Source organism: Erinaceus europaeus, chromosome 1 (assembly GCF_950295315.1).
Source record: "Erinaceus europaeus chromosome 1, mEriEur2.1, whole genome shotgun sequence".
In the NCBI taxonomy this organism is placed as follows: Eukaryota; Metazoa; Chordata; class Mammalia; order Eulipotyphla; family Erinaceidae; genus Erinaceus; species Erinaceus europaeus.
Window position 1 is genome coordinate 110978527 of NC_080162.1, and position 67386 is coordinate 111045912.

General features: G+C 46.5%; 2 protein-coding genes and 1 non-coding gene across 4 annotated transcripts; 1 reads left to right on the top strand and 2 right to left on the bottom strand.

The window, feature by feature from the left end:
- Nucleotides 1-3079: 3079 nt before the first annotated feature.
- On the top strand, nucleotides 3080-7404 carry LRIT2 (leucine rich repeat, Ig-like and transmembrane domains 2). The gene is made up of 3 exons (XM_007533930.1): nucleotides 3080-3186; nucleotides 3432-4210; nucleotides 6650-7404. Exons 1-3 carry the CDS (start codon nucleotides 3080-3082, stop codon nucleotides 7402-7404), a joined length of 1641 nt encoding a protein of 546 aa, XP_007533992.1.
- Nucleotides 7405-12684: 5280 nt separating this feature from the next.
- On the bottom strand, nucleotides 12685-40394 carry CDHR1 (cadherin related family member 1). 2 transcript variants are annotated; one of them, XM_060193628.1, is made up of 17 exons: nucleotides 39642-40394; nucleotides 38813-38908; nucleotides 37608-37753; nucleotides 36227-36277; nucleotides 32880-32969; nucleotides 31179-31265; nucleotides 30697-30813; nucleotides 29080-29223; nucleotides 27386-27464; nucleotides 26589-26692; nucleotides 24954-25157; nucleotides 23682-23834; nucleotides 20498-20662; nucleotides 20268-20335; nucleotides 19334-19562; nucleotides 17024-17281; nucleotides 12685-15691 (listed from the first exon to the last, which is right to left on the bottom strand). In XM_060193628.1, exons 1-17 carry the CDS (start codon nucleotides 39691-39693, stop codon nucleotides 15152-15154), a joined length of 2583 nt encoding a protein of 860 aa, XP_060049611.1. In that variant the 5' UTR covers nucleotides 39694-40394; the 3' UTR covers nucleotides 12685-15151. The 2 variants fall into 2 exon arrangements, with proteins under 2 accessions (XP_060049611.1, XP_007533991.1); XM_007533929.3 differs by having other exon boundaries at nucleotides 26589-26689; nucleotides 39642-40297.
- Nucleotides 40395-46425: 6031 nt separating this feature from the next.
- On the bottom strand, nucleotides 46426-53597 carry GPR15LG (G protein-coupled receptor 15 ligand). The gene is made up of 2 exons (XR_009553091.1): nucleotides 53490-53597; nucleotides 46426-46680 (listed from the first exon to the last, which is right to left on the bottom strand). It is a non-coding gene; the product is annotated as a G protein-coupled receptor 15 ligand (transcript).
- Nucleotides 53598-67386: the final 13789 nt, after the last annotated feature.

Genomic DNA, 67386 nt, shown 5'->3' on the forward strand with positions numbered 1-67386 from the left:
CCTCTCTCTGGAAGTCCTGATGGATCCGGAGTTCAGAGCCTTTTTATCCTCTTCTTCCTATCACTTCTCCTCCACTGGGAGTACGGATCAAATTGTTTTTGCTGTTTTACATTTTTTTTTTTTTTGCCTCCAGGGTTATTGCTAGGGCTCAATGCCTGCACTATGAATCCACTGCTCCTGGAGGCTATATTTTCCCTTTTGTTGGCCTTGTTGTTAATCATTGTTGTTATTGTTGTTCTTATTGCTGTCATTGTTGTTGGATAGGACAGATAGAAATGGAGAGAGGAGGGGAAGACAGAGAGAGGGAGAGAAAGATAGACACCTGCAGACCTGCTTCACCACTTGTGAGGAGACCCCTCCTGCAGGTGGGGATCCAGGGGCTCGAACCAGGATCTTTATGCTGGCCTTTGCGCCATGTGCGCTTAACCCACTGTGCTACCGCCCGGCTCCCTCTGCTTTATATTTTAATGCTTTTCAGTCACCAAGTTGTAGATGCTACCATGATGCCAAACTGACTTCCCTGAGCAGATGAACTCACTAATGTGTCCTGGAACCTCACCTCTCCAGAGCCCTGCCCCACTAGAGAAGGATGGAAACAGGCTGGGGGTATGGATCCATGCCCATGTCCAATAGAAAAACAATTACAGAAGCCAGAACTCCCACTTTCTGCACTCCATAATGATTCTGGATCTGTGTTCCCAGAGGGATAAAGAATAGGAAAGCTTCCAATGGACGGGATGGGATACAGAGCTCTTGTGGTGGGAATTGTGTGGAATTGTACCCCTCTTATCCTATGGTATTGTCAATCACTATTGAATCAATAATAAAAACAACAACAACAACAATAATAATAGAGTTGGTGTGGATGGGTGAATTAAAATTTATTGGGTATCTACCATATGTTAGGTACTTTGTTTTACACATCAGAATTTCCTAGAAATGTTATTCAGTATCTATTAATTTATTCACTTTGTAGAGAAGACTCTGATAAGCACAGAGATTTATAATTTGCCAAAGACTTAAATACTAGATAGTATGAGTTAGAGAGCTAGAGAATCTGTTATGGAGAGGTTAAACAGTTTAACCCACCTCTGATTTTTGGCACCTAGCAAGTGTGTGTGACGTAGAACAGGCAAAATATAAATACTTGCGAGCCAGGTGGCGGTGCACCTGGTTAAGCACACACATTACAGTGTGCAAGGACCCAGGTTCAAGCCCCTGCTTCCCACTTGCAAGAGGGAAAGCTTCACAGGTGGTGAAGCAGGGCTGCAGGTATCGCTCTCTCTCCTTCCCTTTCTATCCTCCTTCCCTCTGTCTTATAAAAAATAATAATAATTAAAAGAATAAATATCTGTTGCGTGAATGAAGAGTGGCAGGGTAAGTATATCCAAACTCATATACACTCTTGACTGTAAAATATATGCCTTTCATTTTTATCTTGTACAACACAGAGGGAATGCTGTAAAGTACATGATGAAAAACCACTTAACTTTAACCAGAAACGGGGGTGGGGAGGTGGTTATCCTCTGAGCCATGATGCTTCTCAACTGCTCATCCAAGTGACAGGTGCAGTTTTCTTCATGCAGTCAAGGTGTGATTCTGTCATATATGGTGTTGGGGAAGGAACAAGGGACAGCAGCGGTTACAGAATCATGTTGTTAGGGAGTTGGGTGGTAGCACAGAGGGTTAAGCGCAGGTGGCACAAAGCGCAAGGACTGGGGGAAGGATCCCAGGTCGAGCCCCCAGCTCCCCATCTGCAGGGGAGTCACTTTACAAGTGGTAAAGCAGGTCTGCAGGTGTCTATCTTTCTCTCCTCCTCTCTGTCTTACCCGTCTCTCTCCATTTCTCTCTGTCCTACCCAACAACAATGACAGCAATAAGAACAACAATAACAACAACAACAAAAAACAAACAAGGGCAACAAAAGGGAATAAATAAATATTAAAGAAAAGAGTCATGCTGTTGCCTGCCATGTACATTCATTGCTAGAGAGTGGTTAGAAATTTTAGGTCTCCTTGGGTCCATACTCCCAGAGGGTTAAAGAATAGGAAAGCTATCAGGAGAGGGGATGGGATACAGAGTTCTGGTGGTGGGGATTGTGTGAAGTTGTACCCCTCTTATCCTATGGTTTTGCCAATGTTTCTTTTCAAAAAAGAATAAAATAAATTCTAGGTCTCAGAACCCAATCATGATTGATGAAGTATCAGTTGGATGCTGGTCAAATGGTCATGGTGCTCAGTATCCTTGTATTTTTTATTTTTTTATCTTTATTTATTGGATAGAGACAGCCAGAAATCAAGAGGAAGGGGGAGGGAGAGAGGGAGAGATACAGAGACACCTGCATCCCTGCTTCATCACTCACAAAGCTTTCCCCCTGCAAGTGGGGACCAGGGGCTTGAACCCAGGTCCTTGTATATTGTAACGTGTGCACCATCACTTGGCCCTGGTATTCTTGTTTTAACTGTATTAACATTATTATTACTATTATTAACATTGTACTAGCTGTATTTTTGTATTAACATCTTGTTTCACAAATGTTTTTGTAAGAGATTTACCAGGACTGAATTAGTTATCTGGCTTAGTGTTTCTTTCTGGATTCAATAACCAGAAAAAAAGAAAGAGTGAATTTCCTAGCATTAGTTGAAAGACATGGATTCCTCTCTGTGGGTTCTTTTTTTAAAAAAGAAATATATATATTATTTATCTATCTATTTATTTATTGTTGGATAGAGTCAGAGAGAAGTTGAGAGGGGACAGAGAGGGAGAAAGACAGAGAGACACCTGCAGCCCTGCTTCACCACTTGTAAAACTTTCCCCCTGAAGGTGGGGGCTGGGGGCTTGAACCCGGGTCCTTGAGCACTGTAATGTGTGTATTTAACCAGGTGTGCCACTGCCTGGCCCCTCCTCTGTGGGTTCTTAGTAAGCTTGTGATCAGGGTCATAAAGAGCTCAGAGTGTCCAGGGACTTTCTCATTGCTGCACTGACCCATAGCATTATAGATTACCAGTAATAGGATTTGCCATTTGGAAGCTGGTACTATACTATTCAAGACTTGCAAGGAAATTTCCTGCAAAGGAATATGGCTTCAATTTCCCACTACCTGTTAATTCTGGTCTTTCTGGACTTACACACAATTCTGTTAGCTTATTTGCTAGGCTGCACCTGTTCAGAGGAGAGTTTTGGCAGGTGTGTACTAATGGCAAAAACCACAGGACTGTAGGGGTGGGCCTTTGGGGTTGGGGGAGATGTGGAGTATAAGTGGGCCTAGTTTTGGCAGGAAATCAATGTAATTTCCAGGATTTGTTTAGCTAAATTTTGTTAGACGATGCATGTTTACCATAATGAGTCTCTTATTTCAAATAATTGCACTCCTACCCACCCCCCACTTCTAGTCCATATAGCTGATAAGTCTTTTCTGGTTTCTTGTACAGGACTTTGCAGTGCAGGTCTGTTTCTCTGGGGAAGATCTCAACACACTTTTCTGAAGAGTTCAAGCAAGTGAGAATTGAAAACTCACCCATATATGAACTGTCCAAAGGGTCTTTCATGAATATGAGCACCTTGGAATGCCTCTGGCTCAATTTCAGCAATGTTACTGTGATTCACAAAGGAGCCCTGGATCACCTCTCAGGACTGAGGGAACTGAGGCTGGAGGGCAACAGACTGCACTCTATCCCGTGGACAACATTCCAGGTCACCCCACTGCTCAGGGTCTTGGACCTCAAAAATAACAGGATTGAGGTTCTCCCTGAGCTGGCTCTTCAGTTCTTGGTCAGCCTGACCTATCTTGACCTGTCTTCTAACAGACTTACCGTGGTATCCAGGAGGGTCTTCTTGAACTGGGTAGTCCACCAGAAACTCCAGCCGGACTGTAGGGCTGATATTCTCTCCAGTAAGATGCTGGCATTACACAACAACCCCTGGCTCTGTGACTGTCGTCTAAGGGGACTTGTCCAGTTTGTCAGGTCCGTCAGCCTCCCAGTCATCCTGGTGAATCCCTACCTGGTGTGCCAAGGTCCTCTCTCCAAGGCAGGGCAGTGTTTTTATGACATGGAGCCTGGGGCTTGTGTGAAGCCTGAGATCTCAACTCCCAGGGCCAATGTCACCATCCAAGTGGGGCAGAATGTGACACTGAGTTGTTTGGCCAGGGCCAGCCCTTCAGCAACCATTGTGTGGACTTACCCCCTGAGCATGTGGAAGGAATTTGACGGTAAGCTGCATGTGGCCTCTCAGCAGATCTGGGTGAATGGGGTCTCTTAGCAACTGTGTTTCAAATCAGGTCAGTTACAAAAAAGGGGCCAGGTAATATTAGGGGATGGGTGGTGGTACACAATGCTGTGGACTGATTTAGAAGTGGCTGGAAGGGCAGGGGTAGATAGCATAGTGGTGATGCAAAGAGACACTCGTGCCTGAGGCTCCGAAGTCCCTGGTTCAACCCTCTGCACCACCATAAAACAGAATTGATCAGTGCTTTGGTTAAAAAAAAAAAAAAGAGGAAGAAGAATTGGCTGGAGTTGTATATCTGAAAGTTATTCCTTTGTGGGCATATTGTTCTGGATAAGTAGCTTAAACTGTCTTGTCCTCAATTTCATCATTAATAAAATGGGATAATAGCACCCACATTATGAGTTAGATAGTAAGTGAACAGTAAGTATTAGTTGTTATTATTACTGAGGCCAGAGAAGTGCCAAAGGTAGTTATAGTAGACTAGAAATAATAGTCAACCCATATTTGTGACCTTGGGATAACTACTGCAGTTTCCAGTGGAGGGAATGGAAACTCGGAACTCTTGTGGTGGGAACTGTGTGGAGTTATATACCCCTGTTATCGTATAATTTTGTAAATAAATATCAAATCACTAATAAAATGTTTTGGTATTTTGCATCTAGAAGGAACTCAAATAATGTATTATGTTTATAATCAGCTCAATAATATTTATTATACAATGTTAAGTCAATCCCAATATATATGTACATGTGTCCATATGTCCTACTGAAATCTGTACACAGTCATTTAAAATAATATAAACATTAGAACACTACCTCAGGGAATCGGGCGGTAGCCCAGAGGGTTAAGCACAGGTGGCGCAAAGCACGAGGACCGGCATAAGGATCCCGGTTCGAGTCCCCGGCTCCTCACCTGCAGAGGAGTCGCTTTACAGGTGGTGAAGCAGGTCTGCAGGTGTCTATCTTTCTCTCCCCCTCTGTCTTCCTCTCCTCTCTCCATTTCTCTCTATCCTATCCAACAACGACATCAATAACAACAACAATAATAACTACAACAATAAAACAACAAGGGCAATGAAAGGGAAAATAAATAAAAATAAATATAAAATAAAAATAAAATAGTTAAAAAAAAAGAATACTAGCTCAGAGGTTTTTTGAGTATATTGTAAAGCATATTCAGGTGTGTCCCTATCTTACCTGATACCTTTTTTCTTTTTTTTGAATATTTTACTATCTTTATTTATTTGATAGAGAAAGCCAGAAATTGAGAGGTAGGGGGAGATAGAGAGGGAGAGAGATAGACAACTACAGTCCTGTTTCACCACTCATGAAGCTTCTCTCTTGCAGGAAGGGGCTGGAGGCTCAAATCCAGGATGAAAAAAAAAACATTAAAACTACATACTTATTTATTTATTTGATAGAGACACAGAGAGATTGAGAAGGGAGGGGAGATCAAGAGGAGAAGAGACAGACAGATATCTGCAGCCCTGCTTCACCACTTGCTTTCCCCCTTCAGGTGGGGATCAGGGGCTTAAACTCAGTTCCTTGTACATTGTAATGTTAAGAGCACTTAACCAAGTGCTCTTAACTACCACCTCCTCCTCCCATGCCTATGATATTTTTTTAAAGTTCATACTGTTACACAATCACACAGTTTTAAGAGTCCTCTTGGAAACCATTAGTCTTAGGCTGAGCAAAGTTCAGGGAGCTGTTAGTGAAGCTGCAGTTCTAGTTTTCATAGGCAGAAGAACAAGTTCTGAAACAGTTCACGCCATGCAGCTTAACCGCTCCAACCTTTGGCTGCTTATGCATCAAAACTGAGTGGTTGAAGGCTGGGCAAATAGTGCAGTGGGTTAAGTGCACATGGCGCCGCAAAGCATACGGATATACGGTATAAGGATCCCGGTTCTATCTCCCGGCTCCCCACTTGCAGGGGGGTTGCTTTGCAATTGGTGAAGCAGGTCTACAGGCATCTTTCTCTCCCCCCTCTCTGTCTTCCCCTCCTCTCTCCATTTCTCTCTGTCCTATCCAACAGCAACGACAACATCAATAACAACAACAATAATAATAGCCACAACAATGATAAAACAAAGGCAACAAAAGGGGAAAAAAGTAGCCTCTAGGAGCAGTAGATTCATGCTGCAGGCACTAAGCCCCAGCAATAACCCTAGAGGTAAAAAACAAAAAACAAAAACAAACAAACAACTGAATGGTTACCTCCTTGACAGGGATACCTGGAGTCACATACTTAACAGCAAATACATGCTTAATGAATGACTAGTAACAACACCTTTTTAAGATCCCCACCCCCGTCAGTGGAGGGTTAATGATGTGCACAGCACTACCTTGTAACAATCAAAGACCACACAGCTGGATGCTCTCAGAGAAATGGCTCTCAGAATGACTCTGCTCTTTCTCCCCAGTGCTGACCTCCATTACTGCGGAAGATGACACTCTCTCAGAGCTGATCATACCTGCTGCCCACTTGGTATACAGGGGCAACTACACCTGTGTGGCCTCCAATCCCATTGGCAGGAGCTCCCTTGTCATCTCCCTCCACATCCACCCTACCCAGGCCCTGCCTGGATCCCATTCTCTTCCCTCCCCGTCAGAAGGTGAGGCCTACCTTGAACTGAAGATCGTCAAACAGACGGTGCGTGGGGTCCTGCTAGAGTGGTTTGCAGAGGCTGACACCCCTGAGAAGTGGTTCACACTCTACATCATCTCAGATGAAGCCCTCAAGCAGGAAGCAGTCCACATTGGTCCTGGGATCAACATGTACTTAGTGGATGGGCTACTCCCCAGCATGAAGTACAGAGCGTGCCTCAGCCTGGGGGCCCGGCCTGCACTCCAGGGCAGGTGTGTGGTCTTCGTGACAGGCAGTGATGCTGGAAGGGAGCTGGAGGAACGAGAACGTTTCCTGCATGTCACGGTGGTCCTGTGTGCCATTCTGCTCACAGTGCCCCTGGGCGTGTATGTCTGGGCAGCCCAGGCCCCCCTCAGCTGTAAGGAGTGGGGCCTGGGCTTCTGTTCTGGTGGCAGAACTCCAAGATGCCCCCAGGCTGCTCCACTGCACCAGGAGGACTTTTGCAAAGATCACGTAGCTGCCTGTGAAGATGGTCTGGGACACAGAGACACAGAGGTCGAGGAGGAGGCAGGCAAGGGAGTGAATGGCTGAATGAGTAGTTTGGGCCATGGGCACAATGGTATGAGTCTTTGGCCCCTGAACTGACCTTCCATGGCTGCTTAATTTGGCTCCTTCAATTTATTCAGCAAATATATTCTCTTTCTCTCTTGCCTCTGAGGTTATCACTGGGACTTGGTGCATGCATTAAGAACCCACTGCTCTTGGAAGCCATTTTCCCCCATTTTTGTTGTTGCCCTTGTTGTTATTGTTGTTCTAACTGTAGTTGTTGTTGGATAGGACAGAGAGAAATTGAGAGAAGAGGGGAAGACAGAGAGGGGAAGAGAAAGATAGACATCTGCAGACCTGCTTCATTACTTGTGAAGTGAACCCCTGCAGGTGATGAGTTGGAGGCTCTAACTGGGATCCTTATGCCCATGCTTGGGCTTTGCGCCATGTGCGCTTAACCCGCTGCACTACCTCCTGCCCCCCCCCCTTTTCCATTTTGTTGGACAGGACAGAGAGAAATTGAGAGAGGAGGGGGGAAGATAGAGAGGGAGAGAGACAGAGAGACACATACAGACCTGTTTCACTGCTGGTGAAGCATTCCCAATGTAGGTAGGGAACCAGGGGTTCCAACCTTTTTCAGGTTCTTGTGCTTAGTACTATGTGCACTTAGCTGGGTGCACCAATGCCCAGCCTCTCTCTCTTTCTTTCTTTCTTTCTTTCTTTCTTTCTTTCTTTCTTTCTTTCTTTCTTTCTTTCTTCCCTTTCTTTATTTCTTTCCTTCCTTTCTTTCTTTCTTTTCTTTCTTTTTTCCTTCCTTCCTTCCTTCCTTCCTCCCTTTCTTCTTTCCTTCCTTCCTTCCTTCCTTTCCTTATTTCTTTTCTTCCTCTCTTTCTCTCTTTCTTTATTCCTTTCTTTCTCTCTCTCTTTATTTCTTACCTCTTTCTTTTTTTTTACCTTCTTTCTCTCTTTCAAGATTTTATTTATTTATTAGTGAGAAAGATAGGAGGAGGGAGTGAAAGAACCAGACATCACTCTGGTACATGTGCTGACATGTAGCAGTTTGTCATTTTACTATATGCAGTGGCTGAAAATTAATAAATGTAACTCTTTTAGTGAGTTCTTTATGTACACATAGTCATACAACATTTACATATTTTCATGTCACATTTACATTTGTCATCTCCCTGGAGAAAGGTAGACTTCTACCTCTTCTTACAGGGGAAGGAAGTGAAGTCCAGTGGCCTGGAAGGTGGAGCAGTGGATGAAGTGTTGGACCCTCCAGCATGAGGTCCTGAGTTCAGTCCCTAGTATCTCAAGTGCAGGAGTGATGCTCTGGATCTCTCTCTACTTCTCTCTCCCTCTCTATGATAAATAACAATACATCTTTAAACATAACAATACATCTACATAACAATACATCTTTAAACATAACAATACATCTAATAACAATACATCTTTAAAAAGAAAATGAAGCTCAGACAATTACCTAATATTCCCTATCTAGCATATGGCAGAAGTGGAACTCAAAAGCAATTCTGGGGCCAGGTGGCGGTATACCTGGCTGAGCGTACATGTTACAATGCACAAGGGACCTGAGTTCGAGGCCGTTGGTCCCCACCTGCAGGGGGAAAGCTTCCCAAGTGGTGAAGCAGTGCCACAGGTATCTCTCTTCCTCTCTGTTACTCCCTTCCCTCTTGATTTCTGGCTGTCTCTGTTCAATAAATAAACCTTTTTTTTCTAAACAAACAAAAAACAATTCTAATTCCAGTTTCCTTAAATATCCACCATGCAAACATTTCTTCAGGCTCAGTTTTGTTTTAAATGTCTCCCACTGTTCAGAAAGTGTTACTTTTTCCCTCCTTCTAGAAAACTCAGTGAGATTTCTGAACTTCAGTATTCCAAAGACCTGCCTTCTGTGGCCACAAGAACTTTGTAGGAGACATGTCTATCTTTGTGTTTGCTCCTGTGAGCAGTCCTTGTGGTTTCTGATTAGATTAATGCCATCCTGCACAGAGGACCAAGACCTTAACTAAAGAATAAACTACTAGACCTGGGGGGGGGGTGGTAGATAGCATAATAGTTATGCAAAGAGACTTTCATACCTGAAGTTACAAAGTTCCAGGTTCAGTCCTCCTCCCAACCCCCCATACCCACCCACCACCATCAGCCAGAGCTGAGCAGTTCTCTGGGAAGGAAAAAACAAACAAACAAACAAAAAAACCTAGACCCCATTCAGTCAAAGGAATAAATTTGTGTGGTTTCATAACATGACACACATGTCCCCATCCTCATTAACCTATTGCTATAAAAAAAGTTCAACTGGAGTCAGGCAGTAGCACAGCGGGTTAAGCGCAGGTGGTAAAGTGCAAGGACTGGCATAAGTATCCCAGTTCCCAGCTCCCTACCTGCAGGTGGGTCACCTCACAAGTGGTGAAGCAGGTCTGCAGGTGTCTATCCTTCTCTGTCCCTCTCTGTCTTCCCCTAGTCTTTTCATTTCTCTCTGTTCTAACAACAATGACATCAATAACAACTACAACAACAAGGGCAACAAAAGAGATAAATAAATATAAAATATATTTTAAAAAAGGTTCATTAATTTTATGAGTCAAATTATGGTAGTAAAGCCATCACCTTGGAAATCAGACCTCCCAGAGCATCATTCCTCATCCAAGTCAATCATCTTTTTGTCCACATGCCAGCCTGTGGACAAAAAAAACCTATTCCTCATGGGGCATCTCCCCCTACCCTCCCCGACCCTAGTCCCTTGGACATGGTCCTTAAAACTTGCAGGGTCATCTCCCTGTATGCCAATAGATGCCAAAATCCACACCAGGTGGGATGATTCTGAACTCTCCCAAGATTTTTTAACTAGTGATTTAATAATGGTTAACAAGATTGTAAGATAACAAGGGTACAATCCATACAGTTCCCACCAACAAGAGTTTTGTGTCCTATCCCTTCCATTGGAAGTTTCTCTATTCTATCTCCTTCTGGGAGTATGTATCAACAATCTTTATGGGGAGCAGAAGGTGGGAGTTCTGGCTTCTATAATGGCATCTCCACTGGACATGGATGTTGGCAGGTGGAGCCATACCCCCAGCCTGTTTGTGTCTTTCCCTAGTGGGGCAGGACTCTGGAGAGATGAGGTTCCAGAACATACTGGTGAGGCTATCTGTCCAGGGAAGTCAGGCTGGTGTCATGGTAGTAGCTGCAACTTGATGTCTGAAATCTCAAGTTTTTTTTTTTTTTTTTTGTCTTTAGAGTCACAGAATTCCTGAAGTCCTTAGATCAGCAAGGGCTTTTGGTTCCTCCTCAGCTAATGTCACACCTGTGCAACTAGACTGATACGCAGCTATCCGGTACAGAGTCCAGCTACTTCTTTCTGAAGACTTAAGACTCATTTTTCTCATCCTTTCAAAAGACAGATGCTTAACTGTGGGTGGCAGGACTCACAAAAGCTGTGGCATGTGCCCTGCCCTCCTAAGCTTCCCATCTGGCCCACTCTCCCTTCTTTCTCTGGTACAAAAGGAAGGCTGTCAGACTTACCAACCTGTGAACACACCCTGGGTGAAGGGCTATGTATGGGGGATGGGGGGAGAAGTCTCTCCTCCTCTAGAATATGCTGCTCCAGCAGGTGAATCATAATCCTCAAATGCCCTCATGAACAGCTAAGAATAGCAACAATCTCCTGGGCTTATTTCATCAGGTGCAAAGCCAGTGCCAATGTTTACACTCATTAGCACCCGTGGTCTTCAAGACTTACCCAGCAGTGATTCTTTGTACTGTGAACTGGTGAGGTCAGTGAAGCCCAAGGAGTCCTGGTTCCTTGACTAAAGTCAGGACTCTCAGGCTGTAAAATAAGGTGTTCTTCCAGACAATCAGGAATTCTAAGCTTGGGCATGGATAGATAGCACAATGGTTATGGAAAGAGACTCTCATGTTTGAGTCCCTAAAGTTTCAGGTTCAATCCCTCTGACCACCATAAGCTGGAGTTGTTTTTTTTTTTTTTTTTTTAATGTGTGGAATTGTATCCCTCTTATCCTATGGTCTTGTCAGTGTTTCCATTTTATAAATAGAAACTTAAAAAAAAGTCTAAGCTCAGTCACAGAAAAGACACATTCTGTTCTTCATATTTCACTACATCACCACTGTTGACAATTTTTCTTTTTTAAAATTTTTTTGAAAAAAATTTTATATTTATTTATTTTCCCTTTTGTTGCCCTTGTTATTTTATTGTTGTTGTAGTTATTATTGTTGTTATTGATGTTGTTGTTGTTAGACAGGACGGAGAGAAATGGAGAGAGGAGGGGAAGACAGAGGGGGGAGAGAAAGATAGACACCTGCAGACCAGCTTCACCGCCCATGAAGCGACTCCCCTGCAGGTGGGGAGCCGGGGGCTTGAACCAGAATCCTTATGCTGGATCCTTATGCCGATCCTTGCGCTTGGCACCACGTGCGCCTAACCCGCGGTGCTACCGCCCTACTCCCTTTTTAAAAAATATTTTTATAATTATTATTTTTACCAGAACTCTGATCAGCTGCAGGGGATTGAACCAGGGACTTTAGAGCCTCAGACATGAGTGTCTCTTTGCATAACCATTGTGCTATCTACCCCTGCTCTCTGTTGACAGTTTCTGGGTCTAAAAACTCTTTGTTGTGGTCTGGGAGGCTGCACAGTGGCTAAAACATTGAACTCTCAAGCATAAGGTCACGAGTTCAATCCCCAGTAGCACATGTACCAGAGAGATGTCTGTTTCTTTCTCACTCTCCTCCTGTCTTTCTCATTAATAAATACAATCTAAAAAAAAACGTCAAATGCCTTGGCCGACAATTGTTTCCTGCTGGCTGCCAGGGCTCTGGGCCTAGAGGCAGCATGAAAAAGTTTCCACTAAGACAGGGAAAAGACTTCCTGGGGGGATTCAACCCCAAGTCCTGGTGTGTGGGAGGTGAGAGTGCTGCCACAGGGCTAATTCTGTGCAAAGATCAGCTTCGAGCTTGTGTTCCCCACCTGCAGGGGGAACACTGTATGAGTGGTGAAGCAGGTCTGCAGGTGTCTCTCTCTCTCCCTCTCTATTTTCCCCTTCCCTCTCAATTTCTATCTGTCCTGTCCATTAAAATGTGAAAAAAGTGGGGGTGGGGGAGGTTGCCATCAGGAGCAGTTAAAGAAAGAAATGTCTGCATGACAGTTGGGACTGCATTTTGCAACCCTCCACACAGACCTGGGGGCTGGATCCACTAAATAAAGGAAACAGAAAGCAGGATACCCTTGGTTGTCACTAAGGTTGGTCTCTACGATTTAGCCACCATGAAAGTAAACAAAGAATCCAAGGTCATTTGCCAGATTTTATTTATACTTTACAAAACAGTGGGACAGCATGCACATTGTAAGGATGGGGTTTTTATTTTTTAGAAGACAAACACAATCCAAATAGCCTCTTGGAAAATAAGGCTGTAAAGGGCTTGTTTGTTCAGCCTGGGCTTTTGACCTATTTGAACCCATTTCTTACTTAATACTCTTGGGTTTAGAAACTGCAGAACCCAACCAGGAGTCTGCATACTGGCACATCTGAGTAAAAGCTCAAAAAGGAGACTCAGAAATCAAGAAAATCACACATGGACATAACCTGTTTCTAAAAAGTCACTGGCATAATCTAAAAGAATTATTAGTAAGTCAAGAAAAATGAAAACATGTCTATCTCTTTGTCTCTTTCAACTCTCCTTTGAATACAACTGGCTTTCCTAAAGGTAGGGGGTCCCTAAATCAGGCACAGTCTCTTTGTATTAAACATAAAGGACTGTATGTCTTCTCTCCTGAGGTGGGCATCACAAATGGACCAGGTGTTCCTAGACAGACAAACATGCCAAGGCCTTGGGGCAATCTAACCAGGTCCCTGCTCCTGAGCTGCTGAGAGTCCTTGGGCACTTACTCCTCTCTGGGGGAACTCTTTCTAGTCGTTTCAGCACTGAACATGTCCAGCACTGGTCCTCTCTGATGGTGGCTGGCCAGAGCCATGACGGTAAGATGGTGGGTAGAAAAGCAAGGGAGGTGTATGAGTAGAGAGTAAATGCCATTGTCCCAGCTTTGGTGTAGAGAGTGAGTGACAGCTCCCAACCCAGCACAGTACTGCCTGGGGGTTGCTTGGCAGAGACCCTAAGAGGGTCCTTCCTAAGACTTTCTACAAGAGCAAATTGACCTGCAGAAAAATCAATTTCCATTTGTGCTTCTCTGTATCATCAGCCTGTTTACTTCCACCCTCACTCTAGATCTATGAGTGAGGTTGATGAAATTCTCTTGCCTCGGGAGTTGGGCAGTGGCGCAGCGGGTTAAGCACAGGTGGCTTAAAGCACAAGGACCAGGATAAGGATCCCAGTTCAAGCCCCCGGCTCCCCACCTGCAGGGGAGTCGCTTCACAGGAGGTGAAGCAGGTTTGCAGATGTCTCTCTCTCCGCCTCTCTGTCTTCCCCTCCTCTCTCCATTTCTCTCTGTCCTATCCAACAACAATGACATCAATAACCACAACAATGTTAAACAACAAGGGCAACAAAGTGGAAAATAAATAAATAAATAAATAAATATATATAAAGAAATTCTCTTGCCTCACTTTACAAAACACTAAGAGAGGCTGGTGAGGGAATTGAAACAACTTTTTTTTTTTTTTTTTTTAACCAGAGCACTGCTCAGCTCTGGCTTATGGTGGTGCTGGGGATTGAACTTGGGACATTAGTTCTTCAGGCCTGAAAGTCTTTTTGTTGAAATAACTTTTTTTTTTCCTTTAGGGTAATTGCTGGAGCTCAGTGCCGGCAACTATGAATCTGCTGCTCCTGGTGACTACCACCCCCCACCCATTTTATTGAATAGGACAGAGAGAAATTGAGAGGAGGGGGGTACCAGCAGACCTGCTTCACTGCTTGTAAATCTCTCCCCCACACAGGTGGGGAGCCAGGGACTGGGACTGAAACCTGGATCCTTGAGACAGTCCTTGCACTTTGTACTATGTGTGTTTAACCTGGTGCACCACCACTGGCCCCCAAGAACTTTCCAAATATTACACCATATGAGCAGAAGAGCCTCATCAAAACAAAGGTTCCCTCAGATCACAGCCAGATCTCTGGCCTGAATATGTGGTAGGGCAGCGTTTTAGCAAGAGGGCTTGATAATCTTTTGGATGCCTCTAGTGCTACCACTATAAATCTGGCTTAAGGAAGTCTTGGCCCAAGCCTGCTGTAGCTGGAGATACTTGTCTTCACTCTTGTGGAAGCCAGATAATTCCTCAGTATCTTTGACCCCATGTGGGTGGAGCAGGAGCCCACTGTCTCTGTACTCCACCCTCCCCCATTATCCTAATGACTTCAGGCACCAGTCCACAGTCAGCGCACATTTCCAGAGTCTGTATACACTCTCTCTCAGAAGGCAATGCTGGCAGACCCCAACCTTCCACTGAAGCTCCTTTTCTTCTTCCTCCTCTTAAGCCAGAGGCTTTCAGGGTTCCAGTTCTAGCTGGCCTTGTCACAGGTGGCTGGAGCCCTGCTTCTGGACTACAGATGCTGTGGTTCCAGGACTCAAGGGATGTCTGGAGTTGGTGAATGGAACATCATCAGAATTGACTGTGTGCTGAGTCTCAGCTCTGCAGGATGGAGAGTAGCACTTGCCCTCTACCTTGTTAGCCAGAACCCCACTGCCCAGGCGCTTTCCAGAGCCCTGCATGTGGGAACAGGTAAGGAGCAGAGGTAAGGGGTGGGTGGTCCAAGCAACGGGACAGCTGGGGTAAGGAAAGGACACACCAGACACATCTTAGAAGTCAAGCTTGCTGCTGGCACTCTTCTCGAACTTTTGCCTGAGCTCAGAGACCAGAGCTGACTGCACAGGGCTTCCTGGGACCTTGGGCTTTGATGACGTGCAGGGCTGCTGTAGGGTGAATGAGCCAGAGATGGTGGGCACAATGCAGTGGGCCATGGTGGTGGTGGTGGCTGTGATGGTGGTGGGCTCCATGCTGGGCGGGGGAGGAGGAGGGGGAACCCTGAGGGGCAGGCTGTTGTTGCAGTTCCCATTGGGAGGATCTTCTCTGAGCACAAACTTGGCTGCAGCCTTGGTCCTCCGAAACTTGAGCCATTTGACCCTCACTTTGCGGGGTGGGGGGCTGGGTCGCTTGCGGAATACCCGCCGCACTGGCAGGACCTTGTTGGACTTCTTGTTGCGCCAGAAGGTGGCGGTGGAGATGAGGACGGTTATGGCCACGATAGTGGCAGTGATACCGGCCAGCACACCCACTGCCTTCATCGGGTTGTCTTTGGTCTGCATTAGGAAGGCGGCCATGGGCCCTTGAGACAGCATCTGGAAGAAGGAAACTCCCACTGCATTCATTCAGTAGTTTCTGCCTGGTCCCTGATGACCTGATGCTCAGAGCTGGTGGTATGAGCTCCCTTAAGCCTTATGACTTTTTTTTTTTTTTGCCTCCAGGGTTATCACTGGGGCTCCATGCAGACACTATGAATTCACTGCTCCTGGAGGCCATTTTTTTCCATTTTATTGTATAGGACAAAGAGAAACTGAGATGGAGGGGAGATAAGAGAGAGAGAAAGATAGACATCTGCAGACTTGCTTCACTGCATCTGAAGTGCCCTCCCTACAGGTTGGGAGCTGGGAGCTTGAACCTGGATCCTTGTGCAGGTCCTTGCTATTAGTACTATGTGCACTCAAATGGGTGCACCACTGCCCGGCCCCCTAATGGCTTTAATTTTTTTTAATTATCGTTGTCTATAGGATAGAGACAGCCAGAAATGGAGAGGAAAAGGGGAGATAGAGAAGGGGAGAAATAGAGAGATACCTGCAGCACTGCTTCACCACTTGTAAAGCTTTCCCCATTGCAGGTGGGGATAGGGGATTGAACCTGGGTCCTTACACATTGTAACATGTGCATTCAGCCAGGAGTGCCACCCCCATGACTTTTATTTTCCCCCACAGCATGGCTCATTTCTTACTTATGGATTGAACCTGGGACCTTGGAACCCGAGGCATGAAAGTCTTTTTGCATCATCATATGCTGTCTCCCCAGCTCATGCCTGGTGACTATTATACTTGCAGGCATCAGACATGCATTGAGAAAGTGATGGACATCATGGACTTCACTCAATGAAAAAAAAAGCACACAAAGAACACATGATGCATGCATAGACACAGTTAGAAGTGTAGCTCTCTAGAAAGACAGACAGACACACATCCCATGATAACAAGCAACCTCTTTCAGCTCAAGAACTTCTGCTTTAACTGGACTCTGCTCCTGAGAAAACAGGGTGTCACTTTCCTTTGATTTGGGGGAAAGATGTGTCAGGAGCCCAAATGTGTCAGAAATGAGGTGGTGACTGCCTGCCAGGCTGTGGGTATTCTAGAAACCACATGTAGTGTTTTCCTTCTGTTTGTAACTACTCCTGTGAGAGAAGCATCATTTCTCTCTTTCCAGAGGGAAGGGAGTGAAGGTTCAGCAGGTTCTCACTACTAAGTAGTAAGACAAGGGTTTTTCACTTGATTGTAAAGCCTGTGTATTGAATAGTACAAGCATCGGCTGCCTTTTGGAGGAAGGTTGGAGATGCTATTTCTTCCTTTGGCAGTGTTGCAAGGCCTGTGCTGGCCCTCTGGCCCTCTTCCTGTCCTGGGCTTTGTACTCACCTCTGTGTCAATGATGTCAATCTTCAGCAAGGCTGTGGTGCTGAAGGATGGGGAGCCTCGGTCCCTGGCCTGCACTTCCAGGGACCAGGTGTGGCCCTCACTGGATGTGATGTTGTGCAGGGCATCCAGAGAGCGGATGGAGTTCTTGAGCCTAATCTCTCCTGTGTGTGCATCAATGTCAAACACGTTGACTGGGTCTGCATGGGTGATGGAATAGTCCACCAGGTTGTTGGGCTCCTCTGCATCCTGGTCTGTGGCCTGTGGGCAGACAGGAACACAGAGACCTGGATTTCGAGGATAATACTTGCATACTTCAGCTCAACCAATAAGTTATACGAGGCTACTTAGTCTTAGTTGTATTTTCAGTGGATTGGGGTTGGGAGAGGAATCAACTAGGTGCTTATCATGAAATAGGTTGGATTGTAGGTCCCCCTCTTTCCATAAATTTCTTTTTTTAAAAATTTTTTAAAATATTTATTTATTTTATTTATTCTCTTTTGTTGCCCTTCTTGTTTTATTGTTGTTGTTATTATTGATGTCATCATTGTTGGATAGAACAGAGAGAAATGGAGAGAGGAGGGGAAGACAGAGAGGGGGAGAGAAAGATAGACACCTGCAGACCTACTTCACCACCTGCCAAGTGCCCTCCCCCACAGGTGGGGAGCAAGGGGCTCAAACCGGGATCCTTACACCGGTCCTTGCGCTTTGCACCATGTGTGCTCAGCCCACTGCACTACCATCCAACTCCCCTTTCTATAGCTTTCTATTCCACTCCAGAAACAAGTCTAGGAAGCAGGTAGCTGTAAAAAGAAAACCAAACCTTAGGTGCTGAAGCAGCACTGAGATTTAAAGCCAATCTGGGGGCTTGCAGAGTTCATGCTGTCCCACACTGGGGAGACAATGTAGTGCAGTTGGAAAGGCACAAAGTGTGGTCTGCGAGATGGCACAGTAGACTGGACTCTCAAGCATATTTAATCTCTGGAAGAAACATGTACCAGAATGATGTCTGTTTCTCTCTCTCTCTCTCTCTCTCTCTCTCTTCCTATCTTTCTCATTAATAAAATCTTTAAAATGAAAGAAAAAGTACAAAATGAGACTGTGCACTGGACTGGACTGGACATGATGTCCTGCACCCAAGCAAAAGACTGGGAAGGGAGGAGAGAGAGAACTTTGGGGGTCTTGTACATTATGAAACTGTATGCATATGTCAATGACTACACTGTAAAGCATTAATCCCCTCAATAAAAAGTGGGGGGCGAGGGTAGATAGCATAATGATTATACAAATAGAATCTCATGCCTGAGGCTCCAAAGTCCCATGTTCAATCCCCCATATCAGCATAAATCAGAGCTGATCAGTGCTCTGGTTAAAAAAAAAAAAAAGGAAAAATGACTCTTATGCTTGAGGCTCCAGGTTCACAGGTCCAATCCCTTCACCACTATACACTAGAGCTGAGCAGGGAGGGCTCTGGTTAAAAAAAAAAAAAAAAAAAAAGTCCTCCCTGCTCAGCTCTAGTGTATGGTGGTGAAGGGCTTGGACCTGTGAACCTGGAGCCTCAGGCATAAGAGTCTCTTTGTATAACCATTATGCCATCTACCCCTGCCCAAGCTTAGACATCCAGATTGTCTGCAAGAACTCAGCTCTTATTTTACAACCTGAGTCCTGGGTCTGAACCATGATCCTGACTTAGGAATCAGGACTCCTTAGGCTTCACTGACCTCATCAATACTCAGTACAAAGACACTGCTGGGTGAGTCTTGAGGACCACAGAATGAGTTTTTAGACCAAGAAACTGTAAACAGAAGTGATGTAATGAAATGTGAGAATAGAATGTGTCTTTTCTGTGACTGAGTTTAGACTTTTCTACTTCTTTCCTTCTTTCTATCTTTCTTTCTTTCTTTCTTTCTTTCTTTCTTTCTTTCTTTCTTTCTTTCTTTCTTTAAACCAGAGCACTGCTCAGCTCTGGCTGACAGTGGTGCAGGGGATTGAATCTGGGACAGTGAAGCCTCAGGCATGAGAGACTCTTTGCAGAACCATTATGCTGTCTATCTATAAGGTATTGTTTTGAAAGTAGACCAGCTATGTGAATAGGCTAAATACTTATTCTGTCTGATACTCAAGTTTTTATCTTGTAAGGTCTCAGAGACTATTTTGGGGTTGATATGGAGATCTCTCCCATGCCTTAAAGGTCCTTCCTTGCTAGCAGAGACCAAGTAGTTATCAGTATTCTGAAACAAAGCCTCATGCCATGGTGTCCCTGTGGCTGCAGGGACAGGCCCTTTAAGGGGGCTGTGCTGCTCTGTAGCCCACCTCAATCTTCAGTGGGGTTCCCAGCACCATGGTCTTCTCCTGGACGGAGTTCCCAAACTGCGGGTAGTGGTCATTGACATCCAGCAGAGTGACAAACACCTCCGCCAAGCTGCTTCTGCCTTCCATGTCCTCTGCCTTCACGTAGAAGTTGTACCTGGCCGTGGCCTCTGCATCCAGACTGGCCCAGGGCTGGGTGTAGATAAGCCCAGAGGATGGCTGGATCAGGAAGCTGCAGAGCACAGGTGGCACTGACTGGGTGTGCCTGGGCACACACACGAGCACACGCGCACCTGCAGGAATGTGGCTTCTCTGAGATGTGCCTATAATGCATTGTGAGCATGACCCCCAAGGCATCCCAAGTCCTTCCCTCCACCCTAGCACTCTGAGAGAGATGTGTTCACCCATATCCTCACACATTCACCTTCCACTATTGAACTGAACCAAGGGAACAGCCCTGCCAGTCTCTTCATATGGCCTGCCCCCTAACTGCCCCTTGAGCTGACTCCCAAGGCCATGAGTCTTTGTATATATAATTTATTACTGGATAGAGACAGAAAGAAATTGAGAGAGCAGGAGGAGGTAGAAAGCGAGAGAGACAGAGAGACACCCACAGCCCTACTTTACCACTCATGAAGCTTTCCCCCTGCAGGTGGGGACTAGGGGCTTGAGCCAGAGTTCTTGTGCACTGTAATGTGTGTGATCAACTAGGTGCAGCACCACCTGGTCCCCTGAATCTTGGTTTCAAGCCATGGTGATAACCCTTTTTTATCTGGCTGGATGCTTAGAGCCTCACACAGTGCACGTCCACACCTGGCCCTCACGTCCTCCCTCTTTACCCTTGTCCTCACGTCCTTGGCTCATGCCCTATCTTTTACAGGTTTGACATAGACTCCTATGCACTCTAGGCCCTTTCCTGGCCTGTGGATCTACTTACAGGTCTGCCCCAGACCCATAGATGGAATATTTGACTTCGCCCCAGGGACCTGTGTCTGGATCCATGGCCTGGAAGAGAAAAAGCTGCTGGTGACACCTGCTGCACTGATACAGGGCAGGTTGGCAGCCCATGAGTGTAAGAGTTAAGATCAGTAGCAAAATAAGGGGGGTTAGGATTGTCCATCTGGGGACAAACCCCAGCCTCAGCCCCAGGGCCAGTTCCCAGCCTACCGTGACAGCTAGCACATGGGAGCCCCCTGGGGTGTTCTCAGGGATCCTGGCGATGTAGTACTGGGATGTGAACTTGGGGACGTTGTCATTGGTATCCAGGAGCTGAATGACAACATCTGCTGTGGAACTGAACTTCTCAGGCGTGTTCACTTCAATGGCCAGGAGCTGGGCAAGAGAGGGAAAGGGAGGCTTGTCGGGATTGGTAACTGCCTTGCCCAACATCTATCTAGTGGACAAACACTAATTTAAAGGAACGTATGCACCACTGTGTTCATAGCTGCATTATTCACAATAGTTGAAGAGTGGAAGCAACCTAAATGACTATCAACAGATTACTGGATAAAGAAATTATGGGATATGTATTCCATGGAATACTACTCTGTAATCAAAAAAGATGATACTGTGTCCTTTGGGACAAGATGGATGGAACTGGAGGTAATGATGCTTAGTAAAATAAGAGATGAAAGACAACTATCAGATGGTTTACTCCTATGTATAATCCAGAGATCTGATACACACAAACTTGCCAAAAAAAAGTCCAAACAAAACACATGCAAACTGTAAGATGCATAGGAACTCTGGTGGTTATCTTTGGGAGGTGGGAGGGCAGAGGTGCAGAACTTTGGTGGGGTGTGTGTGGTGTGGGAGTATACATGGTAATATTATGATCTATTAATATCAAATCAAATATTAATAACTAATAGTTATTAATAACTAATACCAAAACTCTTAATAGCAAATAAAAATAAATACCTTGCCCAGAACCTCTCTACTTCCTGTCCCAGAACTGTTCCCTCCCCCAGCCCCATCTGCCTTGTCTCCCAGACCAACCAATTTTTCCTGCTAGTCCCTATAATGGTCACATCCTACAAGAAGGGCCTAAAGAAAACACCATTTTCACCTCCCCCACCTCTACTTGTGCCCGTGTCCTTGCAGTGTCTGCTTTCTTACTATTTCTATTTGAATTTGGGCAGATTTCTTTTGTTCCATTAATTCATATATCCTTTTTAGTTCTATGACTACCACTATCACCACCAGAGCACTGTTTGACTTTGGCCAGGTGCCCACTGTCTGGCCCCTTATTATTCTAAGCAAACAATTACTTATAGGTACTGGTGAATTTGCCCCTTCCTTCCTACCTTCCTTCTTTCCTTTCTTTCACCTTCCTCATATTTGTGTTTCTTGCTCTTCTTTCTATATCTAAGAATAATGTTGTTCCAGGAATAGAGCTACTGTTGGTGATAGCAGATATCCAAGATGTGTTCCTGTCTTCATGGAGTACATTTAGAATTCCCCTTTTGGGCCAGGCAGAGGTACACCTGGTTAAGTGCACACATTACAGTGCACAAGGACTGGGTTTCAAGCCCCTGGTCTCCACCTACAGGGGGAAGCTTCGCAAGTGGTAAAGCAGGATTGCAGGTGTCTCCTTGTCTCTTGCCCTCTCTATTTACCCCTTTCCCTCTCAATTTCTCTCTGTCTCTATCCAGTAATAAATAAATAAAAATATTAAAAAAGAATTTCACTTTAAAGCTTAACATTGGCTAAAGATATGTTTATAATTATACATAATTATTACATTTAAAATGAAGTTTTGATTTTTCTTTTACTTTTCTTCATTGGGAGGAGTAGTGGTTTACAGTTGACAGTAAAATACAGTAGTTTGTACATGTATAACATTGCTCAGTTTTCCACTTAACATTCTAACCCCTCATTCAGGTCCTCCTCTGCCATTATGCTTTAATTTTTATTTTTAATTAATGTATTATGTATATTTTTGTCAAATGTGTATGCTTTGTACATGTTGGCAAATTTAAATAATTACAAATACAAAGAATTATTTTTTTCACTTCTAATAAAGTTTTACCAGATAGATGACAGATGTCAAATGTGAAGGAGACACCTATCTTGATGGAATAATTTTTTTTCTTCTCTCTCTATGACTACACATTATATTGGTAGCCTCCCTTTGGATCTCCTTGTATTCTGGGGGGTAGCCATAGAAACAGGGGATTTGTGTGAGCAGAAAATGTTCTTGGAACAGCACCCCTTTTATCCTTCCTTCCCAACCTGCCCCCAAATAAGTAGGAAGAGCAGAAAAGGGGTGGGGCCCAGAAGGGAATGGGGTAAAATGGGCCCAGTGCATCTGGGGCCCTAGACAGGGAGTCCTGGGATTCCGACACAGACGTGTTAGACCTCTAACAGATTCATCTCTCCACGGTCACTGGTTATCTCCATCAGGAACAACATAATGGACCCCTTTGTGGGCCCCTACAAGACCTAGCCCTCAATGGTCAACCATGGTAGGGAATGTTCCATTCTCTAAAGGGAGGTTGGACAACATACTCTACCTATTATCCAAGGAAGATGGATCTCGAAATTAGTGTAGCCTGGAATGTTCCTAACTGTGACCACAGAATGCGAACTCAGACCTACAGGGATGCAGAGGTTACATAGGCTGCTATGCTGAATATGGGTCTCAGATCAAATTGATGGGGTTTACACTTAACAATATTTAGATACATTTCCCATATTTGGAAGCTACTCTCTTCCCTGACACAGCTTTCTTTTTCCAACTCTGACACCATCTCCCCAGACAATACCTGCACGTTAGCTGTCAGACTCAGGCAAAACTAGTAAAGTCATGGGCCCCTTGGAATATACCTAAAATAGACCTACTAGCTTTTTACAAAATGGAGACCCCCAAGTCTTCATGTGCAATATTCTTACTTTTAGGTTCATGATTAGGCAACAATTTGTTCTGCTTTATATATTAACTCCTTTTCAGCCACCAGGTTCCAGATGCTACAATGATGCCAACCTGGTTTCCCTGGGCAGACAACCCCACCAGTATGTCCTGGAACCCCACCGCCCCAGAGCCCTGTCCCACTGGGGAAAGAGAGAGACAAGCTGGGAGTATGGATCGACCTACCAATGCCCATGTTCAGCGGGGAAGCAATTACAGAAGCCAGACCTTCCACTTTCTGCACCCCATAATGATCCTGAGTCCATACTCCCAGAGGGATAAAGAATAGGAGAATTTTTTGGGGGGGCAGATGGAATAGGGAGTGGGAATTGTGTGGAATTATAACTCTCTTGTCCTATGGTCTTGTCAATAAAAAACTTTAAAAAAAAAAAAGATGGGCCAAGTGCATCTTGATGGAAAGCCATGTAAAGCACCACCTACCTTGAAGGTCAACACTTTGAATTTTTCAAAGTCAATAGCAGCTGAGTTCTCCACAATGATCGTCACTTGGGCTTCGTTTAGGACTGTCTGTGGGACCACTCTGAAGATGCCCCCAGGCCCCACCAGCCGCAAGTTGAATTTGGCATTAGCTCCCTGTAATGACATTTAGAGAGAGAAAAAAGGAAAATAAATGAAAGTTGAGAAGCTTCAATATTTGTGCTACATGTGAGAAACATTCCTATTCCCTTAACCCCAGAAAATGAGTATCTAAGGGGACCGACCGGGCAGTGGCACACCTGGTTAAGTGCACATATCATCATGCTCAAGGACCAGGGTTCGAGTTCCTATTCCCCACCTGCAGTGGGGAGCAGATCTGCAGGTGTCTGTCTCTCTCCCTCCTCTATCTCCCCCTCCCCTCTCAATTTCTCTCTGACCTGTCAAATAAACATATAGAAAGAAAAAAAAAAGGAAAATGAGTATTATTACCTCTCTGTGTAGGTAAGGAAGTCATGGGACAAAAAGATTTAGGTGATAAGAGCTATACAAGGGGGTGAACACACCAGGCCTAGTCTTGTGCTGGGGATGGGAGACAACAGAAAATGTTCACAGAAACTGGACTGGAGGGTCACATGCATCAAGTCTTTCCTTTAAGTCACTTTCATTTTTTATTTGACTGAAAATCTCTGGGCCAAATTAAAGGTTTTTAAAAATATTTATTATCTTTATTTATTTATTGGATAGAGATAGTTCGAAATCAAGAGGGTTGGGGAGATCAAGTGGGAGAGAGGCAGAGAGACAACTGCAGCCCTGCTTCACCACTTGCGAAGATTTCCCCCTTGTAGAGGGAGACCAGGGTTCAAATCCTGGTCCTAGAGAATTGTAACATGTGTGCTCAACCAGGTGCAACCACCACCTGGCCCCACATATTTTTTTATTATTGACAGAGATAGAGAGAAATTGAGAGTGGAGGAGACAGAGGGGAGAGAGATAAATAGGTAACTGTAGCTCTACTTCATCACTCATGAAGCTTTTCCTCCTGCAGGTGGGGACTGGGGGCTTGAACCTAGGTCCTCACACACAGTAAAGTGTGTGCTCAACCAGGTACACCACCACCTGGCCCCAAGTTGCAGTTTTTGATCAGACATTCTCATGTCTAACTGTGCCTTCTGGGACCCATTTCATTCATGGCTGTGCCCTGCCAGGCCCTGTGGCCTGAGCAGTAAAACCTGGTGCAGGGTCAGCATTAACACCTTGGAGGACAGGCCTCCATACCTGGTCTGAGTCATTGACAGTGATCTTGAGGCCGTGTAGAATCTCCCCCTGGGGTGGGTGCTCATACATGGATAGTTCAAATCTGTTTTGGGGTCCGCTCTCTCCGTAGAATGTAGGTGGGTGGTTGTTGAGGTCCATGATCCGGATGGTGACCAGGGCCGTGGCCTGGGCAGCGGGGCTCCCTGCAGAGCTGACTTCTGTCACCTGGGGTGCGAGAGGGGGCTCTGATTATGCCACAGACTGATTCCACCACCTCGAGGAGTTATGCTCTATGTGATTGCCTTTCTGTAAGTGTGGCCCGACCTAGTGACTTGCTGCTAAGCAATAGATGATGGTGGCACACCTGGTAGAGCACATATGTTATAATGCAGAGGGACCCAGGTTCAAGCCCCCAGGTCCCACCTGCATGGGGAAAGCCTTGTGAGTGGTTAAGCAGGGTTGTAGGTGTCTCACTGTTTCCTTTTTCCTCTCCTCCTCTCTCTCTCTCTCTCACTCTTTTTTTTTTTTTAACAAATCTTTATTCATTTAATATTGGATAGAGACAGAGAGAAATTGAGAGGTCAGAGGAAGACAGAGGGAGAGAGAGAGAAAGAGACAACTGCAGCCCTGCTTCACTACTTGTGAAGCTTCCCTCTGCAGGTGGGGACCAGGGGCTTGAACCTGAGTCCTTGCACACCGTAGTGTGTGTGCTTAACCTGGTGTGCCACCTCCTGGCCCCTCTCTCTTCCTCTCTATCACTTCCTTCTCTCTCGGTTTCTGGCTGTCTCTATCCAACAAATATAATTATATATACATATGTATATATATTAACTGAGAAGTGTTATACATGTATGAATGGCTGTATTTTGCTATTGGCTGTAAACCATTAATCCCCCCAATAAAGAAAAATATTTTGAGTAAAACAAACAACAACAACAAAACAGTCCTCCCATATTTGCCTGTCTGGGATCCACCTGTGTGCTGCTCATGGACATTTGCACCAGTTTTCCTCACCTTCTCGCTGCTCTGCTAACTAGTGCTGTGCTCTCACCTGAGCCTTGACATGCAGGGCACTCCTGGCATTTGGTGCCTCCTCTACACCTCCACCTTGGCTCATGCTCCCCTCCACCCATCTCCAGCTCTTGGGTCTGGCCCATGGTGCACAAAGTCCTGCTGTAGCACTACCTCCTGCACCTTGTCACAGCTCTCTGCTTGTGGATTTACCCCTGTCCTCACCCCATCCTCACCAGGGCTCTGGTGTCTCGACTACAGCCTCCACACAGACTACTCCAGGCGAATGGAGCTCCCCCAATGTACAGGGAAGGGAGGGAGTGGGCTTGAGGAAGGGTCAAGATCTTATTTCTTAAAATTTTAATTATCTTTATTTATTTATTGGATAGAGGCAGGCAGATATCGAGAGGGAAGGTGGTGAAAAGAAATAGAAAGGGAGAGAGAGAGAGAGAGACAGAGAGACACCTGCAGCACTGCTGCACCCCTTGGGGGTGGGGGACCGGGGGCTTGGACCTGGGTCATTGCACATTGTAAGATGTGTACTCAACCAGGTGCGCTACCATCTGGCCCCAGGGTCTAGATCTTATCATCTTTGTGATCTTCCAGGATAGGTAGTCAGGAATGGCTGAGTTAGAGGGATATTACCTGCACCAAGAGTTCATACACCTCTCTTCGCAGCTGGGAGGGACTTTGTGTGACCGAAATGGCTCCCGATGTCTCATTGATTTCAAAGGCTCTGTCGCTCCCTGCTGAAAGAAATGTCCTGCAGTTCTGCACACGACCAAAAGTGGTGTCGTGCCTTGCAAAGTATCTGTCAAGTTCCCTCTATAGGCTGTAATAACCATCACCTATATCTCACCAGTGAGCAAACTGAGTCTCACAGGGTTAAGTTTTACACAGGCTAATGTCAATGCAGAGCAGAAACTCAAACTCTCTTGTGTTTGTCTCACAAGTTCCAGAGAGAGAAACAGGGAGGGTGTAAAAGGGAGAGAGAGGAGGAGGAGAAAGGGGAGGAAGAGAAAGAACAGGAGGAGGGGGGAGGGAAGGGGAAAAAGAAAAGGAAACAGAGGAAGGAAGATAAGAAAATTCACATGGGGGCCCAGCTGATGGTGATATCTAAGGCAAGGCTGTGGCTCACTGGGTTAAGCGCACATAATACTAAGCACTGGGACCTGTGAAAGGACCTGGATTTGAGCTCCTGGCTTTCCACCTGTGGTGGGGAGGTCATTTCACAAGTGGTGAAGCAGGTCTGTCTCTCTCCCTCTCTATCTCCCCCTCCTTTCTCAATTTCTCTCTGCCCTATTCAATAAAATGAAGAGGAAAAAGAAAAAGGCCACCAGGATGTGAGCGAATCAGGGCCCAGAGAGCTTGAGGAACCCCATCTGCTCTCCCAGCTTGTCAGAGGCCTAGAGCAGGCCTGTCCCCAAGGCTACCCCACTCACCATTCACAAGACTGTAGACAATGTGGTTGGGTTTGCCCCGGTCTCCATCCATGGCTACAACTGTCAGTACCTCCGAGCCCTAGGGGAGCAGGGGTGGCTACTTGAAGCTGACAAGTGGCGCTGGAGACCCCCAACCCAGACACTACACCTGCCATGGAGGTGGGGCCCCACTCTCATGCAGGCCTACCATGTCTCAGGGTATGGGGTGGGAGGAGAGGGTTTAGCACCCACTGGCCTGGAAGCATGACCTAAGTCCACCACCTGCCTTTTTCCCCATATATTGATATCTCAGGAAGTCTCAGGTTCCCATGGGGGCCTCCTCAGCCTCCTGGCACTGCCACCTCTCCCCCACACTTTGCCCTGCATGGTGCATTCAGCATTAGCATCTGTTCTTCCTGCCCTCCAGTCTCCCACACTGTCCTAACCATCATATGCACAAGAGGACAGGAAGGAAACAGCTAGGAAGGGGTGGATTGAAATGTAAAGTTCAGATCCTGGGATCATACCCTGTGATCCTAGAGTGCCCTCTGAAGGCTATGGACCAGGGAAGCAGCCACAATCAGATGAGCCCAGCTCTACCTTGGCCTGCCACCCAACCCCACCCATATCCACGACTCATGCCCTTCTCTCTGGTGTTTCCTGTCTGTCCCTGTGCTGTCTCTTTCCCACTCAGCTTCTCAGCAGAATGCTCTGCCCCCCGCAGCCCCCTGTTACAGCACCTGCCCGGACAGCCCAGTATTTCTCCCCCTGCTCTGTGTTTGTCTCTTCTACTGGAAAACGTTGTCACTTTGCTGGGCCCAGTACATCAGCAGTTCTCAGCAAGCATTTGACTGTGCTACAAAGGCAAGAATCAGTAGCAGCCAGGGATTTAGGCATATCTTCCTGCTGCCATCCTGGTGAAGGATTAGAGAACTCAGAGAGGCTTAGCTCTGGATTCCAGCTCTGGAGGAATCTGGTTCCTACTAATTTCTAGTTCCAATGCCAGGTGCCCTGTCTGCACTTGTTTGTTTGCCACTGCACGACCAGCAGCTAGTTCTCTCTCACACGTGTTTTGAGAACATTAAAGGCAGCTGGGTGGTGGTGCACCTAGTTGAACATACACATTACAGTGCACAAGGACCCAGGTTCAAGCCCCCAGTCTACACCTGCAGAGGGAAACCTTCACGAGTGGCGAAGCAAGACTGCAGGTGTCTCTCTGTCTCTCTCCTTCTCTATCTCCCCTTCCCTTTTCAATTTCCCTCTGTCTCTATCCAATAATAAATAAAGGAGAACACAATACAATTCCACAGAGAGAGCCTGAGCTATGGCAATTAGAGGCCTGGCTGGGGACAGAATATGAATATTTGGGTACACCCTTGGAGGGTTCTACCAAAACCAACCCTGTCAACCACCTGCCAGTCCCTCCTCCATTGTGAGGGGCTGACAATTGCACCTGGACTAGAATGAACTTGAATGGAAGTCTTGGCACCCCACCCAGTAGGTGCTGCACACACACACACACCTGCTCCCCCCCCACACACATACTTCCAGAGGCACAAGGTCCTGTGCATGGTGTGAGTCTGAGCAAATTCAGGCTTCATCTCACACAAGGAGGGTTCCCAGTGACCCCAGCTGTGGGAGTCCCCACCAAGCAGCATGAAGGGTGGAGCAAGGGGCATCTAGAGGGGACCCTGGACTGAGGGGCAGGCACCCACCGGAAGTGTGTCTTCATACACATAGCCATAGTAGGGGGTGCCCACGAAGACAGGAGGCATGTCCTGTACATCCTCCACATTGACAGTGACCACAGTGGTGGTCGAGAGCACCACATCAGCTCCTCTCAGCTTCCCACCACCATCCTGGGGAAGGATAGGAGAATGCAGAGAGACTCAGCTCTGAATTCCGACTGCAATGTCAGGTACCCTGTCTGTACTCTCTTTGCCACTGCACCCACCTGCAGCTAGTTCTCCTCTCACATGCGTGTGTTGTGAAAGTTAGAGGAGACGGCCAGATGATAGTGCAATTGGTTGAGTACATGCATTACAGTGCACAAGGACCCAGGTTCAAGCCCCTGGTCCCCAACTGCAGGGGAAAGCTTCACAGGTGAAGCAAGGCTGCAGGTGTCTTTCTGTCTCTCTCTCCCTCTCTAAATCCCCCTCCCCTTTCCTCCCAATTTCTCTCTTTCTTATCCAGTAGAATGGAAAAAAGGGCCTCCAGGAGCAGCAGATTCACAGCAATAACCCTGGAACGAAACAAAATAACAACAACAACAACAACAACAAAAAAAGCACAGGGCTCAAAGGGAGTTGGGCTTCCTGTTCTCAGTGGAAGAAGTGGCGACTTGGAGCACATACACATTGCAATGTGCAAGGACCCAGGTTCAAGTCCCTGATCCCCACCTGCAGGGGGAAAGCTTCATGACTGTTGAAGCAGGTCTGCTGGTGTCTCTCTGCCTCTGTCTCTCTCCCTCTACTACCCTCTTCCCTCTCAATTTCTGACTGTCTCTATCTAATAAATAAGTAAAGATAATAAAAAATTTTAAAAAGGCGGGCCAGGTTGTGGTGCACCTAGTTGAATTCACATGTTACAGTACACAAGGACCCGGGTTCAAGCCCCCAGTCCCCACCTGCAGGGGGAAAGCTTTGTGAGTGGTGCAGCAGGGCTGTCTGTTTGTCTCTCTCTCCCTCTCTATCACCTTCTTCCCTTTTGATTCCTGGCTGTCTCTATCCAATAAATAAATAAATAAAGATTTATTCTATAAATTTATTCTATTTATTCTATTTTTTCTATTTATTCTATTTATTCTTTTTATTCTATTAATTTATTCTATTTATTCTTCTATAAATATATATATATATATATTTATAGAAGCATGAGAAAAGTAGTTTAGCTTTTGAGGTATGCAGATAAGGAATCCAGGTGTCAGATGGGGAACTGGTCACATACAGAGGAAGATGGAGAGAACTAGAGGTGTCAGAGAGTGAAGGCTGTGAGGGGGCAGGTGTCTCCTGCTCATAGCCACCTCATCCTCTAGGAAGAAATCTGACCCATCCATCCTGAGGAGAGATGTGCTATCTCCTGGGATGGAAATGCCCTTTGCAGCCCACAGACACTACCTCTCTAGAGAACATGTCCAGAGGGGCCACTTGACAGAGGCTCCAAGGACCCCCTCACCCCGCCATCATGTCTATTGCTATCCAACCCACTCCTGCTGCACCCTGAAACTCAGCTCTGCTCCAAGCCCAGAGTATCCTTATCCTCCCCTGATAGAGGATAGAGGCTGAGTGAGGAAATACTAGAGTGCTCCCCACACACTCCTCCCTCCTTGTCACCTTGGCCACCACAGTGACGAAATGGGCTCTGGTTTTCTCATAGTCCAGTGCAGCTCCAGGCCGGAGGCGCAGCACGCCGCTGTGCCGGTCCATGGTGAATTTGCTGGAGTGTTGATTCTGTAAGACAAGGGGTGGGGGATTGAGGAGGGACCCAGATCCACTCCAGAGATGCCCACTCTGCTCCCTGAAAGGGAGACTTGACCACTTGGGGGTAAAGAGTTGGGCTCCTGAAGCTCTGGAGGAAGGGAAGGCAGGCTGACCCAGAAGGAGCCAGGATTGGCCAGTCTGTGCTCAAGCTTCCGTCTGAGCCTGTCTGTCCATCCTGCTTCTACTGACAGCCTGTGGGGTGTGGTGAGACATCTCTGACCATCTTTGGGGATAGTAAGAGAAATGAACTAAAGTCCTGGCAGATGGAGAAGGGGATTGTCCAGGTGTCCTTTCCAGCCCTGCCCTCTGGTTACTGGCTGTCTAAGGCACCTTACCTGCAGGAAATAGGTGACACTCCCTCCAGAGCCTGTGTCTTTGTCGAGGGCTTGGACCTTAAAGATACTGCTCCCAGCTGGTGTGTCCTAAGGCACAAGAGTTAGTTGCAGGGAAAGTTGACAGAAAGTTCTGGGGAGTGGGGTGAGGGGGTCCCAAAAGGTAGAGCCAGGGGTTGAAGTGCTAAAAGAGGGGGAAAATGTTCACTAAGCTGGGAAGCACCCAATAAGCAGTGTGTGTGTGAGTGTATGTGTGTGTGTGTGATTATGAGTTGTGCGTGTGTATGTGCGTGAATGTATGTATAAGCGTGTGTATATGTGTACATATTAGAATGAGTGTGTGTGTGAGTATGAGTATGTGTGAATGAGTGTGAGTTAGAATGTGTGTCAGTGCATGAGTGTGTGCATGTGTGTGTGTGTGCACACTCAGTGGAGACCAGCAGAATCTGAGAAACTACAGGAGATGAAAGCAGTTTCTTCATTCTGGAGGAGAAAAACAAATAGTTTTCTCTCACAGGATGGACTCACAGGGAGAGTGAGAAGAAGCAAGACTGAAAATAGACCTTAAACAAGAAGCAATGATTCACAAGTGAGACACGGCTAACGGGGATGGGCGTGCTCAGTGAGCGTCACCACGGAGCATGCACAGGCCACTAAAGACCAGAATGGGGTGTCTCTCTCCACTTCATTAGCAAAGCATCATCCATGGCATCAAGACCTGAGCATTGGTGAGGAGCAAGGAGATAAACCCTCTCACAGCCTGGGCTGAGAACAAATAGGCATCACTCTGGAAATGCAGTCTGACAGCGCTAATGGATGTTGACCTAGAGATTTCAAATGCTGACCTGCATTTTTTAAAATTAACTAATTATTATTATTATTACTGAATACAAACAAAGAAGAGTTGAGAGTGGAGGGGAAGTAGAGAGGGATAGAAACAGAGAGATACCTGCAGCCCTGCTTCACCACTCGTGAAGTTTTCCTCCTGCAGGTGGGGACTAGGGGCTTGAATCTGGGTCCTTGCTCATTGTAATGTGAGCACTTAACCAAGTGCACCACTGCCTGGCCCTGAACTGTAAGGAAGTAATTCTAGCTAGATAAAAGGCACTTTAATGTTCCAAATATGATGCTTCTCATTTAAGACACCTTCAGTATGCCAGCATAAGGGAATAAGAGTTCAGTACATGATGGAATATACTCTTAATGGAAAATTATTAAAATGGCTGTTACCCAAACTTTGCAGTTAATGGGGGCAACATTTATATTACAAATTAAGTGAAAATATAGGAGACAAAAGATACATATTCAGTATAACCACAACTATGCAAAACAAACAGAAAATAGAAACATATAATCACAGAAATGACTTGAAGGAAAAACAGAAGAATTTAATGGTGTTTTAAGCTGGAGGAATTGAGGATAAACTTTGAAATTCTCCTTTGGGCTATGTTTCTTTATATGCCTCACATTTCACCATAAGCAAATGATTATAGTGGAAATGGTAAATTCGGAAGAACAGCAAACCGGTACAGGAGTGGAGGAGGACACAGAGGGAGAGAGGTTTCTCCAGAGGGCAGTGAGTTCTGAAGAGAGGTCAGTCACCACTCTCAGGCCCTGTCTCCTTGGCCAGACCACAGGGAAGTCCCAGCAGGCACACACCTGGGGTGGGAGCATCCCAGCCCTTCTTAAGCACTATCTGCTCACCTCAGGGACCTGGACGATGTAAGGCTCCTGGATGAAGCTGGGTGCTTCATCATTGGCATCTGTCACCAGGATCACAACTTTCTCTGCCACCTGAGAAGGGGCAGAGGAGAGAAGTTGGGGCTGTGAGATCTCCTGCTCAATAGAGTGACCGTGTTATCTGATGTCCCCAGGATAGGTTTCTGACTGCCTCCTAGCCACCTTTCATTCTATCTCTCTTTTAAATATTATTAATTTATTTGAAAGTTAGGAGGAGGGTGGGGGTAGATAGCATAATGGTTATGCAAAGAGACTCTTTTACCTGAGGCTCCCAAGTCCCAGGTTCAATCCCCCATACCACCATAAGCCAGAGCTGAGCAGTGTTTTGGTGTTTCTGTGTCTTTGTCTCTCTGCATCTCTCTCAAAAATAAAATAAATTAAAATACCTAAAAAAATGAAAAAGAAAGAAAGAAATTTAGGAGAAGAGAGAAAAAGCCTGACATCACTCTGGTACATGTGCTGCTGGGGACTGAACTTGGGACCTCATGTTTGAGTGTCTAGTGCTTTATTCATTGAACCACCTCTCCACCATCCTTTTTTCATTCTCCATCCTTCCTTCTTTCCTTTCTTTCTTTCTTTCTTTCTTTCTTTCTTTCTTTCTTTCTTTCTTTCTTTCTTTCTTTGCCTCCAAGGTTACTGCTGGGGCTTGGTGCCTGCACTGTGAATCCACTGCTCCTGGAGGCCATTTTTCCCATTTTGTTGCCCTTGTTGTTGTTGTTATAGCTGTTGATGTTGTTGGATAGGACAGAGAGAAATCAAGAGGGGAGGGGAAGACAAAGATGGGGAGAGACAGGTAGACACCTGCAGACCTGCTTGTGAAGTGACCCCCTGCAGGTGGGGAGCTGGGGGCTCAAACTGAGATCCTTACGCCGGTCCTTGCGCTTTGCTACCAACCAGCCCCCCTTCCTTATCCTTCCTTCTTTTATGTGTTAATATATCAAAGATTAAGCAACTACTTGGTGCTAAACACTGTAGTCAGTCCTGCAGACAGAAGACAGTCTGGTGGTCCGGGAGGTGGCACAGTGGATAAATCATCGGACTCTCAAGCATGAGGTCCTGAGTTCAATCCCCGGCAGTACATGTACCAGGGAGATGCCTGGTTCTTTATCTTTCCTCCTATGTTTCTCGTGAATAAATAAAGAAAAATCTTCAAAAAATTATTTAAAAAATAAATAAACAAGTAGATAAAGTCCAATAAAATATTCTTCTTTAAAAAAAAAAGAAGATAGTCTGAAGATATATATATCCTTCAGCTTCATTACTCAGGTGAGACCATTCTTCTCATAGTATTCTCTAATTCCATTCCAAGTGGTTCACTTCCTAACAAAGTCCCAAAACCTAGATATAGACCAGGTCCCCTGAGATAGAGCATATGTTCACACATATTCATAAACTAGGGCAAAATATATACCTGAAAGCAAAAGTACACAATAGTCTGCAGTGAGTACCCCCCAACACTTCATCAGCACTATTCCAGCCTTTAGGTCCATGATTGTTCAACAATTTGTTTGGCTTTGTATGTTAACTCTCTTTTCAGCCACCATGTTCTAGATGCCAGCATGATGCTGACCAGACTTCCCTGGACAGACGACCAATGTGCCCTGGAGCACCGCTTCCCCAAAGCCCCACCCCACTAGGCTGGGAGTATGGATCGACCTGTCAACACCCATGTTCAGCGGGGAAGCAATTACAGAAGCCAGACCTTCCACCTTCTGCAACCCACAATGACCTTGGGTCCATACTCCCAGAGGGTTAAAGAATAGGAAAGCTATCAGGGGAGGGGATAAGATATAGAGATCTGGTGGTGGGAACTGTGTGGAGTTGTACCCCTCCTACCCTATGGTTTTGTTAATGTCTCCTTTTAAAAATAGATAAATAAAAGAAAAAGAAAAAAATCAGTTTTCTGTAAAACATTCTTACCCTCAGCCTAGGTCCTCTTCCACCATTGTGCACCAGGACCTGAAAATGCCACTCCCCTCCCCCTCCCCTGCCCTGAGTTCTTTACTTTGGAGCAATATACCAAGCAGGTGTATATTTTGAAGGGTGGGCAGGAAGGTTGAAGATCATCAAGTGAAAGAATGGTGAGGAGACTGTCATGCCAGGTGCTCTTGAGGGCTTCTGCAAATCTCTGGGGCTCTAGGTACAGTGTTTGGGGGGGGGGTCTGTGAGGCTCTAGGCACATAGTGTTAGAGGTAACTGTCCTTGGGGCTCTGAGTGCTTACTAAGTCTAGGGGACTGTGTTCAGAGGCCCTGAGAAGAGCAGGTGTTGGTATACAGGGAGGCATCACAGAGGAGTGGGAATTAAGCTTTGCAGCAGTTTATCCGGTAAAGAGGAAAGAGGAGGGGAGGTGTTCTGGGAAGAGGGAGGAATGCGTGCAAAGGCAAAGAGGCCAGAATTCATACACAAAGGTGGGCAGGGCAGATAGTGGCCTGTGGGGAGTCCCTGAATGTTCAGGAGACTGAAGCTTTTATTTCATCCTAGGTTAGCGGGGGTCAGCTGTTAGTATGGGTTGGGTTGGGTGGCCCCAGACCTTCACTCCATAGCAATGACCCTAGCTGAGTGTCAAGGTTACATTGGCATTCTGCCTCATTCCAGAAGTCCATAGATTGAGAAGCTATCCCAAAGAACAATGAGGAGAGCTGGAGGCAAGTGGTGACTGTGGGGAGTGAGGTGAGGGAGAAGGAGGGGTCTGGGAGTTCAGTGAGGAGCTGAGAAGAACCAAGAACTAGGTTGGAGAAGGCAAGTGGGAAGATAGATTTTAGTATGTACTGTGGAGTGTGGGTTCAGTCCATCAGAAGTATAGCTAACTTCTCTCCCTCTCTCTCTCTCTCTCTTCCAGGGCTATTGGGGCTTGCTACCAACACTATGAATTCATTGCTTCTAGTGGCCATTTTTTCCATTTTATTGGACAGGATAGAGAGAAACTGGGGGGGGGAGATAGAGAGGGAGAGAGACACCAGCAGACCTCTTCACTACTCATGAAGTGTCTCCCCTGCAGATGGGGAGCTGGGGGCTCAAACCCAGATCCTTGAGTGGGTCCTTGTGCTTAGTACTATGTGCACTTAACCAAGTGTGCCACCACCTGGCCCCACTAACTGCTCTCTCCATCCCTACCCTTCCCACCTTCCCAACCTCCTAGACATGGTCCTTTCCTATAGGCAGGTTGGGACAGAACCTGCTGGATCCTGATAACTTGGCTTTTTCAGGGGCCCATTAGCAGACTTCAGGGGGAGGTAGGGAGGACCAAGAAGCTGTGCCCAAGCCCAGGGAGCCTGATGTTGCCAGGGGGCTGGCTTGGGTGTCTACTCACCACATTAAGGCCGTCAGAAATGCTGATAATGGCTTCAACCTCGTCCTCTTGCTGTGAAGCACAAAGACAGAGTGAACAGTCAGAAATCTGAGGTGCCAAGGACCCCCTTCCCCAAGGCTTGAGGGTGCTCTCCCCCCGCTCCATTCTGATGAATCTAGGAGCAAGTCCAGTGGTGGCGGTGACTGTGTGGCTGCATCTCCTCACACTTAGGTCTTATTTCTGGGCTTGGTGTGGTTAGGGTTAGGGTTTACTAGTGAAAAACACTGCCCTGCTGAGAACAGTGTGGAGAATCCTTATGCAAATACAAATGAAAATGCCACATGATCCAGCCATTCCACTACTAGGCATAATACCCAAAAAGATATAATAACACTGATTCCAAGGGACATATGCACCCCCATGTTCATAGCAGCTTTAATCATAATAGCAAAAACATGGAAACAACCAAAATGTCCTCCAGCAGCTGGATACAAAAGTTATGGGACATAACTTTATATACTCAACAGAGTATTATGCAACAACAAAAAGGAATGACTTTATGTCCTTTGGGATAAAGTGGATGGAATTGGAGAAGATGATGCTCAGTGAAGCAAGTAAGGAGAAGAAGGACAACTACAGACTGGTTTCACTCATATGCAGAATAGAAAGAATAGAGTATAGGAATGTAAAAACAAAGTATCAACCTATTTTCAAGACTGTGAGAGAACTAGAGTGGTTATCTATAGAGCTGGGAATGGGGGTATAGATATTTAGTGATGGGAATGGTGAAAAAATTAAAGATTAAAAAAGAGAGAGTAGAATGAAAAAAAAAAGTAAGTGAACTTAGAAAAATAACACTCTCTTGATAGAGTGACATTAATGCTAACTACTTTACTGTGCTAAAGCTGCCAAGAGAAAGACTTTTTTTCCCTTTTTATTTCATTTCTCTACCCCCTGTCCCTCTCTATAATCCATGTGTCTTCTCTCCTGAGTAGTGCAACGCCAGTGAGGAGGATGTTGAGATCCCAGGCCCCCAAGGGGCAGCACAGCCACAGCTCTGGGCACTGACTGTCCTTATAGTACTTTCTGAGACCCATCCTTCCCGGTCTCTCGCCTGATCTGAGCCAACCACATGCTGTGCACTTAGACCACAAGCAGTTATAGAGCTGAGTTCCAGTAAAGTGCCAGCTAGGTCCATCATCCTGCCTGGGGGTGGGGGCTCTCTGTAATCTGTAGGTTTGAGGCTCTGGAGGACAAGAATTTTGCCAAAGCCCGGCCCACCCTCTAGGCCACCTTCCAATCAGGACTGGTTGGTAGAATGTCTAAGGTTTGGAGGAGCTCTCCAAGGACCATCTCAAGGAGAGCAGAGCTTGTCTGCAGTGCTTCACGCCTCTCCCCATACCTCTCTGTCCAATTCTTCAACCAGAGTGATGTTTCCAAAACTGGCATCCACAGAAAAGACTCTTCTAGTGTTGGTGTCAAAGCTGATGTGATAGGAGACAGGGTCTCCATCGAGGTCTGTCCCATTCAGGGTGTACACATGAGAGCCTGGAGGAGGCAAAGAGGGGAGACCTAGAACCTACACCCTGATGCCTCCTGAAATCCTAGCAGCTATGCAAGACCAAGGAGTCAGCTATTTACAAAGTGGGTATACAATTGAGTTCCAAATGTGCACATCCCTCTTCCTCTCCCTCTCCTCCTTCTTTCTCTCTCCCACCATTGAACAATTCTGCCTTTGCCTGTACTATCTACTATCCCTTTATTTTATATTTCTCTTCACAACTTTCAGATGTTGCTATCAACCAAGTTAGTTATTGGCACAACCAGATTGTAATCTATAATATAGGTTCCAGAGGAGTTTCTGGTCTGTTGTGCTTAACTCTAGGGTCTCTTTAATGTTTATTTCTTTTAAAAATTTGTTACTGGGAGGATTAATTGTTTACAATATGTACAGTTGTTGTTACATGTATAAAATTTCTCAGTTTTCTGCAAAATACACTCACTCCTAGCCTAGGTCCTCTGCTACCATTATGAACCAGGACCTAAAGCCCCCTCCTCTCTGAGACCAGAATCTTTTGTTTTGGTGCAATACATCAAACCCAGTCCAAGGTCTGCTTTGCGTTTTCCTTTCTCTTATTTCTCAACTACTGTGAGTGGGACTTTCTCATGTTCATCCTTCTCTTTCTGGCTGATCTCACTTAACATGATTCTTGTCCTGGCAGCCAAGACTGAAGTTCTCTGAGAATGTCGGGTTAGGGAAAAGGAGTCTGAGGTGCCTCCTGGGCCTTGTAAATCCACCTGCTATTCTCACCTGCCCTCCCATCCCAGAGAGTTGGATATTCTTGGGTAGGTTTAAAGCCCAGACACCAAGGCTCTGTGGGGTTAGCACTTTTGCTCAAGGTCCCACAGCGGGTAAGGGACGTGGCACTATGTCCCCAGGGCCCCCCAGGGTCTCCATGGTAGCCTCCTCACCAGCCTTCAGCACAGTTAGAGCTCAGTGGGGCTGGCAGCCTTGCTCTGGGCATCTCCATGGGGTTGAGGGGTCCCTGTCCTTGTGTCCGGGAAAACTCAGCCACTGGGGGCAACCTGGGGGCAGTGGGGTCTCACCTACAGGGGTGTCCTCCGGGAGGCTGAACAGGGCCATGTTTCCATTGGTGCTGCCCACACCATTGTCGAAGAAATGGGGGGCAAAGTTGGCGTGGGCTGGGGCACAGAGAGGAAAACAGACACAGACAGATGGGGCAGCTCGCAACTGCCCCTGGTGCTGGGCAGGCAGGCGGTCACCTGGGCGGCTCTCAGCCCGCTAGGGATAGCACCCTGGGAACTCCTTAGCCATGCTTGCTCTGAGCACCTGTCCCCCAGTGTCCTGGCCTAGGTCATGCTGCACCCTGCCCAGCCCTTTCCCCCGCACCCCCAAGACCTGACCTAGGTCACGCTGCACCCTGCCCCCCTCCCTCAAGTGGTCAGACTGTACACTGCCCCAGGTCCCCTCCCACCAGTCCCCTCCACCTAGGTCAGGCTAAGCCATGCCTACTCTCCGCCCCCAAGCCTTCACCTAGGTCATACTGCACCCGCCACCCTTCCCCCCCCCCTCCCGTCAGGCTGCACCCTGTCCCAGCAACCCCCACCCCCATCCCCCCAACGTCGTAGCCTAGGTCAGGCTGAGTCCTGCCTAGCCCAAACAGCCCTGGGAGTAGCTGGCTGGCCGCTCTTGCTGTAGAAGCGGGGGATCTGGGTAGGAACCCCAGGTTCTCAGTGCCCACAATGTGGGTCCCAGGGAAGTACTGGGGTGCCCCGGATTCTCCAGGGTTCGGATGCCCAGAGAAGTGCTGGGGGAGAACTTGCTCTCACCTTAGTAGAGGGCGGCCTCAGAGATGTTCCCCACAGCCCCAGCACCCACCCTGCACCATGGGTCCCGTGAGCCGGGGCCACTCACCCAGGCCAAGCAGCAGTCCCAGAGCCAGGGCGGCCCGAGCCCCGCGCCCCATGTCCCCAGCGGTGGTGGCGCCTCTGCAGTGGAGTTGGGGTGCGGGGGTGCAGGTCGCGAGCAGTGGCGGTGCTCCCCTATGCGGAGTCGGGGTGCAAGGGCGGGGAGGGAGACGGAAAGGGCCAGTGACTGCACTCCCCGAAGTGGCGTAAGAATGCTGGGGCGCGGGGATGCAGGTCAGTGGCACGGGGTGCAGGGGCTGCGGATGGGGTTCAGGAGCAGTGGCAGTGCTCCCTGAAGCGGAGTCGGGGTGCACGGATACCGGGGTGCAGGAGGTCAGGGGCGTCACGGGATACAAGGGAGCGCGGGATGCAGGGGCTCGGGGGTGCAAGGGCGCGGGGCTGCACGGTGCAGGGCGGTGTCGTATCTCCCCCAGGGCTGTCAGGTTCAGAGGCTCAGACCTCAGAGGCCCAGGGGCGCGGGGCGGTGGCGGCGCTTCCCGCAGCAGTGCTCCCGCAGGACTGTCCGGACTGCGAGGCGCGGGGCTTGGAGGAGCAGAGGCTGAGAAGCTCCGGGAGCAGGGCGCGGGGCGGTGGCGGCTCTCCCTGCAGCTGTCTGGGCTCAGGTGCTCAGTGGGCTCCGACCCGCAGAGTCTCGGGTGCGGGGCTCAGAGTGCGGTTGCACCTGCCGATCCCAAGCGCTTCCTCCTGGCTACACTGATAAGTGTGTGCCAGCTGAGGGCGCAGCTTCCCGCAGCTAGGTGCCCCGCCCTCCTGCCACTCCCCTTGGCCCAGAGCTGCAGAACCAGAGTCCTGGAGGCTCCAGGTCTGCAAATGGGAGCACCCCAGGGGGCAGTATCTTCCCAACCTTGTCGCACTTCATGGATGCTACTCCGCTGTGCGTGGGCTCCGCTGGAATTTCCTTTTTTAAATTTCTTTAATTAAAAAAAGTTTTATTGAGAGACAGCTAGAATTTAGAGTAACGGGGAGATAGGCAGATAAGACACCTGCAAAACTTTCCCCCTGCAGGTGGGCAACAGGGGCTTGAATGTCTTTGTGCATGGGAACAGGTGCACTCAACCAGGTGAGGCACCACTCGGCCCCCAAAATTTCCTTTCCTTTTCCTTCCCTTCCCTTCCCTTCCCTTCCCTTCCCTTCCCTTCCCTTCCCTTCCCTTCCCTTCCCTTCCCTTCCCTTCCCTTCCCTCCCCTCCCCTCCCCTCCCCTCCCCTCCCTCCCCTCCCCTCCCCTCCCCTCCCTTCCCCTCCCTTCCCCTTTCCTTCCCTTTCCATTTATTTATTTATGTTCCAGAGCACTGCTCAGCTCTGGCTTATGGTGGTGCAGGGGATTGAAACTGGGACTTTGGAGCCTCAGGCTTGAGAGTCTCTTTGCATAACTATTATGCTATCTACCCCTGCCCCAATTTTTCCTTTTTTAAGACAATCTCTTCTGTGATTTTTAAGGAGTCTTTTTATGGTTATTGCTGATTTAATAATGACTAACAAGACTGTAAAATAACAGGGGTATAGTTCCATACAGTTCCCACCACCACAGTTCTGTGTCACCTTCTCTCCACTGGAAACTTCTCTATTCTTTATCTCCCTGAGAGTATGGACCAGGAGTCTTTATGGGGTGCAGAAGGTGAGATGTCTGCCTTCTGTAATTGCTTCTCTGCTGGACATGGACGTTGACAGGTGGATTCATACCCCCAGCCTGTTTCTATCTTTCCCTAATGGGGTAGGGCTCTGAGGAGGTGAGGTTCCAGAACACATTGGTGCCCAGGGAAGTCAGGATGGCATCATGGTAGCATCTGCAACTTGGTGGCTGAAAGGTGGTAAGATATAAAGCAGTACAAAATGATTAATAAATATGGACCAAACAGTAGGAACAGAGAAGATGAAATGAGGGGTCTTCAGGTGGACAAAGCTAGGAAGTCTATTTTAGGTGTGTTCCTAAGAGCCCATGACTTTAGTAATTTTTGCCTGATCTTGATAGCTAACATGAAGGGGGACTAAAAATATGTCTGGGGATATGGTGTCAGTGTTGAGAATAGGGCTATAAAGCTGGATTAGGGCAGCAAGTAGCTCCCAAATATGAGGAAAGTATATAAATACTATTAGCTGTTAAGCCACCGATCTGATCCAGGGCCCATATATATTCATATTTAGCACAGGAGCCTATGTGACCTATGAGTCCCTGTCAGTCTGAGCTCACAGTCCATGGTCACAGCTGGGAACATTCTAGGCTGCACTCATTTCAGGACCAGTCTTCCCTGACTGGCAGAGTAGGTTGACCCAGCCTCCCTTTAGACAGTGGGGCAATTTCTATCATTGCAGCTCTACAGTGAGGGCAGGTACTAGAGAGGCCCACTAGAGGGCTTAAGGAGTCTCAGTGCTTCACAGTGTAGAGTCCCACCTGAGGTTAGAGACATCCTTCCATGGAATAAAAGAGAGTAGGAGGGGGTGGGTCAGCCTGGAGTGGTGGGTAAGGTGTGATTTTTAGAAACTGAGTGGTGTTGGGGACCTGGGCAGTGGTGCACCTGGTGAAGAGCATCTGCGGGGGGGGGGGGGGATTTCACAAGTGGTGAAGCAGAGCTGTAAGTGCCTCTCTTTCTCTCTCCCTCTATCTCCTCCTCCCTTCTCAATTTCTTCCTGTCCTATTGCATAAAATGAAAAAAAAAAGAAATAAGAGACTGAGAGGTGCAGTATTGCTTTGGTTTCTCTCTTTTGGTAACATGTGAAATTCTCTTATATGTACTAAGAACAAACAAAGAAACAACAAAATAAAACAAAACAAAACCCCAATGGGTTCCAAGGATAGCACCCTTGGAGGCATTGGGATGAGAGTAGAAGACAGTGGAGGGGATTGTGGCAAGAAGGAAGTATTATTAGTGCCCCATTCTCTGGACACTCCACCTGTTCTACTCCGCTCCCAGCTCAAAGTCAGAGCATGGAGTTGCTGGTAGGGAGGAGGGTGTTCACATGTGTGGGCAGTAGGGAGGCCCTATCAGTCTCCACTAAGGGGAGAGGCAGACATGGCTTTCCTGAGACTTCATTTTCAGTCTGGTGACCATGGAGAAGGAACATATCCACTCAGATCCTCCAAAGACAGATCCTCCGGGACAGACACATTAATAAACTGGCCGGCACAGGTGTGAGTACCCCCTCCTTTCCTGGAGGCCATGCAAAGCAAAGGCAGTATACAGGGCACTGCTCCAAGGCTGCCTACAGCTCTAGCAGATAGTAACCTGTTATGCAGGCCAGGAATAGTGAGGCTATCTTGAGCTTTTCTCATAGGGCATGGGATGCCCCTGTCTGTCTAAGGTCCTGCCTGCCCCTCTGAGCGTAACTTTGTGGGTAACCAGAGTGGCTTCCTGAGCCCCAGAATCAGTTAGCTGCCTGCAATGACCCCCTTATTCACTGGCTGGAATTTCTAGTTTGTAACCTTGGCTTTCCATCTGTGTCATTCAGACAGTTGTGCAGAAGCTCTAGTCCTGATGTTCCACCTGCAAAAAACCTGACTTCTGTAAAGTATTATGTGAGGGGGACTGGGCGGTGGTGCACTTATTTAAACACACATAGTATAAAATGCAAGGTCCCATGCAAGGATCCAGGTTACACATCTCTACTCCCCACCTGCAGGGGTCTACTTCACAAGTGGTGAAGTAGGTCTTCAGGTGTCTGTCTTTCTTTTTTACCTCTCTATCTTCCTTCCTCTCTCAATTTCTCTCTGTCCTATCCAATAAAATGGAAAAAACAAGGTTGCCAGGAGCAGTGGATTCCTAGTGCTCTCATGGGGCCCCAGCGATAATTTCTTGAGAAATTTCTTGAGAGGCAAGAAAGAAAGAGAGGAAGAAAAAAAAAAGTGCTATGTGAGTGTGTGTGCATACCTACTTGGCCATGCCTTTAACAGGCTTTAGTTTTGTGATATATTTCTTTGGTGTTTCTCCCAGGGAGCTGTGAACCCTGTGGAACTCTGTGTTATATACTGACTGCCTCCATATTATCACAGAGCTTGTCTCACAGTAGGTCCTTAATGGAAACTGATTGGTTTTCTGGTGTCATTTTGATGTAGAAAGGACATGCTCGTTGGTTCTGACATCTGGGAACTTGTTGCATATTACCCCATGCTCATACTTTGGAAGTCCTAAGGAGCAGGGAAGTTAACAGACTAAACAGAGGAGCACCAAGGATCTTTTTTCAGAGAGTCAGCTGCTGGTAGCAAATCTGCTAGTTGCTTCTGGGGTCCATTTCCAGGCTTTTTGGTAAACATGCAAGGCCCAGCCACCACACACAAGACCCGACCAGAGCTCAGGATACTCCCAGAGTCAGGAAGTTTTACAACGCTTCTAGGGCAGAGCCAGCGGCTGAGGACTCAGAGGAGTCTCACATGGACATGTGACACCATGAAGCAGCCAGGGCATGACCTTTGCAGAGCTCCAGAAAATGGTCTGTGTTTTATCCTGGACAGTTTGTCCAGAGATAAGCTCGGTGAATCAGCAGACACACTAGGCTATGAGGTATGAGTGGTGCCCAACAGAGGTGCTGTGGTGGAATGAAATAGGCTCCAGAGAACCCTGTCTTGAGTGTGGGTATGGAGGTGGGAGGAGCCTACGTCCCTACTTAAAATTTTTTTTAAAAATTTATTTGTAATTGGATAAAGACAGAGAAAGGGGAAAGGGCAGATAGAGATGGAGAGAGACACCTCCAGCCCTGTTTCATTACTCATGAAGCTTTCTCCCTGTAGGTGAGGACTGGGGGCTCCAACCTGGGTCATTCTGCACTGTGATGTGTGCACTCAACCAGGTGTGCTACCGCCTGGCCCCTTGCACACTCTCTCATGCTTTTACACATTTCTGACTCCTCACTGTCCTCAGAATAAGCACCTAGTGACATTCTAGATCCGATGGATGTAGATTAAGTTCACTGTTTTCCCCTTGCTTTGTTCCTGGCTACTCTTCAGTAGCTGAATGATCCTCCCTCCCCAAGCCCTGTACCTCTATCTCACCCTCCCTTTCCAATTCTGTTTCCCATATCAACTACCTCCCCAATCTTGTACCCCCATTTCACCCTCCCTCCCCAAGCCCTGCACCTTCATCTCACTCTCCCTCCCCAAGCCCTGTACCCCATCTCACCCTCCTTCCCCAAGCCCTGTACCTCCATCTCACCCTCCCTTCCCAAGCCCTGTACCCCATCTCACCCTGCCTCCCCAAGCCCTGTACCTTCATCTCACCCTCCCTCCCCAAGCCCTGTACCCCATCTCACCCTCCCTCCCCAAGCCCTTTGGAGCAGTGTTGGCCTTACATACCTCAAAAACAATATTTCTTCATCTTTAAAAACTTAGCACAGTTTGACCCTAACCTGACCCAGTAGTGGGCAGTGAGTGAGCAAGTGAGTTAGTGAGTGGGTGCGGGATTCCTGGTCTACCCTGACGGTTTTGTCCTCAGAGGCCCTCGGCAGAAAAACACTGCCCATTAGCCTCTTACCATGGTGGGTCTGGAGGTCTGGAACTCTTAGTAGAAGCAGTCTGGGGCCTGGCATGGGAAGAGGCAGCTCACCTTGCTGGGAAAGCTGATTAGAATGGAGTTTTACACAGAGATAATCCTCTTAGAACTGGCCATCTGTCCCCTGAGTCACAGCCCTGCAGCTCTGTGCTCACTGAGGACTAGTGCACACACATACACACCTCCCCACCCCAGGATAGGACAGGGAAGGTAGGGACTTCCCACCACCGCATCTCCCTGCCAGGCCCTTTGTGGGCACATCCTTCTCACGCCAGCTCTTAGAGTAGGTCTTGCCATCTCCATGCTACAGAAAATGGGAAGAAAATCTTGGGCAGAACTGAGATTAGGAGAGGGAGAGAGAGAACCAGACATCACTCTGGCACATGTACATGTGCTGCCAGGGATTGAACTCTGGACTTCGTGCTTGAGAATTCAGTGCTTTATCCACTACACCACCTCCCAGACCACCCTTTCCACTATCATATTCCCCACTTCCCCCACTCAATAGATAACTGTAATGTGCTGAAGGAGTGACCTGTAGGGGAGGCTTCAGGGCATGGCTGTGCTCTCACAAAGAGTGTGCCTCAGCTCTGTCACCAGCTTTCTCAAACAAGGATGTGCCTGCCATACGTTTGATTTATTATTTTAAGGTGCTTAAAGGGTAGCTAGAAAGAGGTTTCTTGTCTACGGCCATAACATCCTGAACAGGCCCAATCTTGTCTGATCTCGGAAGCTAACCAGGGTTGCACCTGGTTAGTACTTGGATGGGAAAAAGAGGTTTCTCAGGGCCCATGGGAAAGGCAGGGGCTGGGGAGACTCAGAGGAGCCTCTGCAGATGGCTGTGATCTTAGGTGCCCAGGCAGGTTTAGATATCTCTGGAATTGTAGCTACTGCAGGTCACAGTGGGACCATGACTGTGAGCACTGGGCAGGCCAGGTGGGGACTGAGGCCAGGATACTTGTTGATGACACAACTGGGGCTAGATTTTGTCTGGAGTTCTATGACTTCCTCAGGGTTCTTGCTGCCCAAGATGAAGTGCTCCAGCAAGGCTGTGCAGTGCTGTGATAGTTGAAGGAGGTGAGGGGAGCCTGTTGATGGTACTGATGGAAGGGCCTTCTATGGACCTCTCTTCTTGATAGACTGTGCATCGTTGAAGCCTACCTGAATCCAGAAGGGCTACATGACTTGACCCAGGTCACAAAGCAAGGCATATCAGAACTTCAGCCTTGGAGTCCATGTTTTAGCTTTCTGGCTTCATCTCTTCTAGAAGGTAGCAAGACTAGGAGCCAACGTGGTAGGTAAGACATAGGCTTATCAGAGAGGAGGTGCATGAGCAGTATAGGGTGGCCCTCTTGGGATCTTTGTATTGGCTTCAGCTTTGAGAACAGTTATTCTGGGAGAAACTGGGGTTACTGGATGTCGCAGGCACTTGGTGTGGGGGTCTCTGCTACACGGGGCCTGTCACACCTGTGGGAGTGCTCCAGGCACCACCCAAAACTGGGACTTTGGCTTCAGCTTGCAAGGTCTGCATTTCTTCACGTGCCGTCCTGGAGAGGAGCAATAAGCAAAAAGTAAGTGTCGGGCTGAGCTTCACTGACGGGAGACAGACAACCAGGGACTCATGGTTGAGCTGTACTCAGTATCTCTTTATTCATGCAGGACGCAGCACAATCTATACCAAGCTAAGCTAAACTAACAACTAACTAAAACGAATAATGTTGTTTTTATATATACTTCCCAAGTAGGGTGTGAACAGGATGTGACGCAGAGAGGGTGGAGAGAAAAGTGACTGGTGAAAATCAGGGTGTGACAAGGAGAGGATCAGGGTGTGACAAGGAGAGGGGGCGGAGCAGGTGAGAATTCTACCACTAAACCACCAATGCCATGGAGGGAAGGTGGTGCTTTATGTAAATGTAAAAGTGATTCATGTAAATAGACGGCAGTGGTTATGTAAATAGAATACAGTGGTTATGTAAATAGAATGCAGTGTTAAGCAGGGGGGATTTAAACCAAATGGAACAGAAGGGGTTTTTAAAAGCAGAATTAGAAGATACCAACAAGTAAGCAAAAAAAGAAAAAAAATAAGGAAAGAGAGAGAAAGGGAAAGAAAAAAAGATTGATGAAAGAAGGAAAGAAAGGACAAGATAATAGAAAGAAGAATGAGAGAGGAAACATGACAACTAATTTTCAAAAACATTTTTTCACCTTCCCATAGTGGTCATCACAGTGGTGTGCATGTGAAAATTTCTGGTGGAAGCCCTTGGTTTCTTTTCCTCTCCCTTTATTCCCCATTTCCACCCTCAGACTCCAAGATTTTTTCCTCTGACTCTTATAATACTGTGCTTGAGCTGTTGTCAACACAGTTATGATTCTCCACCCTTTCTTTTCAATATGACTTTGTAGCTCACTCCCCCTCCACACACCCCATTAAGATATGGGATGTTACCCTGCCTCTTAAATCTAGATTAGCATGCTGAATCTTGCTTTGGTAACTGAATGAAGAGAATTATGGGTGGGAACTGAAGCTTCAGAGACCTGAAGCGCTTCCACTTACTTATGTCATCATGTGGACAAGTCTGCTGGAGACTGGTGGGTGGGTGGGGCATGCATAGCAGACAACCCAACCAAGACTCTTAGACACACAGACCATTGAGTGAGCTGTAGCCAGCATCAACAAAGCTATCTCTCCAGTTCTAAAGAATGAATAAATCCAGCCAAGACTAGATGAACTGCACTGGATTCGGTGTATTGCACCAAAGTAAAGGACTCTGGGGTGGGGACGGGCAAGTGTTCAGGTCCTAGAACATGATAGTGAGGAGGACCTAGGTGGGGGGTTAGAGTGTTATGTGGAGAACTGAGAAATGTTATATATATGTGCAAACTATAGTATTTTACTGTCATCTGTGAACAATTAATCGCCCCTATTAAAAAAAAAGACTAGATGAACTGCCCGGTGGACTGGCCAGTGCAAAATAATACATACTTACTGCTTTGAAGAAGCTGATATCCTCACAAGGACTAAGATACTTGATTTGAATCCTCTAAATTGCCCATCTGACCAGACGTGTTCCCCATATCTTCACAGGACCCGCGTACTAGGCCCTGTGTCTACCTGACAACCACCTACAGTTGTGCAAACCCTCTAGACTTGTAGTCCTCAGCGGGCCACTCACGTTCCTGCAACCTGAACCTCTTTCTGAAGGGGAGTGACAGATAGCCCTCTGGCAGGAGGGGGAATCTATCTGCTTCTCCCACCTGGGTCAAGTCATGTTATTGGGTTTCAAAATAAGAAAGGAGGGAGAGAGAGAGATGGAGTACTCAGGTCCAAGGATGTCTATGGGGTGGGCAGACACACTCTTGGGCTTCAGGGACCAAGCTTCTCACAAGACCTCACTGAGATTCCTACTGATGACTTCTAGATACTTGGGAGAAAGGCAAGTTCCCAGAGTCTTAGATCTTCCTAGGTGATAGGGTCAAAACACCTGCCACTCAGATTCCAGTCAATCTGAACATTTTTTTAAAAAATTATTTATATTTATTTACTGGATAAAGATGGCCAGAAATCCAGATGGAAGGGGGAGATAGAGAAGGAGAGAGACAGGGAGACAGGGCAACACCTAAAGCCCTGCTTCACCACTGTTGAAACTTTGCCCCTGCAGGTGGGGGCTGGGGGTTTGAACCTGAGTCCTTGTGCATTGTAATATGTGTGCTGAACTAGATGTGCCACCACCTGGCCGTGTGTGTGTGTGTGCGTGTGTGTGTGTGTGTGTGTGTGTGTGTGTGTGTGTGTGCATGTGCAGTTTTTTTTTCTAAACCAATGCACTGCTCAGCTCTGGTTTATGGTGGTGTGGGGGACTGAACCTGGGACCTGGAAGTCTCTTTGCATAACCACTATGCTATCTCCCCCACCCTCAGACTCCAGTCTAAGCCTGAATGACTTAACAGACTTGGGGTCAGTGTCTGAGAGAGGCAGCAAACTGCATATTTAAAACTATCTAACAAACTATCTCCCTGTGGGGCTGGGAGATAGTTCAGCAGGTAGCGTGTGCACTTACTATGCACAAAATCTGGAGCTGAAGCCCCTACAGTGCACAGGAATGCCTCAGCATAAGAAGAAAATTGCACAGATGGTGGAATTGTGCTGTGGTGTCTTCCCCTCTCCCCAACTGAAATGAAATTAAGGGGGATAAAAATTTCCCTGGGGACTGGAATCACATTTATGTTAGGCATTGATGTTGAAAAATTACTGCTAAGATAATAGAGCCTTACACTGCTGTAAGCATAGTAAAGACAGCAGTTTGGTCACTCTGTACATTACATTTTGAAGAATGTTTTGTTGAGTTGACCCAGAGTCCTGTGCTTAGTACTTCTGGTCACTCCCAAGCATGGCAGGTACATATAGAGGGCCAGACGGTGGTGCACCTGGTTGAACACACGTTACAATGCGCAAGGACCTGGGTTCAAGCCCCTGGTCCCCACCTGCAGGGGGAAAGCTTTGTGAGTGGTGAAGCAGTGCTGCAGGTGTCTCTCTGTCTCCTCCCCTTTTGCCCCCAGGGTTATTTCTGGGGTTTGATGTCAGCACTATGAATCCACTGCTTTTTATTGAATAGGGCAGAAAAGAAACTGAGCGAGGAGGGAGTGAGGAGGGAGGGAGGAAGAGAGAGAGACAGAGAAAGAGAGAGAGAGAGAGAGAGAGAGAAGACCTGCAGACCTGCTTCACTGCTTGTGAAGCATCCCCCTGCAGGTGAAGAGCTGGGAACTCAAGCTCAGATCCTAGTGGGGGTCCTTGTGCTTAGTACTAAGTGCACCACCACCTGGACCCCTGTCTCTCTCCCTCTCTATCTCCCCTTTCCTCTCAATTTCTGGCTGTCTCTATTCAATAAATAAGTAAAGATAATAAAAAAAATTAAAAAATAAATAAAAACAAAGCCGTGCTCAGGAAGGCTTTTCAGACTGAGAGCTAGCGGGCATGTGCCATGCATGTGTGTGAGCATGGCAGCTGGCCAGCTCAGGGACATCCTCAGGACACTCTGGGCTACTTTTTCTTCTGACAGATGGGTACACTGACTCTAGTCTTTGTCCATGACCTGGAGCACAGAGGCTGAGGCCCCAGGACTGGGCACACCCAGCAGCCCTGATGATTATACGGTGTTGAGCTCTAGGTCTGCCCAGGAACCACGGAAGATGGAAGATGGAACCACGAAGCCTGGGCAAGAAGAAATACTGGCCTTCTGGGCCCATACTCCCAGAGGGGTAAAGAATAGGAAGGCTATCAGGGGAGGGGATGAGATGCGGAGTTCTGATGTTGGGAATTGTGTGGAGTTTACCTATTTTATCTTATGGTTTTGTCAATGTTTCCTTTTTATAAAAAAAAACCAAAGAAAGAAAGAAAGAGAGAGAGAGAGAAAGAGAGAGAGAGAGAGAAAGAAAGAAAGAAAGAAAGGAAGGAAGGAAGGAAGGAAGAAAATACTGGGCTTTAGACCTCCAGCTTTCTGTGCCCCATAGAGATCTTTGGTCCATACTCTCAGAGTGATAAAGAACAGGGAAGCTACCAATGGAGGGGGTGGGATATGACAATCTGGTGGTGGGAATTGTACCCCTCTTATCCCACAATTTTGTAGATCATTATTAAATCACTAATAATCAAAAAAAAAAAAAAGGAGAAGCTGAAAAATAAGAAAACAAAAAGTAGAACTTGGAATGGGTTTGGACCAAACCCATATTGCACTAAAGTAAAAGACTCTGGGGTGGGCATGGGGGGTTCAGGTCTTGGAACATGATGGCAGAGGAGGACCTAGAGGGGGTTGAATTGTTATGTGGAAAACTGAGACATGTTACTCATGTTTAAACTACTATATTTTACTGTTTTTTAAACATTTATTTATTGGGGAATTAATGGCTTACTGTTGATAGTAAAATACAGTAGTTTGTACATGCATAACATTTCTCAGTTTTCCACATTTCCATTCAGACTCCACAAGGATCTCCTCTGCTATCATATTCCAGGACCTGGAGAGTCTTTGACTTTGGGGCAATACATCAATATACTTTACTGTTGACTGTAAACCATTAATCCCCCAATAAAGAAAAAAAATTCCAAAAAAAGAAAAAGAAAAGAAAGAAATACTGGGTTTTGATTTCAACATGGAAAGAAGTCGCCACCCTCCTATTTCATCTATCCTGGAGGGGTTCAGACATCCTACAAAGTAAGAACGAGGCATGGTTATAGGGTCTTCAGAACCAGGCTTGATGTCTGGCTTTACAACACCTGAGAGTCAGGGCCCCATTAACCCCAGAGTCTGGAGAGTGTGGTGCTGCTCACACACCATTTCTGATGAGGGGACTAATCTGGTGTGTGTGTGTGTGTGTGTGTGTGTGTGTGTGTGTGTGTGTGTGTGTGCAGCACACAGGCGGCAGAAGAGCTAAGATTCCACCCTGAGATGCTTTCCTTCTGGAATCCTATATTAACTTCACTGGTGCTGTGCAGAAGACAGGCTCTCTACCAAGAAGGCAGCTTATTATGGTAGAAGGATATAAGGGCAGACTGGGGCTCCTGCCTCTGCCTCAGATTCTTGCTGAATCTCAGTCTCCCAATCTGTGAGAGAGTACCCATGCTTTCCAAGGACTCCAGTGAGGTTGGATAGCAAGATCCTTGTAAAAATGTTTGGTTTTTTTGTTTCAGGGTGAGTACATTTCTGTAGTTGGCTTTAAAGATACACACAACAAACAAGATTCAAACTCCACATGGAAGTTGTGCTCCAAGCTATTTTCCTAAAGCACTGCATGCTACCAACATGGCTAGCCTTGTACTGTACACAAAGATTTAATACGGCTGTACTTCCTGTGTGTGTGCATGAGTGGCCCTTTCTCTCTCTCTCTCTTCCTCTTTTTAATCTTTCTCCTTCTCCCCTCTCCTTCTTTCTTTCTTACTCTCTTTCCTCTCTCTCACTATCTTTCTCTTTCTGTCCCCCCCCATCCCCCCCATCCCCCAACCCCTTCTTTCCTTTTTGTTAATACACATCCTTCATGTCTCTTTGCTTTTTGAGTGTGAACTAGTCCATCTGGGGCAGCATTGTGGGCACTGGGGAAGATGAGTATGTCCCCTGGCCTGTTGGGAAGCACTCCGCTCGCTCTCCTGCCCCCAGCCCCCAGGCTTAGCCTTGTTTAGTCCATTGCTCAGTCAGATAGGGGGTTGGGGGAGCAGGGCCATAGGCAGCCGTGTGCCTAGCCCTACCCTGCCTGGGCGGGCTCCTCACACTCCACTTCCATGTGTGAGAATGGGTTATTTTTACCCAGTCCCAGTGCGGTGTGATGCACAGTCTGGAAGGAGGGGCTGTCAGCTTTTCTAGAGAAGTGGCCTGAGGCTGAGCCCTGCTGTCTTCCTCACCCACTCTCTTCTTCACACACACACACACACACACACACACACACACACACACACACACACACACACACACACACACCACAGGACTTTTGGAGACTGGGGGAAGGCAATTTGGAGGCTTGATCCCTGGGCTGTTGTCCTGGGAGGAGCCATCATGGTGAAGGGATCCTCAGGACCCTGAGGTGAGGCCTTGGAGCTGCAAGGATGGTGGAAATTAGCCCTGGGTTGGTGTCAAGTCTGATCAGCTACAGACTGTTATTTTCCCTGGAGGCCTCTGCCTGCCCCAGGCTTAGGGATCTTCTGTCAAGGGTGCAGGGTGGGGGTGGTGGCAGGGGGAGAAGGTGTCTCACCTAGTAGAGTGGGCACTTTGGCATGCATGAGGACCCTGTTTTAAGCCCCTCATGAATAGCTGTGTGTTTGTGTCTGCTCTTGTCTCTCTCCCTCTCTGCCTCCTCACCTCCAATCCCCGTCTCTGTCAGTGCAAGTTGTCAAGCCAGCTTTGGATCACAGCTTTCTTGAGCATCTCATTATTTTAAAAAAGTATACATTTTACTTGATAGAATAGAGAAAAACTGAGGGGGAGGGGGTATAGAGAGGGAGAGAGACAACTGCAGACTTGCTTTGCTGCTCATGAAGCTTCCCCCCTGCAGGTTTGGAGTAAGGGCTCAAACTTGGGTCCTTGTGCTCTATAATGTGTGCACTATAATGTATGCACTCAACCGGGTGTGCCACCACCCAGCCTCTCATGTCGTTTTCTAACTGTATCCAGTTGTCCTTGACAGCATGCAGTCAGTTCATGATGATTAACTTTTTGGGGAGTGGTCAGTTCCCACAACTAGATTGGAAGTTCCACCTTGCTAGAGGTTGCATTCCTGTCAAAGCTCGGTGCCAGGAGAAGGTGCGGGCTGTGTGTTCTATCCCCACAGGCTTCTGGGACCTCCTCTCACTATTGGGGTAGGGTGTGGTGCTTACCTCTCTGGGCCGGCAGGATAGGGCCAGGAGTCCGGGAACAGCACGGCCTGCCTTTCCAGGCCTTGGCAGGTTGCCTAGGCAGTCTTCTCCCTGCAGGCAGACACAAAAGGGCAGAGCTCCCTCAGTAGGCCTGGAAACACCATGGGAGGGGCTGAGACTGAGCTCACACCCCCAGGCCCAGTGTTCAGGGATTTAAGAAGACTCATCATCCCAGCAATGGGAGGGCCCAGGGGAAGGATGATTTGTTTTTTCAGAAATAGAAAAATGAGGAGGAGACTCTCTGTTCCTGGAATCTAGTGCTCAGGTTCTTGCTTGAGAAATGGTTTAGGGGCCAAGTGGTGGTACAGTTGGTTAAGTGCATGTATTACCATGTACAAGGACCCAGGTTCAAGCCCCTGGTCCCCACCTGCAGAGGAAAAGCTTTGTGAGTAGTGAAGCAGGTCTGTAGGTGTCGCTCTGTTTCTCTCCCTCTCTATTTCCCCCATGCTTCTCAATTTATGGCTGTTCCTATTTAGGGGAGAGAGAGAGACATGGTTTAGGAGGTCTGGAAGATGGTACAGTGGATAAAACACTGTGAACTCTCAAGCATGAGGTCCCGAGTTCAGACCCTGTCAGCACATGTACCAAAGTGATAACTGATTCTTTCTCTCTACCTATCATTCTTAATGAATAAATAAATAAAATCTTTTTTTTTTTTTAAAGAAAAGGGGGGGGGTCAGGCGGTAGCACAGCAGGTTAAGTGCAGGTGGCACAAAGCACAAAGACTGGTACAAGGATCCTGGTTGGAGCCTCTGGCTCCCCACCTGCAAAGGAGTCGCTTCCCAAGCGTTGAAGCAGGTCTTCAGGTGTCTATCTTTCTCTTCCCCTCTCTGTCTTCCCCTCCTCTCTCCATTTCTCTCTGTCCTATCCAACAATGACATCAATAACAACAATAATAACAACCACAACAATAAAAAAAACAAGGGCAACAAAATGGAATAACTAAATATTTTTTAAAAGGGGGGGAAATGGTTTAGCATTGTGACTTTGAAATATCCATACCCCTTGACACAGGAATCTTTCTTGGACAGTCAAGTCACAGAAAATAATCCTACATAGAAGAAACCAATTATGGCACACATGCTTTTGACCACATACTTGAAAGACAGAAAAGCCATTAGTCACCTAAATGTCTCAGGTTGTAAGTTCATTATAGTACATTCACTTGACATTATATCAAGTTCTACCTAAAACTGTGAGTGAAGTACTACCATTTGGGAGAATCAGCCAAAGATACTCCTCAGTGGATGGGGAGCTCTATGAACAAAAGTAGTCAACTTCTAAAACTGGCCACCTCTGACAGGTCCAAAATAGAAACAAAACAAGCTAAATTTCTATGGACTGTTTTTTAAAAAATATATTTTTAGTTATTTATTATTGGATAGAGACAGAGAGGAATTGAGAGGGAAGGGGAAGATAGAAAAAGAGAAAGACAGAGAGACACCTGCAGCCCTGATTCACCACTCATGAAACTTTATCCCTGCAGGTAGGGACCGGGGACTTGAACTTGTGTCCTCATGCATTATATAACATATGCATTCAACCAGGTGCACCACCACCTGATATGGCAATGAATTAATTTGTTAATTCACTAAATACAAATTTACTGTGCTCCAAGCACAGTACAAGTCTACCAGAGTGGCCTCTGAATTTCTAACTAGCTAGGCCTTAGGGGCACAAATTCATCTTGCTGGGAAGTTGTGTTAGTTTTTTTTTAATTTTTTAAAATTTATTATTGGATAGAGACAGAGAGAAATTGAGAGGGGGAGAGGGAAATAGAGAGGAAGAGAGACAGAGAGACACCCGCTGCCCTGATTCATTACTAGTGAAGCTTTCGCCTGCAGATGGGGACCTGGGGCTTAAACCTGGGTCCTTGTGCACTGTACTGTGTGTGTTGAACCAGGTGCACCATTGCCTGGCCCCTGGAAGTTGTGTATTTACATTGTAAATACACTGCTTTCACTGTGTGTTTGAGTGGAGCTGAAGCTTATGGAGTCTATGGTGGCCCTGGTGCTTCCACAAAGATACTCGAGGGTGACCAGGGTTCAGGGGGTGAGAGAGCTTCTTTCTAGGGCCCAGAACTACAGCAGGAGGCCTGCTCTTTAACATTGTTGATTCCAGTCATCCCATGCATTGAAATCCCTGCTCGAGGGCCCAGCCTCCCTGGAGGACCAGCCTACCTTCTGCTGCGGAGAAGATGGAGAAGCCAAGAAGTAAGATGCAGAGCAGGCTGGAGAGGACAAGAAACCGCATGGTGGCCTGGTGAGAATCTCACTTCCTTGGGAGACAGCTTCCTAGGGAGATGGGTCCTCCCTTGGAGTCACTGCAGGCATTTATAGAGTGACAGGCGTTTCCTGATGGGCCGGGCACCAGCAGAGCTGGAATTTTTACAAAGGGCAGAGTCAGCCCCTCCCAGGAGGAAAGGGAAAAAATCAACAACAAAACACCCCAAAGCAGGCAGCTTTTGGAGAAGTTGAGAGCATTTAGTGAGCTGTAACACACAGCTGTAAATGCCCAGCCCTGGGGAGCTCTCAATGCTGGGCTCAGTGAGCAGGGAAGAGTTACTTCCCAGAGTTGAACGTTAACTTTTAGTGTCAGTAGTAATTCCATCGAACTCAGACCTCTCTGCTTATTCCACATATGTGTCAGGGAGAAGGGTCACTCAGTTCTTCGCAAAGCTTCAGGGAAGAGTATCAAGAAGTAGGTGAAATACAGGGAGTGCAGGACTTAGAATCAGGCTGTCTAAAAAGACAAACTCAGCTTTCAAGGCCTAGTCTCAACTCTGACACCATCTCCCCAGACAATAATTTCAGTCTACCTGCATGTTAGCTATCAGGCTCAAGCAAAAATGACGCAAGTCATGGGCCCCTTGGAACATATCTAAAATAGACTTCTTAGCTTCTTTCCACTTGAATTTCATCTGCTCTATTCCTACCTTTGGGCTCCTGTTTGTTAAACAATTTGCCTTTTTTTTTTTTTTAATCATCTTTCAGCCACTAAGTTGCAGATGCTACCATGATGCCATCTGACCTTCCTGGGCAGACAACCTCACCATGTGTCCTGGAACCCCACCTCTTCAGAGCCCTGCCCCACTAGGGAAAGATAGAAACAGTCTGGGGATTATGGATCCACCAGACAATGCCCATGCCCAGCAGAGAAGCAATTACAGAAGCCCAAACTCCCACCTTCTGCATCCCATAAAGAATTTTGGTCCATACTACCAGAGGGATAGAAAATAGGGAAGCTTCCAATGGAGGGGATGGGACATGGAATTCTGGTGTTGGGAACTGTGTGGAACTGTATCCCTGTTATCTTACAATTTTGTTAATCATTATTAAATCACTAATAAAAAAATAAAAAAGAGAAACTTGAAGACACCAGAATCCTCACTCTGCCACACAGCAAGCAGCGAAGTGGCCCTTAACTTGCACTGACTCTACGTCCCATCTGTGAAAGGGATCCAGGGCCACCTTCATCCCAAGCCTGAGGAGAGCCATGTGTGTAAGTCATCTGCAGCAGGGTGGATGTTCAGGGAGAGGAAAAGCAGGAGGAGATGTGGCTAGGCCATGAGGGGGGTTTCAGTCTGGAATGAAATAGTGAAACACAGCAGGCACACTATCTGCTGAACAAAGGCAAGGAGGAGGGAAACAACCCACAAGAAAATAATAGTCACCAGTCTACCCGACACATTTTGTGAGTCAGATCATGGGCTTAGTCCTAGGGGCATGGCAGACACCGTGTGTGGTATCCGAGAGTGCCTGTTGGTGGCACCTGGAGGTGCAGCTTCACAAAATGTGTGTTTGCATCAGCAGTTCAGACAGTGGTGACCTCCCTGGCTCTCCTCTCAACTGAGGATTAAAGGAATAGCTAAGATGAAATGTTCACACAGTGCATAGTCAGATCACGGATGGAGTTATCACATCAGTTTGTATGCTTTTATTTTTTATTATTTTAAAAGGCTTTATTTATTTATTATTGTATAGAGACAGAATTGGGATAGGAGGGGAAGATAAGGAGATAGAGACAGAGACAACTGCAACCCTGCTTCGCCACTCATGAAGCTTTTCTCCTACAAGTGGGGACCAGGGGCTTGAACTTGGGTCTTTGTGCACTTAATGTGTGCACTTAACCAGGTGTACCATCACCTGGCCCATTATTTTTATTTTTTTGCATTTTATTTTATTATTTTATTTTTTTATTTAAGAAAGGAGACATTAACAAAACTGTAACCATTATTATTTTTTAAAATTATTTTCCTTTTTTATTACTACCTTTATTTATTTATTGTATAGAGACAGAAATTGAGGGGGAAGTGGAAGATAGGGAGAGATAGAGACATCTGCAGCCCTGCTTCACCACTCACAAAGTTTTCCTTCTGAAGGTGGGGACACTTGTCTCTTTCTTCTTTCTCTCTTCCTTCCTTCCTTCTTTCTTTCTTTCCTTCCTTTTCTTTCTTTCTTTCTTTCTTTCTTTCTTTCTTTCTTTCTTTCTTTCCTTCTCTCTCTCTTTTGGTTTAGCTAGCTATTATGCCTTTTTGTTAAAAAAAAAAAAAACAACTTTATTTGTTGGATAGAGAGAGCCACAAATCAAGAGGGAAAGGGGAGATAGGGAGAGAGACAGAGAGATACCTGCAGCCCTGCTTCACCATTCACAGGTATTTCCCCCTCTAGGTGGAGACCAGAGACTCGAACCAATTCTTATGCATTGTAATATGTGAGCTCAACCAGGTAGTATGCCAACACCCAGCTTCTATATGTTTTTATATTTAAAAAAACAAACAAACAAACAAACAAAAAACCCTTTAAAATCAACTTGAAAGTACAGGATGGGGCTGTTGCTCTGCTTTGCCAATCACACCCCTAGCCTGAGTGTCTTTCCAGACTGTGGTCTGACTTCTCATGGCTGTGGCAGAGGGTGTCATCAGGAAGAGCAGGGGAATTTATGTGGGATAACCCCAGGGTGCCCAGAAAAGACCTGTGGTGGCCGTGGCTGGAATGGAAGGACGGTTAGGAGGGCGTGTAGGTCAGCTGTGCACTGTGGTGAGACCGCCTGCTATAGGCCCTCAGCTCAGCAACATTTCCTCCAGATCATTCCTAAGACTAGAACTATGTCTGTGAGCCATATCAAGGACTAATGCCATGGTTTATTGCTTTTATTGGGGTCACATGGGGTGTCTTTACTGAGTTTTTTGAACAACAGAATCTTACCAGCTCCCTATGAATAGGGATTCACTGCAATGGATTTTTTTTTCCTTCTGACTTTGTCAAACCCTCATTAGAGGGACAATGGGTAACCTACTGGAAGATGGCCTGGGATGAGGTTAAATCTGAAAACTAAACTCTAAATACTTAGTAGTGGTGTAGAAATTAGGAACTCCTGAACTACTGAGGAGAGAGATTAATCTGGATCTACCATCCAACTAAGCCAGACTTTGTGTAATTTTTCCCAGAACCCTTAGCCACTCAGCTGTGGAGTCAGAAATAGATGTTAGATTCTCAAACATTTTTTTTATCACTAGAAAACAGAACCATAAGGGCCCTGCACAGTTAAGAGCAGGAAGAACTGGCTAGCTCGGGGGGGGGGGGGGGGGGGGTCTGTGCCTTACACACAACTTGTGGCTTTTAAGGTATTTCTGAACAATATGCTTAATAGGGAGATATGAAAGTCTTCAATTCTAGCTCTTAAATGCTTATAAGAAGCAACCTATGCCCACACAATTGAAATAATGCAGGGTACAAAGCCTAAGTTCCACCCAAATCCCCTCTCCCCAGAGACAATCACTGTTCGCAGGTTATCACCCGCTTTTCAAAAAAATTTTTTTTAACATTTCAAAGATAGTTATCAACTTCTTACTTTAGAAAAGGAAGAAACACTTCTGGCTCTTTAGAATACTTGCATTCTCATGTTGAGCTGAGAGAGGTGAAAATGAGAAGCATCTTAACAGGAACACCTGTTAGTTTTAAGCACATGCAGTTCAGGTACAAAAATAGTCAACTTGGAACCTTTGAGTCATTTCCAGAGGTGATGTTTGAAAACTTGGCAGTCTTCCTGATGGGGGAGGGGGAGTTTCAAAAGGTCCACCCAGCATACCAGGAAACTGACAAGGAAAAAAAAAAAACAAACTTTTAAAGTCATACCTATAAGGTCAACTTATAGGAACCACGAGGAAGATGCCTAAAGCCCATCGTTCACTCTCAGAGCATTTTGGGCTGCATCTCACCTGCACTCTGCATTCTTCTGAGAAAGTGTTTTGTAGACCCTGTGACGGATGAGAAATGACTGTCCCTCCCTCTTCTGCACAGCAAATTGCATACTCAGAAGAGGGCGAGGCCAGGCTCTTGTAACTGCTGAATTGTCTCCTCGTTTAATTCCCCTCATGTCTCAGGGAGGTGCACCTTGTAAAAAGAGAAAGTGAGAAACACTGTACTCTATCCGACTTTAGAGCTCAGGCTCTTCCCTGATGCTGGTAGCATGAGAGCTCATGAGTTGTTGAAGATAACCCACAGTCCTCACATCACCCCTGAACTGTACCAAACTGTACCAAGTGTAGCTAAACCAAAGTAACAAAACAAAAATGAACAAAAAACAAAGCCCCAAACTGATAGCTTCCCCTGTTTTTCTTTTACTTTCAGTCTTAACATTTTCAGTAAATCTGAAATTGCTCCTAAGTCTCCAGCTTCCTGGATCTTGCTGCTGCTGGGGTCAGGGCTGGTAAATATGGCACCAGTTACCCACTTTAGTTCTTAGGGAGTTTCCCTTCTCTTCCCTGAGGGACGCAGTCTGCCCCAGCCATGGCTGTGGACTCTTCCTCACCCTGTCAGCCACTAGCAGCCCCCTCTCATGCTCACCTCTCTGCAGGGGATATGCCAGAATGTTACTTTCTCTTCCATGTCCTGAAGGCACTGGGGAGTTGAGAAGGTGCTGTTTTGTCTGTTGACACTTGTTGGGGCCAGACCACCTGTGAAACTACCATGTCTGAGCCCCTAGTGGGAAAAGTCCTCAGGTCTTCTGCTTTTTCTGAAGTCCCTGGCTTTTAAAATTTTTGTTTGTTTGTTTATTATTGGACAGACACAGAGAAATCAAGAGGGAAGGGGGAGATAGGGAGAGAGACAGAGACACCTGTACCTGTTTCAGCACTCGTGAAGCTTTCCTCCTGCAGGTGGGAACTGGGGTTTGAACCTGGGTCCTTGTGCATGGATAATATCTGCACTTAGCCAGGTGCACTACTATCTGTCCCCCTCCCCCCATTTTTTTAAAAAAGAATTCATGTAGGGCACCAAAGTAAAAATCTCTGGGTGGAGGGTGAATGCTCAGCATCACTGGGGGTGGGGGGTGGGATGAGACACAACCTTTTGATGGTGGGAATGGTGTTTATGTACACTCCTATTAACTTGTAGTCATATAAATCACTATTTAATTAATATGAGAGCGGAAAATTGATTGAATGTCTCAAACTTTTTAATGCACAGATCATAGGCTGAGTCTTTGAAATGTTGACACTCTTAAAAGCCCAGGGAGAACAGAGGCAACCAGTGGCATTACTCTATGACACAGCTATATATAAATAATGTCAAAGGACATAAATGATGGTGATGTTGTATATGATACAGCAAATCCTAACAATGGGATTTTCAAAGTTAACCTAATTGCCAATCAATCTGATTATATCAATAACTATCTACTGCCTTCTTAAACCCTAAGACAGCAGGAACCTCCCACTTTCTCTTTAGAGCCTATATTTCCCCCAGTCCTGGAACCTCTAGCGTGGGGCTTACTTTCCAGCATGCTTCTATGCTTCTCTCAGTTCATACCAACTGACAGTGCATCTGCTAATACAGACCTAATCAACGCAATGAGTACCACCTTGGCATGCTTTCCTTAGGACTGTGTCCAGAGACATCAGGTGTGGAATGTCAACCCTTCAACCTCATTACTCAAGTGGGCCCTTTCCTTTATCATAGGATTCTCTACTTCAATTTCAGGTAGTTCACTTCCTAACAAAGTCCCAAAACCTAAATATAGACCAGGTCCCATGAGATAGGGCATATGTTCACATGTATCCATAAATTAGGGCAAAATATATACCTGAAAGCAGAAGTTCACAATGGTCTACAGTGAGTCAATATATCCAGCAAACAAGTAGAAAGACCTAAAGACACCATAAAGTTCATAATGAAATAGTGTCTACTTAGACCTAGATACCCTTCTCATCTACTTCCTATTACAATTCCCTCACTCACTCCAAAGCTAATCTTATCAAAGCAAGGACTGTAAAAGCTGAATAAGGACAAGAGACTGGCATACTTTATTGATGACTCTTTAGTCACAATCAGGCCACTCCATCAGCTAGGACTCTAGTTAGGGAGTCCTGAGATTCCCAAACAGATATGATGGGCCTAAACTTTGAGTAAATCCCTCTCTCCATTGTTACCAGTCATCTCTATCAGGAACAACAAAATAGACCCCTCTGTGGGCTCCCATAGGGCCTTGCCCTCAATGTGGATCAACAATGGAAGAGAATGTTCCAACCTCTGAAGGGAGGCTGGACAACATACTCTATCTTTTACCTGAGGAAGATGGGTTCTGAAACTGGGGCAGCTTGGAATGTTCCTACTCATGACCACAGAATGTGAGCTCAGATCTACAGGGATGCAGAGGTCACATAGGCTCCTAAGCCGAATATGGGGCCCAGATCACATCAAATCGATGGGGTATACAGTCAACAATATTTATACCCCTTTCCCATATTAGGGAGCTACTCTTTTCCCTGATCGAGCTTTCTAGCCCTTTTTCCAGCCATGACATCATCTAAGCAGAGAATAACGTGGATCCACCTGCATATCAGATGTCAGGCTGCAGAAAAAAAATTATTGAGAGAGGAAGCCAGAGCATCAATGTGGTACATGGGATGCCAGCAACTGAACTTGGCACTTTATGCTGAGTTCAAGTTCACCACTTTCCAGGCCCCCTTGAGGTGCTTTCTGTTCACACTTATTTTCCTTTCTAAAACATTATTTAGAGGTAACTACAATATATTGAAAAATATGTTGTACACGCATCTCCCTACTAAACATCTTTTCCCTTCTTTCAAAAGATGAGTCTTGTCCCAATTTCTCCAGTATTTTCAATGACTTCCTTCCCATTCCCCATCAATATGGGAAGGGTGGAGTTCCACTGTGAACTTACCAAGTGACAACTGACCTGCCAGTAAAGGTTGCAAAGTAGTTAAGGACACACAGGTAGGGGTCTTACATTGTCTTGGCCCTATGAGGGCAGGCAGTCCCCCATGCTTCCTGTGCAGGTGTGGGTGGGAGACCCTATGTTGCTGCGGGCACCTGACACCATGTCTCCTTTTCCTGAACTGGAGCAATTAGTCTGGATCATGCTTTAGTAATTTGTGGATAATGACCTGATGGCTATCTCCAGCAATTTGTTGACATTTCTCTTAACTATGTGATACTTGGCAGGCTGCAAACTAGGTAAGTATCTGTTGAATTGGTCTCTTTAGTATGACTTATGATGGATGAGTGTGTTTTGGCAGTAAAATTTCTATTGACAACTAAATCTCCAACACCCCTGTTCAAAGGTCAGCAGGACCATCCGACTTCTCTTACTGAAATCCTGCCTGTCTAGATGTCTTCTAGATGTGCTCTCAGTGAGGATGTGACAACCAGGCTGAAGGGGTCTCATTCACCTGTTGTATTTCCTAGAGCTGGTGCTGAGAATGAGTTCTTTCAAACAGGAACATGTTGAACAACACTACTGGACTGCTTATGGTCAGGTCACACCAAAGTACTACTGGTTTCTCTTTCAACTTCCACTGGCGTTTCTTTTTGAATCGTCCTGCTTTGCAAAGAAATGGATGGGTTCATTCACCTTGTCTGATGTACGTGGCTGGGTGGGGCTGGACGGTTCATCTTTATGGCAGTCTCTGAATCATCAGTAAACAATCTACAGGATTATCAAAGGATAATCCTTTAGGTACATGTTTTTACAGGACAATGAAGTATTAGGAAACTATGGAAATAACTGACTTGAACATTTATTTATTAAATACAGAGAAATTGAGAGGCAAGGGGGTGAGACAGAGGGAGACAGTGAGACACCTACAGCCTGTTTTACCACTTGTGAAGCTTTCCCTCTGCATTTGGGGACTGGAACTTGAACCTGAGTCCTTGCATACTGTAATGTGTGCAGTTAACAAGGCATAATACTGCCCAGTCCCAAAATAACATTTCTACAGTTTTAAATGTCCCTTTTATCCACCCTGCCACCCCCTTTTGTGACCAGGGTTACTGCTGGGTCTCAGTGTTTGCAGGATTACACTCCTCCCAGTGACCTTTTTCTTTTTTTCTGGTAGAGGCTGAAAGACAGAAGAGGTAGAGAGGCACTGCAGCCCCACTTGTGAAGCCTCCCCACTGTACGTGCCCCCAACCACCCCCCGTGGTGGCCAGGGATTTGAATCCATGTCCTTGAACACAGCAATATGTGCTCTCTGCTAAGTGAGCTATTGGCCCCTAAATTTCACTAATCTTGCAAACAAAGCAAGCATGAGGGCTGGGGAGACAGCATAATGCTTCTGCAAAAGACTCTCCTGCCTGAGGCTTCTCTGGTCCCAGGTTCAATCCCCAGCATTACCATCAGCCAGAGTTGAGCAGTGCTCTGGTCTTCCTCTCTACAAAAAGGCTGAAAGCAACTACTCAAGTTTTTTTTTTTTTTAAGTTTTCTTTTTGCATGTTTTATTTATTTATTTTTGGATAGAGACAGAGAAATTGAGAGAGAAGGGGGAGATAGGAAGAGAGACAGAGAGACACCTGCAGACCTGCTTCACCGCCTGTGAAGCAACTCCCCTGCAGGTGGGGAGCCAGGGGATCGAACCAGGATCCTAACCAGTCCTTGTGCTTTGCACCACATGCGTTTAACCCGCTGAGCTACCGTCTGACTCCCTACTGAAGTCTTTTTAAGAAAAAAGATAAATATGCCACTTAGCATCTAACTCAGCAAGTGTGGAGACAACACTGTTGCACTTGGGTTATCACACACACACAGCCTAGGTTTTTGCAGTCCCCGTTGCACTGGAGGGAGTTTTGGTGCTCTGGTTTTCCTCTCTTTCTATCTATGTAGGCCTGGGAGTGGCAGAGGTCCAGTGATGGGGAAAAAGGAGGGAGGCAGCAGCGTTTCAGAATAAAGGTAACTTGACTGACAAGCAAATCAAGTTTACTTTGCTGGGTTCTGTGATGACCGGGCTGATGGGTACACATAGGTGAGCCGGCCCTTGCTCCAGGAAGTTTTGGAAAGCTAGCCTGCAGGCAACAGGCAGCCTTGACAAGGGCTCAGTGGACACTGCCCCATAGCCGCTGTGCCCAGTGGTGACAATGCCAGTTGGCTCCTACCAGAAGGTACTGATTCTGCATTTGGAGCAAGGCCAGGCTAATCTCAAGGCTTTTGTTTGTAGTCAAGTTGGGACACTCTCACCACCAGTCCATGTCCATCTTCAGTTGCAGGTTGAGAGATAGTTTTTGTTATGGCAGAGGTTTCATTGTTCTGGGATCTGAGAGGGAGAGACAGCCAGGAAGGTGACACAGCACTGAAACTCCCACGGATGCAGGGGTGGGAGGGCGGGGAAAGGGCTCAAGTCCAGGCCCTTGGTACTATCCAGGTGAGTGACTTTGCTAGTCTGAGAATTAAGATTCCACCAGGTGAGAAATAAGACAAGTTCTATGAATGCTGAACTGACTGCAGAAGCTGAGAGGGTGCTGGTTACACCTATGAAAGTGACCACAATGGTCCATATAGCACTCCTGCTCTAGCCCTCTGCCAGCAAGCTTTAGCTTTCATCTCCTCTGGAGTAAAAATGCTTCTTTTGCTGTTTTTTTTTTTAGTATTTATTTTATTTATTCCCTTTTGTTGCCCTTATTATTGTAGTTATTGTTATCATTGTTGTTGGATAGGACAGAGAGAAATGGAGAGAGGAGGGGGAAGACAGAGAGGGGGAAAGATAAGACACCTGCAGACCTGCTTCACCACTTGTGAGGCGACTCCCCTGCAGGTGAGGAACCTGGGCTCAAACCGGGATCCTTATGCCGGTTCTTGTGCTTTGCGCCACCTGCGCTTAACCCGTTCTGCTACAGCCCGACTCTCTCTTTTGCTGTTTTTAACATGGAGGTGGGGAACAACTTTCTTCATCTGTCTCGACTACTTCACAAAAGACAGAAACCCTCACAGCATAGAGCACTTTGGCCATTTTCAAACTCTATATAGTATTCATGAGAAATGCCCCAAGTGTCAAGCAAAAGGTGATAAAGTTAAATTCTACTTTTGTTCTTATCAGCCATACACCTTGTATAAAGATTAAACTTGTGGCTTCAGTTTTTAGAATGAGGATCATAGTATCCACCTTTATGTAACAGGCTCAGAGCACACACAATGCAAGGGCTAACAGATTCAATGATTAGTTTGTGCTAAGCTGGATCCTGTTCTGTTGGAACCCCACAAATCTTGCTATCATTCAGTTGCAGGACTTCAACATGGACACATCAACAGTCTTCAGACATGTGTCACATTCTTCTGATTGTCTCGATGCCTCAAATGGTTCAAGTTCGCAGGCATGAAGTGCAAATACCTGCTGTTCTGATCAGGATATCTTTGAGGAAACCTTCCACATTCAACCACCATACTTCTACTTTATGATGTGCCTATCTCCCCCCACCCCCCAACAAGTGCAATTGTTCCTGGGACACCTTGAAAATCAGTTTCATATTTCAACTCAGTTCACTTCTGACACATCACAATGCATTCCTGTGTTTACATGGGGCTGCTATGCCTCAAAAAGGCCCAGCTTTAGCATGGTGCCTGCTACACCTGTATTTCCTGATGATGTGTGAACATTTGTTTTGCCCCTGAGGCACTGCTGGGGCTCAGTGCCTGCACAGCTCCATTACTATTTGCCATTTTCTTCTTTCCTCTAGAAAGGGGGAAGAGTGCTCCAATGCTGTGACCCGGGGTGTGCTCTACTGTATGCATCACGTGCCAGCACCCTAGTTAGGTACTATACTGAGTGATCCAAAATGACCTTTATTTTATCTGTTATTTTATTTTTTTTGGTAAGGTTTATTAGGCCTGATTTATAGGAAAAAAGGGAAACATTTCTGATTTCAGAAGTTGCACTGAATAATGTTCATCTGCATTATTCCAGCCTTTAGGTTCATGATTAGTCAACAAATTGTTTGGCTTTATATAAACTCTCTTTTCAGCCACCAGGTTCCAAATGCTAGTATGATGCCAACCAGACTTCCTTGGACAGATGACCCCACCAATGTGTCCTGGAGCTCTGATTCCCCAGAACCCTACCCCACTAGAGAAAAAGAGAGGCAGGCTGGGAGTGGATTGACCTGTCAGTACCCTTGTTCAGTGGGAAGCAATTACAGAAGCCAGACCTTCAACCTTCTGCATCCCACAATTACCTTGGGTCCATACTTCCAGAGGGTTAAAGAGTAGGAAAGCTATCAAGGCAGACGATGGGATACGAAGTTCCGGTAGTGGGAATTGTGTGGAGTTGTACCCCTCCTATCCTATGGTTCTGTCAGTGTTTCCTTTTTATAAAAAAAAAGAAAAAGAACTGGGGTTCTAAAAAAGCAGTCTATAAACCACTGTAGTCACAATTACACTCTATACTGTACAGGCAATATACCACATTATTTTTTAACAAATCCCCTGTTCAAATAGTATGCATGAAATTCAGTTAAAAAATTAAGACAACTTGTCAACTGACTGGAACTTTTATTATTCAGAAGTATCCTGTATAATTGGAGATGTTAGAATAGTTATTTCTGGACTACTATAATAAATACTGTCAAAA

What these genes read in the sequence shown, in the direction of transcription:
- LRIT2 (XM_007533930.1), top strand. Translation starts at nt 3,080, where the DNA reads ATGGCTTCAATTTCCCACTACCTGTTAATTCTGGTCTTTCTGGACTTA. An exon ending in TCAGAGGAGAGTTTTGGCAG is followed by an intron (nt 3,187 to 3,431) that starts GTGTGTACTAAT and finishes TTTCTTGTACAG; the next exon opens with GACTTTGCAGTGCAGGTCTG. An exon ending in CATGTGGAAGGAATTTGACG is followed by an intron (nt 4,211 to 6,649) that starts GTAAGCTGCATG and finishes CTTTCTCCCCAG; the next exon opens with TGCTGACCTCCATTACTGCG.
- CDHR1 (XM_060193628.1), bottom strand. Translation starts at nt 39,693, where the DNA reads ATGGGGCGCGGGGCTCGGGCCGCCCTGGCTCTGGGACTGCTGCTTGGC. An exon ending in CCCGGAGGACACCCCTGTAG is followed by an intron (nt 37,754 to 38,812) that starts GTGAGACCCCAC and finishes TGCCTCCTCCAG; the next exon opens with GCTCTCATGTGTACACCCTG. An exon ending in CTGTCAATGACTCAGACCAG is followed by an intron (nt 23,835 to 24,953) that starts GTATGGAGGCCT and finishes ATGTCATTACAG; the next exon opens with GGAGCTAATGCCAAATTCAA.